Source organism: Vitis vinifera, chromosome 7 (assembly GCF_030704535.1).
Source record: "Vitis vinifera cultivar Pinot Noir 40024 chromosome 7, ASM3070453v1".
Classification (NCBI taxonomy): domain Eukaryota; kingdom Viridiplantae; phylum Streptophyta; class Magnoliopsida; order Vitales; family Vitaceae; genus Vitis; species Vitis vinifera.
Genome location: NC_081811.1, coordinates 27,811,825 through 27,872,772, shown reverse-complemented (window position 1 = coordinate 27,872,772; position 60,948 = coordinate 27,811,825). Strand labels below are relative to the sequence as shown.

Genomic DNA, 60,948 nt, shown 5'->3' with positions numbered 1-60,948 from the left:
TCACGTCAAATTGCCAGCACTACCATCTAGTGAAGATGATTCAGCTTATGACAAGGCGCAATTGCCACAGCTTCATGTGGAATAACACTGAAAGATTAATGTATTTTTCTACACAATTTTGATCTTGCAATTGCTTAGAACCATTAAGAAAAAGGCCCTATAGATGTCCTAAGCTTTTACAAAGAAAAGATGTATAATATTTTTTATATTTGTACAATGGTGTGTTTCTTTCTGTATGATATATATATATATATATCAAAGAAGTTGTAACCATAATAAAGAAATATTTTTTTAATAATTATTTTGTAATTTAATTGATTTTAGTAAAGGTGCAATTAGGGTGGATTAGCTCAACCTATCACAACCTTTGATTAGATTTGAGTAAGTATTTACAAACCTCGACATAATTTGAATTAGATTTGATCGAGTCATAATTCAAGAAATCTGAACATAACAATTTGATGTAATATTATGATAATAGTTATAACTTGTATTATCTTATATAATAATATTAATTTTATTTTTCAAAAAATTTTAATGAAAATTGTCAAAAATAGTTATATCATATACTTTCTAAATTTTTTTAATTTTACTTTTTCGCTATTATCTTATTTTTTTCATATTTACTATTTAATTTTTGATATAAATATATATAAAAAAATAAATACAACTTGATTAATTTGAGTCAAATCTAGTTATCCTTATTTTTTTAAAAAAAAGATTGAATTTGAATTGAGTACCTCGTTTTAAAAGTCGAATTATGCTTGAATTATTTCTTAACATGAGTCGGATCATAATTAACTATAGACCTAATTAAGGGAGATCAATATTTATTGGATCTATTGGAACAAGGAGAACAATATTTACAAGGAAAGGAATATGACATAAGAACACAACTTTTTTTTAAAAGTAGGAAAAAATTTAACCTATTCGCGAGTAGCTAAAACCCCTCTTTTTCTAAATATTAGGTTGATAACGCATCTCTCCACATCACCTCATCAAATTGACAATGATAATTTGATATTGAGGGGACGTTGAGTTTTGAACTAGTCATCGTTGAAGCGGTAGGATTTGGCAACGATGAAATTCAGAGTACCGGTGGCCCCAGCAGCCCCAAACTCTTGACCTTTTGGTAAGAAGAATCTTCAATATTACAAGTGTTTCAGGACTACAAGATCCATGTGAACACTTTCTAACTATTTTTATCATTCAAGAATACAAAGAATTCGTATTATCGTCGACATAATATAGAAAAGGTGATACAATTAAACTTTACCTCAATTAGTCGATAATAGGGAAGAAAAATTATGGCCTACCGCCGAGACCCTTGGCTTTACCGCAACCCATGATAGATGAAGGCAGCTTTCCCACCCTCTCCACCCCTTCTTCAAAAACAACTCCCATACCCATATAGAAATGAGACTGATATGGCAATGGAATGCCCAGGCACCTGGGTTATCAGATCGAAACCTTAAGGCAGTCCATCCATAAGGATGAATAGGTGTTGTGTTCTTCATAATTGGGTTAATCAGATTGTAGGTTCTTGGATCACTGGACATATTAAACGTGCCTTCCCCATAGCCCAGTATTAAAGTTCTCTTAACTGTGAGAAATAAGATTCTGTTAGTTTGTTAAACAATTGTAAGAGGATGAGCTGGAATTAGTTACAGGTTAGCTACAGATTAGTTTCAGATTAGTTATAGCATTCTTTGTTTCCAGCCTCCTATATCTAGAGTTTTCCTACACATATTTCAGATGATGAATGAGAACGATACAGAGCATTCTGTTGCTTCTTCTCTTTCCTTCTCTACTCTGTTTCTCTTTTTTCTTATACTTTGTTTCTTTTTCATAATATGGTATCAGAGCAATTGCTCTTGCTCGCCATACTCTGTTTTGTCTTCTTTCATCTCTAATGACTCGAGGAAGCACAATCAATCGGGTTACCACCGGTGTTCCTAACTCATTATCATCTATGGAAGATTCAACCAATCCTTATTTCCTCCACAATTCAGATCATCCTGGTATTGTTCTCGTTTCCCATCATCTCACTGGTGCTAACTATAATACTTGGAGCAGAGCCATGGTTATGGCACTCACTGCCAAGAATAAAATCAGTTTTATTAATGGGAGTATTCCTTGCCCTGAATCTGATGATCTTCTTTTTGGTACGTGGATTCGCTGCAACAGCATGGTAATTTCTTGGATTCTCAATTCTGTTCATAAGGACATAGTCGATAGCCTTTTGTATTTTGATACCGCTATGGGAATTTGGAATGATCTTCGGGATAGATTTCGTCAAAGTAATGGTCCAAGAATTTTTCAAATCAAAAAACATCTTATAGCTTTAAGTCAAGGATCCTTGGATGTAAGTACTTACTATACCCGACTGAAAATTCTTTGGGATGAGCTTAAGGGTTTCCAGCCCCTTCCAGAATGTGCTTGTGGTACTATGAAGACTTGGATGGAATTTCAGCAGCAGGAATATGTGATGCAATTTCTTATGGGCCTCAATGAATCTTTTGTGCAAACACGTTCTCAGATCTTAATGATGGAACCTCTTCCTCCAATTGCTAAAGTTTTCTCACTAGTTGCACAAGATGAACAACAACGCTCCATTAATTATGGGCTCTATACTCCGCCTGATTCAGTAGCTGCAAATGATTCCAATTCCACTGTTGCAATTTCAGCTGCCAGATTGAATTCCAAGCCTAAGAAGGATCGACCCACTTGCTCTCATTGTGGAATTTTAGGTCACACAGTTGATAAGTGTTATAAACTCTATGGATATCCACCTGGATATAAATTCAAATCCAAGAATCCTCATGCTAAAGCTCAAGCAAATCAAACTAGTTCTAGAACCACTGAAGCCTCTGCTACAGCTGATTCACCACTTGCTTCACTATCTCCAGCTCAATGTCAACAACTCATTGCTCTTTTGAGCTCTCAGCTCCATGACAATACTCCTGCTACTCCTGAATTGCAGCAGCCTGGACCATCAGTCTCCAGTTTCAGTGGTATATTCTCCCTTTCTTCAGTTTCTTTTCCCAATTCCCTTGATTCCTCGGCTTGGGTGTTGGACACAGGTGATACTCATCATGTCTGTTGCTCTTTACCTTCCTTTGTTTCATCAGTCCCAGCATCAAATTCCTCCGTTACTCTTCCTAATGGTCACTTGGTGTCAATTAGTAGAATAGGATCTGTGCAATTGTCACCTCATATCACCTTGACTGATGTTCTTTTTGTGCCTCAATTTCAATTTAATCTTTTGTCCGTCAGTGCTCTTACACAAAGCCATAAATATTCTGTTAATTTTCTCTCTCATTCTTGTCTTATTCAGGACCATTCACAGGCCAAAATGATTGGGATGGGTAAAAGACACGGGAACCTCTATGTCTTGGATTTTTCCAGTTTAGTGTCTCAATCATTTGACATTTCAGCAACTTGTAATAATTTTTCTTCTTCCTCAACTGAACTTTGGCATTATCGTTTGGGACACCCATCATATGCAAAAATTCATACTCTAAAGGATGATTTGAATATTTCTCATATTTCTGAGACTCCATCTCATTGTTCAATATGTCATTTGGCAAAGCAACGTCGTTTGCCATTTATGTCTTCAAACAATTTATCAAATTCTCCTTTTCAATTGATTCACATTGATGTTTGGGGTCCTTTTCATACAATCACCACTGAGGGATATCGTTATTTTTTAACCATTGTTGATGATTGTACACGATTTACTTGGGAATATTTTCTACGTGCAAAATCTGAAGTTTTTGTTGTTTTTCCAAATTTTTTTACTCTTATTTAGACTTAATTTAATGTGAAAATAAAGTCTGTCCGCTCAGATAATGCACCTGAATTGGTCTTTTCTGATTTCTTTCGTGCCCAAGGAATTTTGTCATTTCATTCTTGTAATGAAACTCCACAACAAAACTCTGTTGTGGAACGGAAACATCAACACATTTTGAATGTTGCTCTGGTTTTGCACTTTCAATCAAACTTACCTTTGCCTTATTGGAGCAATTGCATTCTCACAGCTGTTTATCTTATTAATCTCACTCCTTCACCATTATTGATCAACAAAACCCCATTTGAGTTGTTGTTTAAAAAGAAACCTTCATATTCTCATCTTAAGGCCTTTGATTGTTTGTGCTATGCTTCCACTTTGAACCATTCTCGTACAAAATTTTCACCTCGTGCTATTAAAGTTGTATTCCTTGGTTATCCCCCTGGTTATAAGGCCTATAAACTACTTAACTTGTCCACCAATGCCACTTTCATCTCCCGTGATGTCATTTTTCATGAGTCGATATTTCCTTTCCAAAATGATGACTCACAACCCTGTCATTTTGATTTTTTCTCTGATCTTGTTCTTCCACTTCCTATTTCCATTTCTTCCAATGATTCAACAAATCCTTTTTTTAGTCCAACTTCATTATCTCTTGATCGTCCCACCCGGTTTAGGAGAGCACCTTCTTACCTTCAAGATTATCATTGTTCCTCAACTTCTTTTGCTTCGCAATCACTTGCCACCCTTTATCTCAAGTACTTGATTACCATAAATTATCCACCCCTCACACAACTCTTGTTAATGCCATTTCTTCAAATTTTGAGCCTACTACTTATGCTGAGGCTGCAGTTATTCCAGAGTGGCAAGCAGCAATGTCTGAAGAATTGAGAGCTCTTAAAGAAAATAGCACTTGGTCATTGACCACACTACCTCCTGGTAAACACACTGTTGGATGCAAGTGGGTTTACCGAATCAAGTATCGAGCTGATGGAACCATTGAACGATATAAAGCCCGTTTGGTAGCCAAAGGCTACACTCAACAAGAAGGTGTTGATTACCTTGACACTTTTTCTCCCGTTGCAAAATTGGTAACTGTTAAGGTTCTTCTTGCTCTAGCTGCTGTTCATGGCTGGAGTCTCACTCAGCTTGACGTCAATAATGCATTCTTGCATGGTGATCTTCATGAGGAAGTCTACATGTCTTTACCACCTGGTCTTTACCATGAGAGGGAGTCCTTACCTATCAACACTGTTTGCAAACTTCACAAGTCCCTTTATGGGCTAAAACAAGAATCTCGCCAATGGTTCTCTAAGTTCTCTAGTGTTCTTGTCAGCACAGGTTTTAAACAATCAGCTTCTGACAATTCCCTATTTGTTAAGATCAATGGCAATTCTTTCATTGCATTACTAGTTTATGTTGATGACATCGTCATAGCAAGTAATGATCAAGAAAATGTGGATGAGTTGAAGAAGTTTCTTAATGGCTATTTTAAACTTAAAGATCTAGGAAATCTGAAATATTTCCTTGGTCTTGAAGTTGGTAGATCCTCTAAAGGAATTTCTGTTAGTCAAAGACACTATGCTTTGCAACTCTTGTCTGACACAGGATATCTTGGCTGCAAAACTAGAAAGACTCCTATGGATCCAAATGTTAAATTCTCACAAGATGAAGGAGATTTACTTGATGATCCTTCTATATATAGAAGAATGATTGGTAAATTACTTTACCTTACAATAACAAGACCAGATTTATCATTTTCTGTTAATCGGTTGAGTCAGTTTCTTGCCAAGCCTCGGATTCCTCATCTACAAGCAGCATATCATGTTTTACAGTATGTTAAAGCTACAGTTGGTCAAGGTCTCTTTTATTCCTCTTCATCTACCATAGAATTGAAAACCTTTGCAGATTCTGATTGGGCTGCTTGTCCAGATACCAGGAGATCAATTAGTGGATTTTGTGTTTTCATTGGTGATTCCTTAATCTCTTAGAAGTCAAAGAAACAACACACTGTGTCTAGATCATCTGCTGAAGCCGAATACCGTTCCATGGCAAATGCTACATGTGAATTAATGTGGATGTTTTCCTTATTCAAATATTTGCACATAAATCATCCACAACCAGCATTGTTGTTTTGTGATAATCAAGCTGCCTTGCACATAGCAGCAAATCCTATTTTCCATGAAAGAACAAAACATATTGAAATTGATTGTCACTTAGTAAGGGAGAAGGTCCAAGATGGCAGATTGAAAACACTTCATGTTTCTTCTCAACATCAAGTAGCAGACCTATTAACAAAGGCCCTCCATCCAACACAGTTCACACTTTTACTTGACAAGATGGGAACTCATAATATTCATTCTCCATCTTGAGGGGGAGTATTAAAGTTCTCTTAACTATGAGAAATAAGATTCTGTTAGTTTGTTAAACAATTATAAGAGGATGAGCTGGAATTAGTTACAGGTTAGCTACAGATTAGTTTCAGATTAGTTATAACATTCTTTGTTTCCAGCCTCCTATATCTAGAGCTTTCCTACACATATTTCAGATGATGAATGCGAACGATACAGAGCATTCTGTTGCTTCTTCTCTTTCATTCTCTACTCTGTTTCTCTTTTTTCTTATACTCTATTTCTTTTTCATAATACCCAGTACCCAAAAGTCATGCTCATGGAGATGCCATGGATGCGTCCCACTGTTATTCTTGTTCATGGTGTTTGAATTTTGCAATATGATGTCCACCGTTGTGTTGAACTTCAACCTATAAATTGAGTTGCTGGACGTGGCATTGGAATTGTTTGGCGTGGTATAAATACCATAATTTTCCAAATCAAAGTAATCTAGAGCAGGGGTTGGATCAAAGACACCACTAATATTCTCCTTGAGAGCAATTAGGTAGGGTGTGTGAGGGAGGTTGAAGGACACATTATTCACAGACCACCTCATGTAACCATTGATCTCATTCTGTGTGTTGAGCATCAGATTTACTCTGTCTGAGGTGAGAGGAGGGGGGGCAACATAGTCATGGTGAGCCTTAATGGCACGACTCTGGTTGAGGCGCAGCACGACGTCGTTCCAAAGAGGACCAGCGGGTGGGACTGTTGGGGGAGACTTGTTGGGATGGTTGGGGTAGTAATTGAAGATGGCCAAGCCCGGAGGAGTGACAATGTTGTTCCTACTGACCACACTGGTTGTGACCCAGTAATTTCTTGAAGGGTCTTGATCAGCCTTCACCAGAATTGAATAGGTCTCCCCTGAGTAAATGAAGAGGTTTTTTATCACAAAGGGTTCCACAAAGTGCCCATCTACTTCAACTACAGTCATGTTGTGACCCTGCAACGTTAGAAATTAAAACCGTATCAGAACATGGATAGTTTTTGTCATAATCCACTTTTAATTGTGCAGATATTCTTCATTTTGGACTCAAAATCTCTTCACGTCTTAAAACACATTTACATAATTAATAGGGGTTCATAGGTATATAACAGCAGGGATTTTTTTCTTCATATCCCATGTAAATATAACATTCTCACTATGTCTTGTGGGATCGCATAATAAAACAAATAAACATTCTTTATGAAACCAAACAAATTCCTACATTGGAGTTGAGAATTAACTCTAATACCATCTAAATTTTGTTTTGGATCTTCTCAAATCAGCAGAATGAAGTAGCTGTGCATTTCACATACCTATAGTAGCGCAAAGACGCAACCATTTGCAAATCAGGGCATCTAGTTGCGGCCACAGATACATTCCACCTATAGCAACATAAAAGAGAATTAGCTTGATTTTAATATAGTTAATTGATTTTCAGATGAAATCATTGAAGTTTTATGTATAATAACTAAATCATTGTTCAAGTCTCCAAGATAGAGAAGGTATTTGTTACATGGACAATAATTTCACTTTCTAATAGAATGATAGTTTATGAAGTGAGACTCGATGTCTTTTTTAAGAAATATGCTCAAGTTTATGATAGCTCTATGTTTGGCGTTGACTTAAGAAGCAAGCTTGAGGTTATGTGTACTTGTTTTCTACTCGTCAAGGTAGCCTAGTTGGTCAGAACATAAACTAGGAAGTGTGGTTCCACTAAATTGCATATGGTATTGGGTTCGAATTATGTCATTAATGGTACCTTAAATTTATCCGGTGCTAGTTCACTACAAGAAAAATGGTCATTGTTGACATATATTATCTTGACTTAAGGTGATATGTGTCAATATTGCCTATTTAAATGAACAACTATGACATATATAACTTGTTTAAACCAATAATGACATAAATAAAATTTGTTGAATTCTTTTATGACTTATATAATAGAATCTTGACAGATAATTTATAAGTCAATGTATTCAAGGTACTTAAATAAAAGCAATAATGATAATAATTTGTTTGATATGTGTATATCTAATTTACTTACTAAGTATTATAAATTGAAGTGACAACAATAAATTTTGATTAAGGAAGTCAATGTTTATTTAATAAATTTTTTTAGTAATGTTAATATCAATTTTCATTTTTTTTTAATCAAATTGATTAAATAATTTTTTAGTTTATATCAATAGCACTGAAATAAATTTTTATAAATAATTTTTTATTCACTAATTTTAGTGAAATAAAATTTGCTACATTATGGTTTTTTTTATAACTGGATATAAATAAAATCAATACTAATAAACTATTTTTTTATTCATTGATGTTAATGATTTTTTTTTAGTCTGTATTAATATAATCTTGTTTTCACAAACTATTTTTAATTATTTTTAAATTAGTAATTAACTTGTATTTGATTTAAAAATAATTACTAAATTTGTGTAAGCTTGAAAATTAAGATATTTGAAATTTTGATTTATCAATTGTTCGGCATAATATCAAGTTTCAAAATTTTATTTTTTAAGTTAACTCATACAAATTTAGACATTAGGAAAGAAGAAAATTAATTATGGTAAATTGACATTATAAAAGTTATAAATATATTCCATATATTGATTCTCATAAAGTTGACTCATAGAAAAAGAATTTAAATTTTGGTGTGATAAGACTAATGTTGGTGAAATCTGGACCATTTATTTTCTAATCACATATCTACCATTCATTTCAAAGAAACCCTAAGAGATCATATTTTTCTCTCCCACTTCTCTGCCACCGCCACTCTCCATTTTTTTTTCTTCTTTCTTTCCTCCTTTTTCTTTCCCAGTTCTCTCTCCATACCCATGCGCCTCACCCATCTCAACAATATCGCGACTATCAGTTGTCACCGGCGGTGACGCTACCGATCGATCGTTGTTTCTCTCTTTCTCTCACCTTCCCATCTTCACCATGGTGTGTTCCGGTCTGCCATGGTGTGTTCTTCAAACCAGAACCGAAGCATGAAGGCTTACTCCCTCCTCAAGAAGTAAGGATTTGACATGTCATCCTACGGGACGGGGGCGTACGTTAAGCTCTGTGGACTTTCTTTTTCCATCTTTGAGAATTATAGGTAAGGAAAGGCTCATGTTCTTGTTGTTATTTCTTTCTTTCTTTCTCTCTCTCGTCTTTTTTTGAGGACACATGCTTCAATTTTAACCCCTTTTTTTCAGGTAGATTTTCTGGGTTTTTGATGTCTGTGATCATTTGGGTGTCTGATCAGTTCAATCCCAATTGGGGTTTTGGTTTCTTGTGCTTTGACTTTGTTGCAGTGACGAATTGGGTTGGGTTTTTGGTTTAATCTCTCTATGGTGTCTCTACGTTTTTTTTCATTTTTTGGATCGAATTATCAGTTTGTGTTTTGCTTTAATCTAAATGGGTTTTAAGTTTCACGGTTTGTCTCTTCTAATCTATCTTCTTTTTGCAAATATGTTGTTCATTCCTTCTGGTGTTATACTTTATTTGCTACTGAAGCTATTGGGCTTTTCGATTTTGTTTTTGTTTAACATTTTTTAATATAATCACATGAAAGTTTAGATTTTTGATTGTTATTTCTCTGTTTTAGAATTTGTTAAAGGTATTACAACAAGGAATACAGAATTTTCTGTTGTTACTTTTTCATGGATAGTGGAGAAAACAGAGGAAAAGAAAATTTTGAATCACAAGTTTTACACTGTCTCAATTTTGAAAAAAATGGAAAAAAAAAAACCCACCTCAGCAGAATCAAATAGTCAATCAGGCGTAGTTGAGTGGAAATAATTGCTTTCTCAAGTCCCAAATGATGAGAAATCTTGGATTCAAAACTTATTCTTATCTTTTCCCGCATTTTCAAGGAACCAAACATGAGCACCAATAGTTGATCTAAATCTGCTGATATGACTATTAAATTACATCTTGGAGAGCATTGGAATCAATATTAAGAGTGTCGTAACATGAATTTTGTGGGGGCTGCATTGATGTTAGATGTAACATTTTACTACTTGATCATGCTTACGTTGACTACTAAACTCATTCGATTTCATTTGTTGTAGGTATTGAGGCATTTGGTTCCAATTTGATGCTATAGTTTGTTGGTTTCATCTCAATTGTTGGTACATGTTCGATGATCTCTGCCGCAAAGACCCCGACCTGTATCATCTTTCTTCCATTTCTAGGTTTTCCTGTTTGTTTCCCAAGAAAAAAACATTAGCGAGGAAAAGAAAAAGAATTTTTTTTTTTTTTTTTTTTAACCAAATGGGTTGTGTGGTGGTTCTTTAAAGGCGGTTGAAAGATATTTGGATCATGACTATGATATTTTTTAAAAAAAATATTTGCTTACATTTTCTCACTATCCAAATGAGGAATTTTATAGATGTTTGATGCATTGCTCTGTTTGTATTTTTGTTTGGTTAATTTTTTCATTTTTGTGAAAGACTACCTAATGTGGACCATGCTAAAGGTTGTGGACGATGTAAATTTAGCTTGTCCTCTGTTTGATAGTCGAGAAGATGGGGGAAAATTTGTTTTGAATGGTTTCTTTTTGTTTTCTTTTTTGGTCTCCACCAAAGGGGGAAATTGAAAACTTGCAATTAGACTAGATAATTGTGTTAAGCTTAATTGAAAGTGATGTGAAATTTAAAACAAATCATTTTGTTAGGCTATGAATCTAAAACTCAAAATTTAGCATGTTTTCTTGTTGATCGAACAAAGCATTTGAGTATTTGTTTTATATTGAAATTTGTGTAAAGTTCCTGAATAGAACCTTAAACCCCTTTGGTTGACAAAATATGGTTGTATTGGGGTTTATTGTTAATGTTCATATTGGAGACTAGGACAAACCAGAAACTAAAGGAAGCTCTTAATTCTTGTATAGAAATCAATACTATTTTTTATTTTTTTTTATTATTATTTTTAAATTCTTGCTAATGATTATTTGATTTGCTTGGAACCTTAAAGCAAAATGAAACCTTAATGACAACACATCTACAAGCATAATGGCATCCTGCCAATGCTTAAAAGGAATTCATCAATCAAAACCACACCTCAGCGCTAGCAAGATAATGTTGCTGATGGGCCATTCGATGTGGTATTCACATTTGAAGAAAAGGTTTTCGATATGATTGTTGAAGGTTAATGTTTGCATTTTTGTTTTGTTTCTAACGCAACATATATTATAGATAGGTTATTGAGCAATCTTAAAAATATTTTATTGTAGTTAGATATCTAATTTCTTAATTTGAGCTTTTCATTTTCTTAACATCGTTTATTTTTTCTATCATAAGTTTGAGATAGAGGTATTGGCAATTTTAGGGTCTTTCTAGAGGGCGGTGCTTGAAGATTAATGCTAGAGATATGGTATCTACAAATTGTATATATGTTTGATGTATTCTTGCAATTGAAAGTACCTTATAATTTGAAAATTGGTATTTTGATACTTGTTTCTTATTTTTCTATTAATGTGTGTCTATCCTACTAGGTATTCAAGAAATATAGCAAAAAAGAAGAAGATGATGAAGAATTAGTGACCACCTCTTACGAAGATAGGATTGTACTTTTCAATTTAAGTTTGTATATTATCTTAATTGAATATTTGTAATTTTTTTTTTTTTTGTATATAGAAAATAGAGAGTAAGTAGAAAAAGATTTATTCTATTGTGTTGTTAGTATTCAAATGTATCTATAATAATTTTTTCCCTTGAGTAATAATTTATTTACATTGTTTTAGGACTTAGTTATTATTATCATAATTAAATATGTATCAAATTTAATTTGGAAATAAGTTTCATATGGTAACAAGTTTATTTTCTATTAAAACTAAAAATTATAGTAAAATAATATTAAATTTGTCATAGGCAACCTTGACAGTTGGCCAATGCCCAACATTGACATTGCAATAGCTAGAAACCTTGACATATTATTCTTAACATTTGTTGTAGCAACCTTAATAGAAAAGCAAGTTAACATTGACATAAGATCAAAAAATCTTGACATATGTTGAATCCAACCTTGACAAAAATGAAAGAAACATTGACATATGTCATACTAACAAAGATTCGATCATTGGTAGAAATAGAAACAACCTTGACATATGTAAATGTCAAGGTGACATATGTAAATGTCAAGATAGCTTTAAACTTTTCTTGACACTGGCATAGATGACATATATAAATAGTAACATACCTTGACATATATACCCTACCTTGATGGTGAAAAACTGTCAACGAAAGGCTTTTTTCTTGTAGTGGTTGTTATAGGGGTGGTCAGTATCCCGAGATTTAGGTCCCTATGAAGAGTCCTAAAGGTTTATGTTGGTCTTAGGAAATATGCATGACAAGAAGCTTGAGATTACATGTGATTAAAATTTGGTATTGTACAAAGAAAAAAGAAGTATGACTAAAATTATTAGCTTAGTATTAAAATGAGCCAATATCTCACCGATAGACCATAATTGTAGGAACACTTATTCTAAATATTCTAGATATGTTATAATTAGTTTTTTTTGTTTTTTGTTTTTTTTTTGTAGAACTTTCACTCTATCATTTCTGTCACAATTATAGGTATTGATTTGCTAATTAACTACACTATAGTCAATATATATTGAACTATTGAACATTAACAAAAACACACAATGTTTATATCATTCAGTATTGAATTCTTTTACATGGTTTCAGATCACCCTTGTTGAAGCCAAAATAGGCCAAACTGGCGAATACATCTTGGAAAACAAATTACATAAACAGTCTCAAGCAAATTACACAAGTGGCAACACTAACTCCAACAATAGCAATTGGAGAGTTGACTAGGGCGCATCTCACCACATCACCTCATCAAATTTATTGATAATTTGATATTGAGGGGACGCTGACCTCTGAACCAGTCATTATTAAAGGAGTAGGATTTGGTAACGATGAAATTCAGAGTACCAATGGCCCCAACAGCCCCAAACTCTGAGCTTTTGATCAAAAGAATCTTTAATATTACACTACAAGATCCATGTGAACAGTCTCTAACTATTTTTATTATTCAAGAATGAAAAGAATTTGTATCATCTAAAACATAATATAGAAAATGTGATACAATTAAACTTTACCTCAATTACTTGATAATTGGGAAGAAAAATTTGTTCAAATTGATGAATGGTAGTTTTTCATTCATACTTTCTTTCGTTCATGTACAGAGTATATATAGAGGGTAATCATCATTCTAAGAATGGGAAAGGATGATACAAGGAAAGAATAATATAAGGAAATAACAACTAATATCCTAATATCTCAACTTTCCTAATATCTCAATATTCATAATATCTTAACTTTCCTAATATCTAAACACTAAATGATATAAGGAAATAATGATATAAGGAAAACATTCCTAATATCTCAACACTCCCCCTCAAGTTGGTGCATAGATGTCACACATGCCCAACTTGTCTAAAAATTTTTGAGAATACTTGACTTGAGACAGCTTTGGTGAGGATATCGGCTAACCAATCTTGCTTTCCACCTTGGATCAACTAAGGCTTCCTGCACACTATTAGGAATAACTACAGTAGATAATTGATTTACAAATGACTTATTTGATTCAGACAAACGATGGTTAGACACATAGTTGCTCATGGGATATTTGACTTTGGTAGACAAATCAGGTTCATATGTGGGTTTAGGAATACCTCTATTATGATGATGTGGTAACCGTTTCATGAATGGATCGGGTTCCAAATTAAGAACACCCTCAACAGACGATGATTGGTTTGGTATTTCAGTGAAGACATCTTCGGATCCAAATTGTTGACCACTCATATCCAACTCACCCACTTCCTGGTTCACTAGTTCAGATTGTTCAGATTCATCTTCCTTAGAGATATGATAATCATAATCAAGAGTTTGAATTTCCTTATGGTACTCCCCCTGAAGTTCAGACTCAGATGAAAAATACATCGAATCTTCATGAAACACCACATCCATTGTAATATACATTTGTCAAGTTGGAAGATGGTAACATCGATATCCCTTTTTGTGCAATGCATATCCAACAAACACACATTGCAATGCATGGGAAGTTAACTTAGTGCGTTGGTGCTTGTGTAGATGCACAAATGCCACACAACCAAAAACACGAGGAGGTAGATTTGGGACGGTTGGGGCAACTACGACATTAATAAGAGCTTGGAGAGGTGTTTGAAAGTTAATTGAGCTAGAAGGTACCCGATTGATCAAGTATACGGCAGATGTGATTGCTTCTCCCCAATAAGATATCGGTGTTTTTGCTGCTATCAAGGAAGCACGAACAACCTCTAACAAGTGCCGATTTTTTCGTTCATCGACTCCATTTTGCTGGGGTGTATTGGAACAAGTAGTTTGATGAATGATGCCATGTCCTTCCAAATACTTTTGAAAATCAGAACTTTGATATTCTCCACCATTATCACTACGCAGAACCCGAACCTTTGCATTGTACTAAGTTTCAATCATTTTATGAAATTTTTGAAACAACAAGTTCACTTCATCTTTGGTCTTCATCAAGCATAACCATGTCATTCTGGTACAATCATCAATAAAAGTAACAAACCAACGCGAACCACTCAAAGTTGGGACTTTGGATGGGCCCCAAACATCAGAATGTATAACCATAAAAGGAGACGGACTTTTATTCAAAATTAATGGAAAGGAAGCACGATGGCTTTTAGCCAATTCACAAATATCACAACGGAAACCAGAAATATCACTCTTTGCAAACAAATTAGGAAATAATTTTTTTAAATAACCAAAGGAAGCATGTCCCAGACGTCGATGCCACAACCAAATTTCAGACTTTTTCTTCTCCCCCTCAGATCCATCTGCCATCAAGGCTTGTCGCAACTTATTTGAATCCTTTGACTGCAAGTCCAAATAATAGAGTTTTCCCCGCTTAATACCAAAACCAATCGTCTGTCTTGTTTGGATGTCCTTAAAAACACAAAATTCAGGCCAAAAAATGACAATACAAGATAAGGCTGCAGTGATTTGAGAAACTGACAAAAGATTGTAATTTAAGGATGGAGCAACTAAAATAGAATCCAAATTCAAAGTATCAATAAGAGTTAAGGATCCTTCCCCAATGACTAGGGTTGTGTTACCATTGGCTGTGGAAACAAATTTTTGTGAGGAAGGTCTAACGAGTGAAACCTGTCTAGAATCAAAAGTCATATGATCTGTAGCACCAGAATCAATTATCCATGCATTATTAATAACAGGTGTAGAAGTATTTAAAAACTTACCACCATAATCTGTAGCGGCTATCAATGCAGAGACTTTCTCATCAACATTAGCCTCTGTTTTTATTTCGGCAATAGCTGCAGTCGAGGTTTTCTTGGAATCCTTCTTCCGTTGATCATGATTGTGATCCCACCAGTCTAGATATCCCACAATTTCAAAGCAACGACTCTTGGTATGACCAGTCTTATTGCAGTGAGTGCATTTGAAGGTTGACTTATCAATATTAGGGTCTGTCTTAGGATGGTTGGTCTTGGATTGGTCCTGCCAATTTCGGGTTAATTATTGTCGAACTACCATAGCTGAGGTGTCAGGGTTGTCAGATTTTGTTTTCATACTAGCATGACGTACTGCCTCTCGTCGAATCAGTGCATAGCATTCTTCCAAATCGGGAAGAGGATCTTTGCGTTGAATCTCTCCTCGAACTTGCTCAAAGTCACCATCCAATCCAGCAAGAAAGATGTGCACCCGTTGTCGTTCAATGGATTTTCGGTATGCTGCAATATCTTCAGGGTCTTTCATGACTACCTTATCCCGATGATCCAATTCGCAAAAAAGTTCAGTTAACTCTCCATAATATTCAGAAAGAGACTTGCCGTTTTGTTTGGCAGTGAAGGCTTTTTGATTCAAAGTGAAAACTTGTAATTCATCACTTCCATCATAGAAGGCCTTTGATAATGTACTCCAAATTTCTTGAGCGGTGGGTAAGCGTAAGTAACGCTTCATAATTTCTGGACTCATGGACATTAACAACCATCTCTTCACCTTTTGATTCTCAACATACCATTTTTCATATCCATCTTCTTACTCTTTTGGTGGATTTGTCTTACCTCGGATGTAGGAAAGTTTTTCCCGTTCGACAATATGCATCTCCACGAGTTATGACCAAACGTCATAGTTTGATTCAGTCAAAATAATTCATGGATTGAAAGTACCTTCAGATTGAAAAGCAATAGTACTTTTTTCACTTTTTTTTTTTTTTCTCTCGCAAAGGAGGGGCAATTGTTGGCCTTACGACAAAATATCCAGGATTTCAGTTCCCTGGCTCTGATACCATGTTCAAATTGATGAATGGTAGTTTTTCATTCATACTTTCTTTCATTCGTACAGAGTATATATAGAGGGTAATCACCATTCTAAGAATGAGAAAGAATGATACAAGGAAAGAATAATATAAGGAAATAACAACTAATATCCTAATATCTCAATATTCATAATATCTTAACTTTCCTAATATCTAAACACTAAATGATATAAGGAAATAATGATATAAGGAAAACATTCCTAATATCTCAACAAAATTATGGCCTACCGCGGAGACCCTTGGATTTACCGCAACCCATGATAGATGAAGGCAGCTTTCCAACCCTCTCCACCCCTTCTTCAAAAACAACTCCCATACCCATATAGAAATGAGATTCGATATGGCAATGGAATGCCCAGGCACCTGGGTTATTAGATCGAAACCTTAAGGCAGTCCATCCATAAGGATGAACAGGTGCTGTGTTCTTCATAATTGGGTTAATCAGATTGTAGGTTCTTGGATCACTGGACATGTTAAACGTGCCTTCCCCATAGCCCAGTACCCAAAAGTCATGCCCATGGAGATGCCATGGATGTGTCTCACTGTTTTTCACGACCATGGTGTTTGCATTTTGCAGTATGATGTCCACTATTGTGTTGAACTTGAGCCTATAAATTGAGTTGCTAGACGTGGCGTTGGAATTGTTTGGCTTGGTATAAATATCATAATTTTCCAAGTCAAAGTAATCTGGAGCAGGGGTTGGATCAAAGACACCACTGATATTTTCCTTGAGAGCAATTAGGTAGGGTGTGTGTGGGAGGTTGAAGGACACATTGTTCACAGACCACTTCCTGTAACCATTGATCTCATTCTGTGTGTTAAGCATCAGAATTACTCTGTCTGAGGTGAGAGGAGGGGGGAAAACATAGTCATGGTGAGCCTTAATGGCACGACTTTGGTTGATGCGCGGCTCTACGTCGTCCCAAAGAGGGCCAGCGGGTGGGACTGTTGGGGGAGACTTCTTGGGATGGTTGGGGTAGTAATTGAAGATGGCCAAGCCCGGAGGAGTGACAGTGTTGTTCCTACTGACCACACTGGTTGTGACCCAGTAATTTCTTGAAGGGTCTTGATCAGCCTTCACCAGAACTGAATAGGTCTCCCCTGAGTAAATGAAGAGGTTTTTTATCACAAAGGGTTCCACAAAGTGCCCGTCTGCTTCAACAACAGTCATGTTGTGACCCTGTAGCGTTAGAAATTAAAACCGTATCAGAACATGGATAGTTTTTGTAATAATCCACTTTTAACTGTACAGATATTCTTCATTTTGGATCAAAACCTTTCTCATTATGTCTCATGGATGACAGGATCAAACAAATAGACACTCCATATGAGATCAAACAAACCCCTCCACCAAAGTTGAGAATTAGTCTCCAAGCATGTGGATATTGTTTTGTTTTGAACCCAAATCTTTAAAAAGTATTTATATATTTAAGATGGGCTCTTAAAAATGTATTGTTACAATATTTTTGTGAGGAATATCACTTGAACAAGTAGAAGCAAGGAATAAGAAACCGCGGTGAATTTATTAATTATACCAACCTCTATTTGGAAACTGAGAGCTGACAGGGAAGTCAAGCTGGAGACCCGAAGGCGATATGTTTTCCCCGGAACTACAGTGAGTACATAGGGAGAACACTGAGGACTTGTTGCATTACAGACATAAGGACTTGAAACTAGAGAGCAGTTGTATCTTCCTTTTCCTTGAATCAGAAGTGACTGAAAAATTAGCAGACAGAGAGGAAAAGACATCAGAAGATGAAGAGCATAACAAACCAGAATGCCATGGCGGAAGCAGTATTAGGAGTTGGTATTCACCTGAGGCTCCCCGATCCAGTCAAAAGGTATGGAGGACAAGCCCAGGACTTGTTCATAAGTGGTATTATGGTACCAGTCAGAGAGGATGATGCTCCGGTCGTAGTCATAGGAAAAGGGTTCAGTCTTCCCTCGAGCAACCGACACACGAATCGATCCATACAGCCCAGCTTCTCTTTGCATTCCGTAATGGGCATGGTATAGATAAGTCCCAGGCTGTATACACCAGAGAATAATATAATCAGATAATTGACAGTGCTGGTTCCAACTTTCTGGAGATGAAGCTTGTTGGGAAGAGGCTTAGTTAAGGCCACTGATTAATCTTACCCTATCTACTTTATACTCATATGTGAAGGTCTCTCCAGGCAGGATTGGACACTGGGTAACCCCTTCTGTTCCATCAAACCATGGCGTCCCAATCTGTAATCAAGAAGATAAACAATCAGAACTGCAAAATTAAGCACAGAAAGGGAAGACAAAAGAAGACATTATATATTAATATTTTTTTCTACCTGTCTGATACCGTGCCAGTGGATTGCGACATTTTCTGTCAACAAACCATTTGTGAGTTCAACAATAACGGTGTCTCCTTCTTCGGCCAGGATTGTTGGGCCGGGGCTTTGTCCATTGATGGTAATAACCATCTTCTGGAAGCAATCAGGAGACTTGTACTCATACTTCACCTCCCATTTATACCTTCTGATTCTAGCCTCTGCTACTTGAAAAATCAGTACTGAAAAGAGAAGAATAAACAGAGCCAAAAATCTCATCACACCCATCTTCAACGTTCTTTAGAGAACTTGAGAATTTGAGACAGATTATGAAACGTGGAGCTACTGCGAATTGTGGGAATGGATTGTATGCTTGTATTAATCCCCCAAATGTTTGTCTCTTATTTATGCAATCATACGCTTTGCCCAGTCAATTTGAGGACACTGCAGGATCTTCTAAAACGAAACAACATAGTAATTCCCAAAATCGTTGACTTCAAAGCACATTTTTTACATTCAATATTGGCAACTAAATACAAAAAAACAAAATGCTTTACGTGAAAATTGTTTGTTTGAAAATTGAAAAACATTAAAAAAAAAATCCTAAATAACTCCTATAAAAAAAAATCCAAAAATGAATATGCTAATTGAGATGGATAATAGATTCACCAATTAATTAAATTAGTTACTCAAAAATATTAGACATTACATTGAACTTGAAAAAATACACCAGTCTTTACTTAATAAATAGAGAAAATTTTGACATTTGTTAAACATATGTTGATGGATATGATAACATATTATATTAAAAAAAATTACGATGATTACAAGAAACTGAAAATAAATAAAGAAACTTATGAATGATGTTCATAAGTTTAGCGGAAGCTAACTCTTGAAATAGCGGAAGCTAACTTGAGGAAAGCTGAAGGCAAGAGACAAATAATTGAGGCAAATCTAGCTCTTAGACGAGCTAGGACACGAGTAGAGGCTATCAATGTGACTTCGTAACTAGTCATGTGCCCGAAAAATCAAAAGAAGTTCTGTTTATACACCCTATTTTGATTCTGCCGATTGAATACAATCAAATACAATCAAATGGAATGGGATTCTGATGCAACGAAAAATAAAATTGCATTTTAAAGCCAAAAAGCAAATAGAATAGGATGGAAAAGATACAAAATCAATAAAAGAAGGTGGGTAGAAAACTTATTAGATACCATTGACTCTGGTATCTAATAAGTTCTACCTACTATTGGATTTGAACCAATGACTCCCGCCGTATGAAAGCAATACTCTAACCACTGAGTTAAGTAGGTCATTTATCATCCTAAGGAGAAACAAATGGAACCCATCACATCGATGGATTATAAATAGAATATTATTTATAAGCAATACCAATCAAACAGATCAAAGAGTTATCATGTTGGATCATGGAATATTCATCTTGACAATAAATTATCTACATGATAAAATATGTATCACAAGTACAAGGGTTATAGCTCAGTTAGGTAGAGCACCTCGTTTACACGCGCGCCAATGTTTTTCAAGAGAGTCCATCATGCATTGATCTTATTGAGAAATCGATGTCTTACTCCATGACTTTGAGGGAACAAGAGAACAATAGCCTGACAAACGATTCGGTCCGATTTGGGTGCCCATTTAATTTAAGCGCCAAATAGAACCCATCATTTTGAGATATTGATAAGGTGAATACCCAGTCTATTCAATGCTAGGCCTAATGAGTATAAGGACCTCAAAAAAAATCTCTTTTCGTCCTATGAACTTTAAGGTGTATGAAGTTTCATATTTGATTCTTTAATCAGAACGATAGAGACTCCATTTAACTTAAGTTGATCTAGGCCAAAGGCAGACCTACGTCAAGATAACCCTCTTTGAAAAACTTTGGTAGTGCTCCTGGATCAGAATCAAAATAATGAATCAGAGCACATGGAGCCATCTCTTTATCTTTCTGTTAAGAAAAAATATGGTGGACTAACTGATATTTATATCAGTTAATGAAAGAGCCCAATGCAAAAAAAATGCATGTTGGGTCTTTGAAACAGTTCAAATCATTTTGATAATAATCAGTTTGATCTGTTTTACCGAGAAGGTCTACGGTTCGAGTCCGTATAGCCCTAATATAATAAATAAGCCCTATAAAATAAAAAAATGAAAAACAAAAAACGCATTTCAATGGATCCACTCGGTATTTTTCCAGTCTCGGATAAACAAACAAATTTTTCTTCATTTTGTTTTTTCTTCATTAATCTTTGTAAGTAAATTACATATGAATTTTCCTGTCCACAATCAAAGAGTTAGTGATATTTCTTTTCTTTGGCTTTGGTATACCTACCTAATCCTGGTGAATTTTTGGAGTCAAAATCATGACATGAGCCCAGTTAAAAATAAAAAACTCCAACCCAAATCAAATCTAATAGAAATCTAATCTAATAGTAAGTCACATGGATATAGAACGACCTGGGTACAAACCAGGGTTTGAAAAACGAAAATCTTTGCTAAGTTTCATTATAAACTGTAAACATTCTCAACATTGTTAAATAGGTTTTTTTTCTTGGTATACCTTACCTAGCAAAGCACAAAAAAAATAAGTAGTCTTCTCTTTCCGTATCCAATCAATACAAGTTCCTATATCTGGATTCTAATAACTAATAAAATCTCATCACACCCATCTTCAACGTTCTCTAGAGAACTTGAGAATTTGAGACAGATTATGAAACGTGGAGCTACTGCGAATTGTGGGAATGGGTTGTATGCTTGTACTAATCCCCCAAATGTTTGTCTCTTATTTATGCAACCATACGCTTTGCCCAGTCAATTTCAGAACAATGGAGGGTATTTTAAAACGAAATAACATAGTAATTCCCAAAAATGGTTTTAAAGAATGGGGGAATATAAAATATGTTTGACTTAAAAGAAAATATTGAAGTATAGAATTTATTTATTTAGTTTAGACAATGGAGGTAATTTAACGAATTGGAAAAGATCAAAATGAAATATTTTATTACTTTCTGTTTTCTCCATCTTTTGATTTCCTCCCTGTTGGTTCTCACTTTGTTTAGATCTGGTTTAATAGGCTCTATTCTTGATCTTTCTATTGATCTTTGGGATGGATGTGAGCTTGTTGTTACTGCTTTCTCTGTTATTCCCTTTAGTTTCAATAGATGATGAATCTTGCTCTGTTTTGCCTCTAGTGTGAGATGCTTGGGAATATCGTACATGCTTACATTTGATTTGGTCTTGCCCTTCTAGTTAGCAGGCTCACTGATAACCCATGAAGTGAAGCCTCATTTGTTGATCTTGTTATTTGTTTTCTGTTATGCTCTGTTTCCGGAGGAGTTTCTTCTTGTGGTTTTCCTTTGCCCCTCTCTCACATCCAAATGTATGGGCCGTGAGGAAATGGACCCAGGTTATGAACTTCTGCAAAGTGGAAGAATGTACAATTGGTCCATATCTCATGTGCTGGTTAGGGTAGGTATTTTCAGTTCTTTGGGTGTGGGATTGGTGTTTTTTCTGGAAATGTTATGTGCAGCTTTAAAAGGTAATTTTCAACTTTGGCTTTTCAGGTGGACTTTTCCAGGAGAACTTCATTGCCAAACATATTCTACCATTGCTGAAAAACGTTATCCGTTATGTTTCATCTATGAATAAGCCTGAGCCTATGCAGAGCTGGAGTGGTTCAGTAATCAGACTTTACCACCAAATGACTGGCTACATTTTTAACTTGGTTGTTCATATTGATTTGAGTTTGGCTTTCTCTCTTGTTCTTACGATATCAAAAGCTTCTATGAAATTCCCAAATGCTAGTGTTTTAAATGTGATACTGTGTTTAAATGCCCACGTACCCACCTCTTTGACCAACTTGGACCATATGCATCTTGAGAAACCAACAAATCAATTTATAAATTAATGGATAGATTCGCTTGTTCAATGCCCATAGATTCGCCTGGCCTCAGCATTGTGTCTTACTTTTAGCCGGGGCTGCTGGCCGTGGCCATAAACCTACCTCCATGTAGTGATACTACCGGCGGAGACCCTTGGCTTTACCGCAACCCATTATAGATGAAGGCAGCTTTCCCACCCTCTCCACCCCTTCTTCAAAACAACTCCCATACCCAAATAGAAATGAGACTCTATATGGCAATGGAATGCCCAGGTACCTGGGTTATCAGATCGAAACCTTAAGGCAGTCCATCCATAAGGATGAACAGGTGCTGTGTTCTTCATAATTGGGTCGATCAGATTGTACTTTATTGGATCACTTACCTTCTCCATAGCCCAGTACCCAAAAATTATGCCCGTGGAGATGCCATGGGTGCGTCTCGCTATTATTCGTATTCACGGTGTTTGCGTTTTGCAGTATAATATCCACTGTTGTATTGAACTGCAGCCTATAAATTGAGTTGCTGGATGTAGCGTTGGTGTTATTCGCCACATTGTAGATATCATAGTTTACAAAATCATAACCATTTGGATGTGGGGTTGGGTCGAAGGCTCCAGTTATATTCTCTTTGAGAGCGATTAGGTAGGGGGTGTGCGGGAAGTTAAAGGAGCCGTTGTTGACAGACCACCTAACATAACCATTTATCTTATTTTGAGTGTTTAGAAACACGATTACTCTGCCTGAGGTGTGGGGAGGGGGCACAATATAATCATGGTGAGCCTTAATGGCACGGCTTTGGTTGAGGCGCGGCTCGACGTCATTCCAAAGAGAGCCAGCGGGTGGGATCGTTGGAGGAGACTTCTTGGGATGGTTGGGGTAGTAATTGAAGATGGCCAAGCCCGGAGGAGTGACAGTGTTGTTCCTACTGACCACACTGATTGTGACCCAGTAATTTCTTGAAGGGTCTTGATCAGCCTTCACCAGAACTGAATAGGTCTCCCCTGAGTAACTGAAGAGGTTTTTTTATCACAAAGGGTTCCACAAAGTGCCCATCTGCTTCAACTACAGTCATGTCGTGAACCTGCAGCGTTATAAATTAAAACCGTATCAGAACATGCATAGTTTTTGTAATAAACCATTTTGAAATGGGTAGATATTCTTCAATTTGGACTCAAAATCCCCTCATATGTTTAAAACTCTTCCATATGGCTAAGAAAAGTTCGTATGGAATATGACTTGACCAAGTAGAAGCAAGGAATAAGAAACCACGGTGAAGTTTTTAATTATACCAACCTCTATTTGGAAACTGAGAGCTCACAGGGAAGTCAAGCTGGAGACCCGAAGGCGATATGTTTTCCCCGGACTACAGTGAGTACATAGGGAGAACACTGAGGACTTGTTGCATTACAGACGTAAGGACTTGAAACTAGGGAGCAGTTGTATCTTCCTTTTCCTTGAATGAGAAGGGACTGAAAAATTAACAGACAGAAAAAGACATCAGAAGATGAAGAGCAGAACAAACCAGAATGCTATGGCGGAAGCAGTAGTGGTTGGCATTCACCTGAGGCTCCCCGACCCAGTCAAAAGGAATGGGGGACAAGCCCAGGGCTTGTTCATAAGTGGTATTATGGTACCAGTCAGTGAGGATGATGCTCCGGTCGTGGTCATAGGAAAAGGGCTCAGTCTTCCCACAAGTAACCGACACACGAATCTATCCATACAGCCCAGCTTCTCTTTGCATTCCGTAATGAGCATGGTATAGATAAGTCCCAGGCTGCATACACCAAAGAATAATATCATCAGATAATTGAAAGTAGTACTGGTTCCAACTTTCTTGATTAAGACCACGGATCAATCTTACCCTATCCATTTTATACTCATATGTGAAGGTATCTCCTGGCAGGATTGGACACTGGGTCACCCCTTCCGTTTCATCAAACCATGGCGTCCCAATCTGTAATTATCAAGAAGATGAACCATCAGAGCTGCAAAATTAAGCCCAGAAAGGGGAAGAAAAAAGAAAACATTATATATTAATCTTTGCTCTACATGTCTCATACCATGCCAGTGGATTGCGACATTTCCTGTCAACAAACCATTTGTGAGCTCAACAATGACGGTGTCTCCTTCTTCGGCCAGGATTGTTGGACCGGGGCTTTGTCCATTGATGGCAATAACCATCTTCTGGAAGCAATCAGGAGACTTGTACTCAACTTCACCTCCCAATTATACCTTCTGATTCTAGCCTCTGCTGCTTGAAAAATCAGTACTCAAAAGAGAAGAATAAACAGAGCCAAAAATCTCATCTCACCCATCTTCAACGTTCTTTAAAGAACTTGAGAATTTGAGACAGATTATGAAACGTGGAGTTACTGCGAATTTCTACAAGTCTCCTGATTGCTTCCAGAAGATGGTTATCACCTCTTTATCATCTTCAACGTTCTTTAGAGAACTTGAGAATTTGAGACAGATTATGAAACGTGGAGTTACTGTGAATTTCTACAAGTCTCCTGATTGATTCCGGAAGATGGTTATCACCTCTTTATCAATGACGACTTCTTTCTTTATTTCTTCGCCTATAATTAATAGATTTTTTTATAAAATTTATGTTTGAATATAAATTTTATAATACATAAGTACTATTGCTTATGATTGATGATATCATTCACCAGTCGTATTCCTTTCACTTTTAATAAATCATTTTTTATTTTCTTTCCATGAACTAAACACAAAGGATGGTCATTAAAATCATAAACGTCAAATTGATTTTTTTGTTTTTCTTTATGGAATAGTAAAAAGCGCCGAATTGCCAAGAATTTCCCCTGACACGTTTTTCAAAGAAAATTAGTTGTCAAAACTTGAGAACAAATCAAGTTCATGTTACTTTACGAAAAGTATTAGGAAACAATAAAAATAAAATAAGTCTTATAACAAATAACTCCTAGGGTCGTATTATTTCCCGGAAAGTACTTAAAAAAAAAAAAGGAAAATAATTTTTTTATATTTAATTTTATTATGAAAAATATGGAGGAGAGTAAAATGTATAAGAAAATTACATATTTTTTTAAAAATTATTTAATTTTTATATAAAAATTTTAATATATAAAAAATAATTTATTAACTTTAAATATATTTCTTATTTTTCTTTACCTTTTCTTTTCATCTATATTTTTTTTTCTTACATTTTCCCAATGGAGTGATAAAAGCGATTTTAAAGAATGGTGGTATATAAAATATGATTGATATTATAATTTTAAAAAATAGTTTTTAAATTCTTTTTTAAAGATGATTTTATTTTAGAAAATATTAAAGTATAGAAATTTTTAATTAGTTTAGAAAATGGAGCTACTTTAATGAGAAAATTCGGAAAAAAAAAAATATAATTTTTTTGCTCCTAATTTTTTTAATCTATTGGGTTAATATTTAAGTTTATAATTATTTTTAAAAATTATTTTTTATGAATCCAATACACTAACCTTACTTGATTTAGAGTTTACTTATTTAATAGAAATATTAAAAAAATTAAAATTATATTAAAAATGGAAAATAAGGAAAGTCTTTCCGGTTTCCAATCAATTTTGATTTATGACTTTTTAGTATTAATTATATTGATTTTTGGATATTGTGACTTTCCAATATTGATTTCATAGATTTTTTTATTTATTTGTTTTTTTAAATTAACAAATATGCATTCAATTATATTTTATTTGAAATATGTTTGTCTAATGAGAACGTTTAGAGAAGCTATTTTTGAATGTTTGTATGTTCCTTGAAGATACGAAGAATTTAGGGAGAGTTAGAAACAAATTTATTTTATTTTATTTTTAAAAAAAATTGAGATTGAATATCACCCCATCGATTATAAATATAATTTAAAATAATTTAATTTAATTATTTTTAGTTTTGTTCATTTTTAATGCATAAATTTATAAATTATATTGATTTCTAATATAATTTAAATGTTTAAAAATAAAAAATTAAATAAGATGGGAATAAATTATATTGAGTTCTAATATAATTTAAATTTTTAAAAATAAAAATTAAATAAGATGGTTGGGGATGAGAAATTCTCTCACCTATCCCAATTTTGTCCACTAGTGTCTTTTTTTTTTTGTGAGAATGAGAATAAATTTAAATAATTGAGTACACTTATATGGACCAACTAATTTTGTTTTTTGTCTTTTATATTGACCATTGACTCCTTCAAAGTACATGGATAGTTGACCTGGTCAACTCAAGTTAAATTGAATATAATTGGCACAAATAATATGTCGAAATGAGTCTATAGGCCATTAAATTTGTTAATAACTTGTTTTAATTTTTTTAATTTATAAATATTTTATTTTAAAATAATTTTTAATTACTTTTTTTTAATACATATTTAAATACATCTCCTTTATTTTTAAAAATAGAAAATCTTGTATAAAAGATGGAAATTAATATAAACAAAAAATTTAAAGCTTAAGGAAGTAGAAAAAAATTGGTTTTAAGAATACAAGGTGAATTTTTGTTTTTTTGGTAAGAGTTATTATATTTTATATAAAAATTTTATTTTGAAAATAAAAGTAATAAAAAATAAATTAAATTTTAATTTTTTAACAAATTATATAAAATTTTACTTTATTGGTTATTTAATTTTTTTAACTATATAATATTTATATTTACAAACGTATTTTATGATTTTATATTTTTAAATATATAAAATTTATAAATACATATGGGAGCTTATAAAAAAATCATTTTGACAGGATTAAGCAAGTGAGCTAAATATAAATGAATTTTCTTTTTTCATTAATTAGAAATGATTTTAAAATTATTTTGGTGTAAGAATTAAAATTGTCTTTTCTTTTTAATTTTAAAATTCAATACTTCAATTAAATTTGATCCATTAACACATGAAGTTAACTTTGAGTTCAATGAAATTAAAAATATGTTTGATAGAAATTTTAAAAAAATATTTATAGTCTTTTTAATACTTAAAAAATAAAAAATTTCAAGTATTAAAAAACGTTAAAAACATTTTTTTTAAATCATCATCAAATAAATTTTAAATATTATGAAAATTAATCATTTATAAAACAATCTTCCAAGTCTTATCAAACATATAGATTGTAATGATATATGTCCTTGAATTGCTCTAATCCAATGAAAATTGGAATTATTTTTCTTTTAAGGCAAATTAATCTTTTAAACCCACCTTTCAAAGTATTCTTTTAAAAAGACATACTTACCCATTTCTTTTCTATTTCTTTTTTATTATATTTTCCGAAACCAACCATAACCTAAGTTTTTTTTTAATTATGTTTTACAATGTTTTAAATGATAATTAACACTATGAAAAATCCTTTAAAATATTTGACATTATATATAATTAGATAGTATATTTTTGAAGTATAAATAAAAAAAAAAAACTATCTTTTATATTTAAATTTTAAAAAATAATTAAGAATTGTTTTGTTTTTCAAAAATTGTTTAAAAAATAAAATTTTGAAACATTTCAAAACATGATGTATTCACGGGACGGAGTCGTAATTTGTAAGAGACTTTGAACTTTCAAAGTAATCCCACTATAATTGAAACTTGGAAGTAACCAAGAATGTTACTGATTGATTTTTGACTTTTTGTTATTATTAGAGCTTGACTAAGAAACCAAGGCACGTGGTCCGTGGGCGTCATTTCTTCTACAAACTTTGACCAATTCACGGATGACCATTCAAAACCAACTTCATGTTTGAATTTCTAAAAGAAATAAATACTCAATAACGTTTCATCGGTTTCCTATAAGTTATTTTTTATTCTTGAAAAATATTAAGAAAATAAAAATTATTTAAAAATAATTTTATTGTGTTTAAAATTAAATATAATTAAAATTAATAAAAAATTTATGTATTTTAAATTTATTTAATCTTTATATGAAAAATATAAAAATAAATAAACATAAAAATAATTTATTAATTTTAAACTTATTTTCTATTTTCTATTTTCTTATATATTTTTTATCTTCTATTTTTTCTCTCAATTTTTTTCTTTAATATATATATATATATAAAATAGTTTTAAATTTTAATTTTGGTCCAACTGTCATCCGATCTGGATTTTCTCGTTTGGAAACCAGTCAAGAACTGGTCGAACCGGTAAACCGAGTAAACCAAACTGACCCATTTTTTTTATATTCAAAATGGCCCAATTCCAATGGCCAGCTTATATTGCCACCCTTTCTTCTTTTATTCAACCAGGCCCATTTTAAAATGCCAGCCCATAATTTTTTCTTCCGCACAATGCAGAACCGAACAGTCTGGGTCCAATGACCGTTTTTTTTGTTTTTTTTTCTAATTCAAAATGGGCCCAATTCCAAGGCCCTCCCTATATTGCCACCCTTTCTTTTTTTATTCAATCAGGTCCATTTCAAAATGCCAGCCATATTTTTTTTCTTATGGACAATATGATATTAAAGTTGAAGGGAAAAATCAGTGAGTGAAAAGCGCTTAGGAAGTGGCATGGGGGGCACCACTCGATGCTATGCAAGCAAACAAAAAATAATATATTTCTTTTCTAAACAAAAAAAATTAAAATATTGAATAACAATAATATAATTTTTTTTAAATGATAAAATTATCTAAAATTAAATAATTGGATTTTCTTTGATTTTTAATATATTCTCTTTAAATATTATACATATCTCATTTAATAAAATTTAGTATATTAATATATTTATACTTATGCATTATTTAATTTGATAATATAAAAGATAAAAAAAATATTATTGATTTTTAATTTATTTATATGTATATTTTAAAATTGTATAATTATTTTTAATTTAATAATATATAAATTATATATTTATGATGTTATCGGTTCCACTACAGTTCAACCAGTAGTCCAACCATTTAATAGTAAATCATAACTTTTTCGTATTAATAATTGATCTGATTTTTAAAACATTGCTTAAAAGAGCGAAGGAAATAAATTTAAATTTATTTATTTATTTAATATTTTATCTTATTTGGTTGATGAGTTTGTTTGAAAACTAAAACAACTTTTTATTTTTTAAAACAGAAAAAACTTTTGTAACTCATAAAACAAAGTTGACAAATCTTTTATTAAAAACATTTTTTTATTTTTTTATTTTTTTATTTTTTTATTTTTGGAGAATTTGTTTTAAAAATGGGTTGTTTTCAAAACAAATTTAAGGTATTTTGATTTCATTTTTGTTTTTTTTTTTCAAAGATGTAGTGAACATAAATTAGAAACAAGAAGAATATTTAAACAACTGATTATGATTTATTTATAGGAAAGAAGTCTGGTTATGTTAGGAGATGATCGCAAAGTATTTTTCCGATTTCAGATTTAGAATTGAGATGAGGATAATTAGGGTTTGTTAGAACTCTCCTTCACTTTTTTTTTTCTTCATAATAAATTTGAAATATTTTAAATCATATTTGAATGTGTTGTGAGAAATAAATAAAACGTATTTAATACTTATATTTATTATTAATTTTTTCTTTTTATCATAACCTATCTTTCATTTATTCAATAAATAAATTGATTTTTTTTTAAAATTACATAAAACTTTTTTACTTTATATAACTGTAATAATGATTTCATTCATTTTGAGATATTTAAATCTTTTAAAATTTTATATTTAATTAAATAATGGTGAATTAATAATAACACTTATTTTATAATAGATAATTATTGAATAAAAAGTTTTATCACTCAATTGTATTATTTATTTAAACAAATTTAAATTTTATTAAGAAAATTATAACATTGTTTTAAAAATATTAAGATTTTGATATAAAATTTACCTTAATAATGAAAAATTTTCTATTGAGATTTTAATTCTTTTGATTTTTTTAAATATTTTTAGAACAAAACTTATTTTTCCTTTGTAAAATTGTTTTCATATGATTGAATAATTTGATATATATATATTTTTTTTTTGATATGAAATTATTTAATTTAATTTGGATGCTATTTTCTATGTTTAGAAACAAAAATAATAATAAGTTTTACAAAATATATAATGGTTTTTTAAAAAACGAATTAAAAATATAATTTTTAACAACATAATATAAGTTATTATTTTTTTCATAAGAATTTTTAGATTTAATATTTTTTTTTAAAAAAAAAGAAAGTGTATGAAACCAATCATTAATTTTTTTATTTACTTTTAACTTTACTTAGTTACCCTCTCATAATCATAATTTGTGGAACACCTTTTATTTCTTAGGTTTCCTATTAATTGTATTCCAATTTTTTTTTTTAACTTCATTTTATTTTCATTACTTTCTCCTTTCTTTTTTCATTCTTTTACAACCAAGAATTTTTTTATTTTTTTTAATAATTAACTTAGTGAAATCCTATATTTCATGTACCAAAAAAATGAATGATTTGTCAAGTTTATGATCGATCATTGACAATGGATTAAATCAAACCAATATTAATCTATTTTATTCCATTTATCTGAAGTCTATGTAAATATAGATTTTAAGGTTTTTTTTTTTTAATATAAAAACCCTTTGTTTGGTGGAATTGATTTTTGTTTTGTTTTTGGTAATTTTATGAGAAAATTGAATGAAAGAAAAAAAAGAGAGGATTTTGTTCCTTTCATTCTCAATTTAAGATCATGAGTCTCAAATAAGAGTTATAGATTTTTAAATCTTAAAAAAAGGTTGTTGAATGAAGTTTCTAAAGCTCCAACACCCAATTTATTCATTGAAATTGAAAAACTAGCATCTAAAAAAGCATTCAAAGTCTTTAGGAATAGATGGTAAGAAGGAAGATCTTGAATAAATGAAGTTATTATCCATTGAATAGAATAGAACAAAATTGTTGTATGCTTCTTATTCAAATTTCAGCAAAATGTAAATATACATTAAACCTTTTGTCTTGACCAACTTTAAGTTTGGAGATATCCCACTTTATTGGGGATGTTGTTGTTTTAAATCATACCATATAAACTTATGTTAATTTATTATTGTTGTATTTTCTCTAATGTTTTGAAGTTTTTTTTATGTACCCAATCTGGGTGATAGGTTTGATCATTGGAGCGTTTTTGGTTTGAATCTTCATCCAATATGAAACTAAAGAGAAATTTAATTACTTGACTTGAAGGTTTAAAATCTTTTTTCTTATAATTTAACTTAAATAAATGGATAGTAGTCATTTCAATGGCTTTTGTTACTCTAACCTTTCCAACCATGATTTTTTTTTTTTTCCTGTGCATAATACTGTTGAAGCCTCGCGTCCCTGTGATCCACGTAGTTGCCAAATGGATGGACACGCGATCTCAACCAATATAGATTCCTGGTTCAGTCGCTCCTACAAAAGGCGTCCGGACACACCCTCCGATGGTTTTGTCAGCCATGGTTAGAGAGAATAATCAATTGGTCTTTTATTAGGTATAACAAGTTATCTTACCTTCCTCTTTGTGTGAAGGTCCATATATATAGCGTCTAGAAGCTTTGTTTCTCTTTTTAATGGTAGGGAGATATTTTGGCTTGTCATGATGCCTCTAGGTGGTGGCAGGGCCATCATCACCCTACGGGCGGCTGACAGAGATCGTGGGAGGCGCCACGGCTGTCAGAGATCGCGGGAAGTGATTGTCATCACTTCATTCCTGTCCTTTCACTCTGCAGGTGGCGGAACGTGGGTCGTGGCAGGCTGTTGACATGACGTGCAAGACCTGCTTACTTCAGTCAACGATCCGGATAAAAACATATCCGGATAGGATATGTCGGTCGTTTGGATGTGATATGGCGATCGTCCAGATGTGATGTTTGTGAGTGTCGTGTGCCTCTCCCTGAGGAAGTCCGGATAAGAGAAGCGCGCCACGTGTCTTCTTGGGGAAATCCAGATGGGGATAATCCGGATAGAAATGTGTGCCACGTGTCATTAGTAAATGTGTGTCACGCGCCATCGGGGGGAGTGGTCCCTACAAATACTATTTCTTTTTTCTATGCATTTCACCTCGAAATAAAAAATAGTATTGATACTAAGTATAAAAAACAGGTAATAGTAATTATTATTGTTATTACAAGATGTTTGGGGCTTTGAAATAGAGAGGTTTGTAAAGATTTGATAATCTTATTTTCCTTTTTCATGCTCAACTTACCTGCATATTATGGCCTGCCGCCGAGACCCTTGGCTTTACCGCAACCCATGATAGATGAAGGCAGCTTTCCCACTCTCTCCACCCCTTCTTCAAAAACAACTCCCATACCCATATAGAAATGAGACTCTATATGGCAATGGAATGCCCAGGTACCTGGGTTATCAGATCGAAACCTTAAGGCAGTCCATCCATAAGGATGAACAGGTGCTGTGTTCTTCATAATTGGGTCGATCAGATTGTACTTTATTGGATCACTGAAATTGTCGAACTTACCTTTTCCATATCCCAGTACCCAAAAATTATGCCCGTGGAGATGCCATGGGTGCGTCTCGCTGTCATTCTTCTTCATGGTGTTTGCGTTTTGCAGTATAATATCCACTGTTGTATTGAACTGCAGCCTATAAATTGAGTTGCTGGATGTAGCGTTGGTGTTATTCGCCACATTGTAGATATCATAGTTTACAAAATCATAACCATTTGGAGGTGGGGTTGGGTCGAAGGCTCCAGTTATATTCTCTTTGAGAGCGATTAGGTAGGGGGTGTGTGGCAAGTTGAAGGAGTTGTTGTTGACAGACCACCTAACATAACCATTTATCTTATTTTGAGTGTTTAGAAACACGATTACTCTGTCTGAGGTGTGGGGAGGGGGCACAATATAATCATGGTGAGCCTTAATGGCACGGCTTTGGTTGAGGCGCGGCTCGACGTCGTTCCAAAGAGGGCCAACGGGTGGGACTGTTGGAGGAGACTTGTTGGGATGGTTGGGGTAGTAATTGAAAATGGCCAAGCCCGGAGGAGTGACAGTGTTGTTCCTACTGACCACGCTGGTTGTGACCCAGTAATTTCTTGAAGGGTCTTGATCAGCCTTCACCAGAACTGAATAGGTCTCCCCTGAGTAAATGAAGAGGTTTTTTATCACAAAGGGTTCCACAAAGTGCCCATCTGCTTCAACTACAGTCATGTTGTGACCCTGCAGCGTTAGAAATTAAAACCGTATCAGAACATGCACGGTTTTTGTAGTAAACCATTTTGAAATGTATAAATATTCTTTGTTTTGGACCCAAATCCCCGTCACATGTGTAGAAGTTCAGACATATATAATATTAGGAACTTTTTACACATTTGATATAGAATATTACAATTATTATCATACAAATACAACATCCTCGTTGTATATCATGAGATCAAACATATAAACATTACTTATGGACCAATCAAACTCATACAATGAAGTTAAGAATTAACTCTAATATTATTCATAACAAAAGCTTTACATATTTAAAACACAATTATATAGCTAAAGATGAGTTCTTAAATAGGTAGTGTTTGACTTTTTTGTGTGGAATATGACTTGACCAAGTAGAAGCAAGGAATAAGAAACCACGGTGAAGTTTTTAATTATACCAACCTCTATTTGGAAACTGAGAGCTGACAGGGAAGTCAAGCTGGAGACCCGAAGGCGATATGTTTTCCCCGGAACTACAGTGAGTACATAGGGAGAACACTGAGGACTTGTTGCATTACAGACGTAAGGACTTGAAACTAGGGAGCAGTTGTATCTTCCTTTTCCTTGAATCAGAAGGGACTGAAAAATTAACAGACAGAAAAAGACATCAGAAGATGAATAGCAGAACAAACCAGAATGCTATGGCGGAAGCAGTAGTAGTTGGCATTCACCTGAGGCTCGCCGACCCAGTCAAGAGGATTGGAGGACAAGCCCAGGGCTTGTTCATAAGTGGTATTATGGTACCAGTCAGTGAGGATGATGCTCCGGTCGTGGTCATAGGAAAAGGGCTCAGTCTTCCCACGAGCAACCGACACACGAATCGATCCATACAGCCCAGCTTCTCTTTGCATTCCGTAATGGGCATGGTATAGATAAGTCCCAGGCTGCATAAACCAAAGAATAATATCATCAGATAATTGAAAGTAGTACTGGTTCCAACTTTCTTGATTAAGACCACTGATCAATCTTACCCTATCCACTTTATACTCATATGTGAAGGTATCTCCTGGCAGGATTGGACACTGGGTCACCCCTTCCGTTCCATCAAACCATGGCGTCCCAATCTGTAATCATCAAGAAGATGAACCATCAGAACTGCAAAATTAAGCCCAGAAAGGGGAAGAAAAAAGAAAACATTATATATTAATCTTTGCTCTACCTGTCTGATACCATGCCAGTGGATTGCGACATTTTCTGTCAACAAACTATTTGTGAGCTCAACAATGACGGTGTCTCCTTCTTCTGCCAGGATTGTTGGACCGGGGCTTTGTCCATTGATGGTGATAACCATCTTCTGAAAGCAATCAGGAGACTTGTACTCATACTTCACCTCCCATCTATACCTTCTGATTCTAGCCTCTGCTGCTGGAAACATCAGTACTGAAAAGAGAAGACTAAACAAAACCAAAAATCTCATCACACCCTTCCACGCTCTTTAAAGAAGTTCGAGAATTTGAGACAGATGATGAAACGTGGAGCTACTGCGAATTGTTGGGATGGGTTGGATACTTGTGTTAATCCCCCAAATGTTTGTCTTTGATTTATACGATGATATATTTAACTTGTTCCTCCGGTTCATCTGACCAATGAAAGATACTCTAAAACGAAATTGCATTGGAGTTTCCACGATCGTTGTTTTAATATTTGGAACTAAATACAACATATAGTTAGTCAAAGGTGTTAGAAACTAAGCGAAAAAAAAAAAAATTTAACCCACTTCTAACCCTTCCACAAAATTATTAATTTTTTTTTAACAATTTCTACTTCACTATTTGTATAGCATATCAATTTTAATCAATTAATTATTAAAAATCACGTGAGTGGTGAAATTGAAATTTATATGTGAATATATACTTTACAAGTAGTATTGGTTACATATACTTTATCAATGACTTCTTTCCTTATTTCTTCACTTACAATTAATCGATTTTTGATAAAATTTAATATTTAGATATGAATTTTATAATACATAATTATTAGAAGTTAAATATGCCACGGAATTGATCACCTCATTCATGGATGGCTTCTTCTTTCTTTATTTCTTAGCTTACAATTAATAGATTTTTTTATGAAATTTATGTTTGAATATAAATTTTATAATACATAAATATTATTGCTTATGATTGATGATATCATTCACCTGACGTATTCCTTCACTTTCAATAAATCGATTTTTTATTTTCTTTCCATGGAAGTAAACATAAAGGATGGTCATTAAAATCATAAAGGTGAAGTTGATTTTTTTGTTTTTCTTTCTGGAATAGTAAAAAACCCCACACGCTTTCTAAAGAAAATTAGTTGTCAAGACTTAAGAACAAATCAAGAACAAATCAACTGTTAGGGTCATGTTACTTCGTGGAAAGTATTAGGACAAAAGAAAAAAAAAAGTCTTGAGAACTCTTAGGGCCATGTTACTTCGTGGAAAGTATTAGGAAAAAAAAGAAAAATAATTTTTTTATATTTGATTTTATTATGAAAAATGTGAAGGAAAGTAAAATGTATAAGAAAATTACATATTTCTTAAAATTATTTAATTTTTATATAAAAAATTAATATGAAATAATATATAAAAATAATTTATTACCTTTAAATCTTTTTTTTTTTTTTTACTTTTTCTTTCCATCTATATTCCTTTCTATTTTTTTTTTCGTGTGTTGTCCTCCAAACTTTCTCAGGTTTTCCCTCAAACTTTTGAGAAACTAAACATAACCTAGGTGTTTACATTATTAATAAAAATAGTTTGGGATTTGGTTTTTGAATATTAAAGAATGGTCGTATATAAAATATGATTGACATTATAATTTTAAAAAATGGTTTTTAAATTCTTTTTTAAAGATGATTTTATTTTAGAAAATATTAAAGTATAGAGTTTTTTAATTAGTTTAGAAAATGGAGCTACTTTAATGAGAAAATTCAGAAAAAAATATATAATCTTTTTGTTCTTGATTTTTTTTTTATCTATTGGGTTAATATTTAAGTTTATAATTATTTTTTAAAATTATTTTTTTATAAATCCAATACACTAACCTCACTTGATTTAGAGTTTACTTACTTAATAGAAAAATAAAAAAAATTAAAATTATATTAAAAATGGGAAATTAGGAAAGTATTTCCGGTTTTCAATCAATTTTAATTTATGACTTTTTAGTATTAATTATACTAATTTTTGGATTTTGTGACTTTCAAGTATTGATTCCATAGATTTATTTATTTATTTTTTTTTAAATTAACAATTATGCGTTAGATTTGATTTGAAATATGTTTGTCTAAGGAGAACATTTAGAGAAGCTATTGTTTTAAAAAAAATTATTGTGAAATGACAATAGCTAAATGATACTACAAAATTTTAAAAAATAATTATTTATTTTTAAAAATAAATAATCATTTATAAATCAAATAGTTAAATTTAGATACTATCAATGTGAGTGTTTTTTTATAAAAATCACATTTTTTAACGTATTAATTATTATAATATTATTCATTTATCCATTTATTTATGTCTTATTATTATGATATTACTATCAATCCATAATTTATTCTTTTTTTGTGGGGCTCACTATGTATATTTTTATGATTTAGCCCTTGTATTTATGTTATTTGTTTGTTAACTTCAATTTAGTCATGCCCAATATTTAAACCATTCAACATCTACCTTGATAAAAATATCCTTTATCGGGTTTTTTAATACATCCCTTTTTAAGATTAGAGAGACATAAATAATATATAAATAGGATTGGAAAACTTAAAACCTCCTACAAATTCGAGCAAATCAACGCTTATCATTATATACATGGTTAAATAATAATAATAATTAATTTGATTTAATTTTTATTTCCCCTCCTTATAATACATAAAAAAAAATTTACATTTTATAAAAATAATAATAATAATAACAAAATTTTATAATATAATTAAAAATTATAAAAATAAAAAATAAATATTAAACGAGATAAGGCAAGATGGAAGAGGGATAGGGATTTCTCATATGAACGCACCTAACCCCCTTCAAAACATTTTTTTGGAAAGGGATGAAGCGTCAATATCGGTATCCCGAAATTGTTAACATCCATGTGGAAATTAATAACAACTAAGTTGGAGTTTGGGACCCACGGGCCACGACGAAAATTGGTTTGCGGGCCCCAGCTCAGAAGCTTCTATATTAGTTTGACTTTTTTATCCCCACTCTTCACGCTGTATCTTTTGTGGGCCATCATAATTTAGATCGTGGCGGAAGGGTTTGAAAGTTGAAACCCAGACTTCACATTTGAAAGGGAAAGCCTTGCCGCCCAATCAACTTATGTTATTTTATTCACGTATGTTTGTTATATAACGTTAAAATTATTATATATAATATTCAAAAAATAAATTTTTTAATACGTGTATATATATATATATCATAAATTAATTTTAATTATCATGTCTTTTGTATAATAAGTTAATAACTACATACAAAATAAATATAAATTAATAAAAAAAATTATTAACATTTTAATAAAAAAATACTTATACATGTATCATCATTTTTTTATGTCATTGAATATATCCAAATTAAATTGATGTATATAAAATATGTTTTTAAGTTATAAGTATTATTATTGAATATTATAAATTATATTATTTATATATTAATTTCTTCAATAAAACAACTTTAAAATATTTATTATACTTTTAATTTAATTTTTAAGAGTTTTTGACTTTTTTCTTATATTTTCATGATTTTTGGTTAATTTTTTATTCACCGATATCTTATATTAAAATACTCATCTATATTTTTTTTTTATATATCTGTAAAATCAAATTATCAAAATTCATTATTATTTGAGACAATCATAACCTTCATACGAAGGCAAATAACCATAACGACTGACTTCGACTATAATGGACAACATCTTACATGTTACTATTATTATTATTATTTTTATCACGGAAATTTTTTATTTTATTTTATCACTCTTTTAATATATAATAGTTTTGTTAAGATGAAAAAGAACACTATATTTGAATGTTTGCATGTTCCTTGGCAATAAGAAGAATTTAGGAAGAGTTAGAAACAAATTTATTTAAAAATAAAATAAAATTTGAGAGTGGATATCACCTCATCAATTATAAATATAATTTAAAAATAATTTAATTTAATTATTTTTAGTTTCGCTCATTTTTAATGCATAAATTTATAAATTATATTGATTTCTAATATAATGTAAATTTTTAAAAATAAAAAATTAATTAAGATGGGAATAAATTATACTGAGTTCTAATATAATTTATATTTTAAAAAATAAAAATTAAATAAGATGGGTGGGGATGAGAAATTCTCTCACCTATCCCAATTTTGTCCACTAGTGTCTTTTTTTTCTTCTTTTTTTTTTTTTGTTTTTTGTGAGAATAAGAATAAATTTAAATAATTAAGTACACTTACATGGACCAACTAATTTTGTTTTTTTGTCTTTTATATTGACCATTGACTCCTTCAAAGTACATGGATAGTTGACCTGGTCAACTCCAGTTAAATCGAATATAATTGGCACAAATAATATGTCGACATGAGTCTATAGCCCATTAAATTTGTTAGTAACTTGTTTTAATTTTTTTTAATTTATAAATATTTTATTTTAAAATAATTTTTAATTACTTTTAAAACTTTTATTATTTTAATACATATTTAAATACATCTCCTTTATTTTAAAAAATAGAAAATCTTGTATAAAAGATGGAAATTATTATACAAAAAAAATTTAAAGCTTAAGGAAGTAAAAAAAAAAAAAAATTGGTTTTAAGAATACAAGGTGAATTTTTGTTCTTTTGGTAAGAGTTATTATCTTTTATATAAAAAATTTTATTTTAAAAATAAAAAATAAAAAATAAATTAACTTTTAATTTTTTAACAAAATATATACAATTTTACTTTATTGGTTATTTAATTTTTTTAACTATATAATATTTATATTTACAAACTTATTTTATGATTTTATATTTTTAAATATATAAAATTTATAAATACATATGGGAGCTTATAAAAAAAAATAATTTTGGCATGATTAAGCAAGTGAGTTAAATATAGATGATTTTTCTTTTTGATTAATTAGAAATGATTTTAAAATCATTTTGGTGTAAGCATTAAACTTGTCTTTTCTTTTTAATTTTAAAATACTATACTTCAATTAAATTTGATTCATTAACACTTCAATCAAATTAAAAATGTATTTGATAGTAATTTTAGAAAATATTTATAATTTTTTAAAATATTTTAAAATAAAAAATTTTAAATATTAAAAAACTAAAAAAAAAAAAACTTTTTTAAAATCGCCACCAAACAATTAGTCATTTTATAGAACAGTCTTCCAAGTCTTATCAGATGTGGATTGAAATGATATATTTCCTTCAATCACTCTAATCCAATGGATTTTTTCAAAGTTGGAATTAATTTTCTTTCAAAGCAAATTGACCTTTTAAACCACACCTTGGAAGTATTCTTTTGAAAAGACATACTTACCCATTTCTTTTCTAGTGTTTTTTTTTTTTTCATTATATCTTTCGAAACCAATCATAACGTAAGTTTTTTCAGTTATTTTTTACAATGTTTTAAATGATAATAAAAAATATGAAAAACCCTTTAAAATATTTGACATTATATATAATTAGATAGTAAATTCCGAATAATAAATAAAAAAACTATCTTTTAAATTTAAATTTTAAAATAAAATTTTATTTTAAAAAATAATTGAGAATTGTTTTGTTTTTCAAAAATTGTTTAAATTTTTTTAAACATTCCAAAACATGATGTATATTTTGAAGAATTATTTTAAAGAATGTTAGTCAATAGAAAACGTGTGGGTCCCCCTACCATATCAGTGGACGGACTTGTAATTTGTTAGATTGACTTTGAACTTTCAAAGTAATCCCACTATGTGAAACTCGGAAGTAACCAAGAATGTTACAGTTGGAACTGATTAATTATTTTTGACTTTTTGTTATTGTTAGAGCTTGACTAAGAAACCAAGGCACGTGGTTCGTGGGCGTCATTTCTTCTACAAACTTTGACCAATTGAAGGTAGGCCATTCAAAACCAACCTCCTGTTTGAATTTCTAAAAGAAATAAATACTAAATAACGTTTCATCGGTTTCCTATAAGTTATTTTTTATCCTTGAAAAATACTAAGAAAATAAAAAATATTAAAAAATAATTTTATTATGTTTAAAATTATATATAATTAAAATTAATAAAAAATTATATATTTTAAATTTATTTAATCTTTATATAAAAAGTATTAAAATAAATAAACATAAAAATAATTTATTAATTTTAAACCTATTTTCTATTTTCTTATATTCTATTTTTTCGCTCAAGTTTTTTCTTTTATATATATATATATATACAATAGTTTTAAATTTTAATTTTAGTCCAACTGTCATCTGATAATCTTTCCGGTCTGGATTCTCTCCTTTGGAAACAGGTCAAGAACTGGTCGAACCGGTAAATCGAACGATCCAATGACCCATTTTTTTTATATTCAAAATGGCCCAATTCCAAGGGCAAGCTTCTATTGCCACCCTTTCTTCTTTTATTCAACCAAGCCCATTTTAAAATGCCAGCCCATATTCTTTTATTCCGCACAATGCAGAACCGAACAGTCTCGATCCAATGACCGTTTATTATTTTTTTTTTAATTCAAAATGGGCCCAATTCCAAGGCCCTCCCTATATTTCCACCCTTTCTTTTTTTATTCAATCAGGCCCATTTTAAAATGCCAGCCCATATTTTTTTTTCTTATGGACAATATGATCTTAAAGTTAAGGGAAAATCAGTGAATGAAAAGCGCTTAGGAAGTGGCATGGGGGCACCATCCGGCTACACATGTTTTGATGCTCTGTAAGGCAAACAAAAAACAATATATTTCTTTTCTAAAATAAAAATTTAAAATATTGAATAACAATAATATAATATTTTTAAAAATTATAAAATTAGCTAAAATTAAATAATTGGATTTTCTTTGATTTTTAATATATCCACTTAAAATATTATACATATCTCATTTAATAAAATTTAGTATATTAATACATTTATAGTCATGCATTATTTAATTTAATAATATAAAAGATAAAAAATAAATATTATTGATTTTTAATTTATTTATATGTTTATTTTAAAATTTTAAAATTATTTTTAATTTAATAATATATAAATAATATATTTATGATGTTATCGGTTTTATTACCGTTCAACCACTAGTTCAACCATTGAACAGTAAATCATAATTTTTTCGTTTCAATAATCAGTTTGATTTTTAAAACATTGCTTAAAAAAACAAAGAAAATAAATTTAAATTTATTTATTTATTTAATATTTCATCTTATTTGGTTGATGAGTTTGTTTGAAAACTAAAACAACTTTTTATTTTTTAAAATAGAAAAAACTTTTGTAACTTATAAAACAAGTTCAACAAATCTTTTACTTAAAACAATTTTTTATTTTTGGAGAATTTGTTTTTAAAATGGGTTGTTTTCAAAACAAATTTATGGCATTTTGATTTTTTTTTTTCAAAAGATGTAATGAACATAAATTAGAAACACGGAGAATATTTGAACCATTTTTACATTATAAATAAAAAAATAGCAAGCCTAACCCGACCTTGCCAAGGCCCAAACCAAGATAGGATTGGGTCGTAAGTCGACCTGGATATCGACTTTGGGCCTAGTCGAACTTGGCCCAAAGTGGGTATGGAGAATGACCCAGACTAAGAAACTCAGCCCATTTTGGGTGGCTAATGTACCCTTAACCTTATGGGTCAAGTAGCTTCTGTGCACTGGCATCCTACTCACTTTTTTCTTTGACTTTGTCATATTTAATCATATATTGTATTATCCACATGTAATGATTCTTGAAATTAGAAATGATGCATTACCATTTAAAATGGTAAATTTCACCCTCCTTGAACTAAATAAATTTAGCCACCATGAACTTTAAATTTTATTAAATGAATGATGATTAGATGTATTTAATTCAAAGAAAAAAAAAATAGGTTTTGACTTTTAAAAATAATATATAACAAAAACAACCCTATATTTTCATACATTTAAAAATATTTTAAAATATATAAATTTTTTTATAATTCAAATAATTATTTTTTGAAATGACCTCTTGCCAAGTTAATAATATTAATTGAAAATTTATTTTAATATGATAATTGATTTAAGATTAATAAAATAAAAAATTTTAAAAATTAAAAATATAATTAAAGACTTAAAAAACTGTAAAACTAAAAAAATAAAAATAAAATATTAACTATCACTTCAAGTTTAGTTATTACTCAATTTATGTTGAATTGGGCTTGAAACCAGCCATTTATAAGCCTAAAATATTATTGGGTAAATTTTAAAATTTTATATCATATTAAACAAATTTAGGAGTGATTAATGTATAAAACATATTTTGAAAAATAAATTCATAAGTAAAAAAGAATAATAATAATTAAAAGCAGCCGGATCTGATCGTCGCAAGCTATTCCCACAGCAGTGAAGCTGAGTCGAGCCATTCTTCAATTCACGAAACATGGCCACCGATTCCCCGTCGGAGGATTCAACTCCGGCCGCTGATGGCTTTGTCGCCAGCGACCCACTGTCGAGCCCGTTCGGCTCCCTCAACGACCTCTGCTACGAGCTCTCGTCTCTCCAAGAGCTCGCCACTCGAGGCTCATGGCGTTCCATTCTCGACAAGGTCTCTCGCGCCCGCAAGCTCTCTCTCCTCCAAAAGCCCCACGAACACCTATGCTATTTCTCCTACAACGTCCTGGCTCTCATCAAGCTCCGTCGATACGGCGACGTTTCGGAGGAGCTGGCATCGCTGGAGGATCTCGATCACTCCATCTACCAGTACGAATCGCACCCTGATGTGTACCCCGGCCGGTCTGGTTCCATGATTCCGTTCGCTCTCCGGTGGATCCATGCCGAGATTCCGTTGAAATTGGGGAAGCGCCAGGAAACCCTAGATCGGTTGTATACGCTGCTCGATTTTGCGCGGACGAGGGTGGATGAGAAAGGGTCGAGGGGGCTGGGGGTTTCTGCGGATGTGTGGAAGAGGAGGGAGGTTTTTGTGGTGAATTCGATAATCGGGCACCATTTGAGTCACAAGGAATTTGGTGTGTGTGTGAGTTTGATCAGGCAGTTACTGAGCGGCAGATGCCGCGATGATCCGGCGCTGGTGTCGAAGCTCGGCTGCATTCAGCTGCAGATTGGGGATTTGGAGGGGGCGAAGGCGTCGTTCGAACTGGTAGAGAAGATGGGTAAGGAAGAGAGATTAGGTTCATTGAGCGAAATTGAGTTCAAGAACCTTGTGAATCGGAATAAGGCGCTGGTTTACTTAGTGGGAAAAGATTATGTGTCTGCAGTGAGGGAGTACGAGGAGTGCATTGAGAGGGATGGTTCGGATGTTGTGGCTATCAATAACAAAGCTCTGTGCTTGATGTATTTGAGGGACTTATCGGATTCGATCAAGGTGTTGGAGAATGCCCTCGAAAGGGTTCCTACAATAGCTCTGAATGAGACTCTTGTGGTTAATTTGTGTAGCATGTATGAGTTGGCCTATGTTAATCATTCTGATATTAAGAGGACGCTGAGCAATTGGATTGCTCGAGTTGCTCCTGATGATTTTGATTCATCTTGTACTCGAATATGAGGTATTCTTTCTTCAGAATTGGCACCCTTCCTTTTTGGGCTTGATTTATCTACATGTTTTATACATTGTCAAATCTGTTTCTCTGGTAATAACTAATAATTGATGGTTTTGAGATGAGAGATTTGGATATATATGATTTGATGGAGATGATGTTCATATTTCAGTTTAATCTTTAGTCTGAATGACTCATTTTTGTTGTATGGGATGAGTTTGGTATCTAACTAGGATTCAATTTTGTCATTATGGACTGGCAATTTGCCACCTTAGATTATACTACTAGTTTCCTAATTGCATCATGGAATCATGAAATTCTAACATGTTATACATAGTGAGCCTAAACTTCTTGGTATACATCTTAAATTCTTGCCTCTGCACATTTTTATTTCAATTATTGAATGTCTGTCCTTATCCGTCAGCCTAAAGTTTTGAAAAGGTTGTTGGAGATATCCCACTTTATTGGGGATGTTGTTTTTTTAATATCATACCACATAAACTTATGTTAATTTATTATTGTTGTATTTTCTCTAATGTTTTGAAGTTTTTTTTATGTACCTAATCTGAGTGATAGGTTTGATCATCGGAGCGTTTTTGGTTTGAACCTTCATCCAATATGAAGCTGAAGAGAAATTTTATTACTTGACTTGAAGGTTTAAAATCTTTTTTCTTATAATTTAACTTAAATAAATAGATAGTAGTCATTTCAATGGCTTTTGTTACTTAACCTTTCCAACTAAGGGTCTCCAAAAAGCCTGCGGCCCGCGGCCTGCTTTAGGCCCGGCCCGACCCCGTTTATGGGCGGGCCGGGCCGCGGGCCTAAATTTAGGCCCGGAGGGCCGGCCCGGCCCGTAGGCCCGTCCTTAGGCCCGCCCCTTTAAAAAAAAACTACAAAAATAATATACTTTATTTATATATATATATAACTAACTCAATTAATAAACATAAAAAGAATGTAGTTCAGCATGTTAGAACCTTGAAGTTTAAATATGAGGGGAGGGGTTCCAATCCCCTCCTCTCCCTTCTCTTGGCTTTTGTGAAAGCCATTTTGGCTTATTTCAAAAAGCCCGCTAGCCCGCGGGCTCATAAGCCGGGCCGTGGGCCTAGCATTTTAGCATGGCCCGGCCCGGCCCGGCCCGTTGACCAGTCAACGGGCCCATAGGCCCGGCCCGCCCGTTGGAGACCCCTATTTCCAACCATGATTTTTTTTTTCTTTTTTCTATGCATAATACTATTTCTTTTTTCTATGCATTTCACCTCAAAATAAAAAATAGCATTGATACTATGTATAAAAAACAGGTAATAGTAATTATTATTGTTATTACAAGATGTTTGGGGCTTTGAACTAGAGAGGTTTGTAAAGATTTGATAATCTTATTTTCTTTTTTCATGCTCAACTTACCTGCATATTATGGCCTGCCGCCGAGACCCTTGGCTTTACCGCAACCCATGATAGATGAAGGCAGCTTTCCCACCCTCTCCACCCCTTCTTCAAAAACAACTCCCATACCCAAATAGAAATGAGACTCTATATGGCAATGGAATGCCCAGGTACCTGGGTTATCAGATCGAAACCTTAAGGCAGTCCATCCATAAGGATGAACAGGTGCTGTGTTCTTCATAATTGGGTCGATCAGATTGTACTTTATTGGATCACTGAAATTGTCGAACTTACCTTTTCCATAGCCCAGTACCCAAAAATTATGCCCGTGGAGATGCCATGGGTGCGTCTCGCTGTCATTCTTCTTCATGGTGTTTGCGTTTTGCAGTATAATATCCACTGTTGTATTGAACTGCAGCCTATAAATTGAGTTGCTGGATGTAGCGTTGGTGTTATTCGACACATTGTGGATATCATAGTTTACAAAATCATAACCATTTGGAGGTGGGGTTGGGTCGAAGGCACCAGTTATATTCTCCTTTAGAGCAATTAGGTAGGGTGTGTGTGGGAGGTTGAAGGACACATTGTTCACAGACCACCTCCTGTAACCATTGATCTCATTCTGTGTATTGAGCATCAGAATTACTCTGTCTGAGGTGAGAGGAGGGGGGACAACATAGTCATGGTGGGCTTTAATGGCACGACTTTGGTTGATGCGTGGCTCTACGTCGTTCCAAAGAGGGCCAGCGGGTGGGACTGTTGGAGGAGACTTCTTGGGATGGTTGGGGTAGTAATTTAAAATGGCCAAGCCCAGAGGAGTGACAGTGTTGTTTCTACTGACCACACTGGTTGTGACCCAGTAATTTCTTGAAGGGTCTTGATCAGCCTTCACCAGAACTGAATAGGTCTCCCCTGAGTAAATGAAGAGGTTTTTTATCACAAAGGGTTCCACAAAGTGCCCATCTGCTTCAACTACAGTCATGTTGTGACCCTACAGTGTTATAAATTAAAACTGTATTAGAACATGCACAGTTTTTGTGATAAACCATTTTGAAATGTGTAGATATTCTTCATTTTGGACCCAAAACCCCCTCACATGTTTAAAGTCCACGGGGTTAAGAGAAGTTCATATATATATATATATATATATATATATATAATATTAAAAACTTTTTCAATATCTGATATAGAATATTACAATTATTATTGTACAAATACATCATCCTCATTATATTTCATGAGATCATAGGATCAAACATATAAACATCACTTATGGGACCAATCAAACTCATACAATGAAGTTAAGAATTAACTCTAATACTATTCATAACAGAAACTTTACTTATTTAAAACACAATTATATAGCTAAAGATGAGTTCTTAAATATGTAGTGTTCTGACTTTTTTGTGTGGAATGTGACTTGACCAAGTAGAAGCAACGAATAAGAAACCACGGTGAAGTTTTTAATTATACCAACCTCTATTTGGAAACTGAGAGCTGACAGGGAAGTCAAGCTGGAGACCCGAAGGCGATATGTTTTCCCCGGAACTACAGTGAGTACATAGGGAGAACACTGAGGACTTGTTGAATTACAGACGTAAGGACTTGAAACTAGGGAGCAGTTGTATCTTCCTTTTCCTTGAATGAGAAGGGACTGAAAAATTAACAGACAGAAAAAGGCGTCAGAAGATGAAGAGCAGAACAAACCAGTATGCTATGGCGGAAGCAGTAGTAGTTGGCATTCACCTGAGGCTCCCCGACCCAGTCAAAAGGAATGGAGGACAAGCCTAGGGCTTGTTCATAAGTGGTATTATGGTACCAGTCAGTGAGGATGATGCTCCGGTCGTGGTCATAGGAAAAGGGCTCAGTCTTCCCACGAGCAACCGACACACAAATCGATCCATACAGCCCAGCTTCTCTTTGCATTCCGTAATGGGCATGGTATAGATAAGTCCCAGGCTGCATAAACCAAAGAATAATATCATCAGATAATTGAAAGTAGTACTGGTTCCAACTTTCTTGATTAAGACCACTGATCAATCTTACCCTATCCACTTTATACTCATATGTGAAGGTATCTCCTGGCAGGATTGGACACTGGGTCACCCCTTCCGTTCCATCAAACCACGGCGTCCCAATCTGTAATTATCAAGAAGATGAACCATCAGAACTGCAAAATTAAGCCCAGAAAGGGGAAGAAAAAAGAAAACATTATATATTAATCTTTGCTCTACCTGTCTGATACCATGCCAGTGGATTGCAACATTTTCTGTCAACAAACTATTTGTGAGCTCAACACTGACGGTGTCTCCTTCTTCGGCCAGGATTGTTGGACCGGGGCTTTCTCCATTGATGGTGATAACCATCTTCTGAAAGCAATCAGGAGACTTGTACTCATACTTCACCTCCCATCTATACCTTCTGATTCTAGCCTCTGCTGCTGGAAACATCAGTACTGAAAAGAGAAGACTAAACAAAGCCAAAAATCTCATCACACCCTTCAACGCTCTTTAAAGAAGTTCAAGAATTTGAGACAGATTATGAAACGTGGAGCTACTGTGAATTGGTGGGAATGGGTTGGATACTTGTGTTAATCCCCCAAATGTTTGTCTTTTATTTATACGATGATATATTCAACTTGTTCCTCCGGTCCATTGGACCAATGAAAGATACTCTCAAACGAAATGGCATTGGAGTTTCCACGATCGTTGTTAGAAATTACATCGAACTATTAAAAAATGAAAAAAAAAAAAAAAAAATTAACCCACTTTTAACCCTTCCACAAAATTATTAATTTTTTTTTTTAACAATTTCTACTTCACTATTTGTATAGCATATCAATTTTAATCAATTAATTATTAAAAATCACGTGAGTGGTGAAAATGAAATTTATATGTGAATATAAACTTTACAAGTAGTATTGGTTACATATACTTTATCAATGATTTCTTTCCTTATTTCTTCACTTACAATTAATCGATTTTTGATAAAATTTAATATTTAGATATGAATTTTATAATACATAACTATTAAAAGTTAAATATGCTTTACACGGAATTGGTCACCTCATTCATCGATGGTTTCTTCTTTCTTTATTTCTTAACTTACAATTAATAGATTTTTTTATGAAATTTATGTTTGAATATAAATTTTATAATACATAAGTATTATTGCTTATGATTGATGATATCATTCACCTCACGTATTCCTTCACTTTCTATAAATCCATTTTTTATTTTCTTTCCATGGAAGTAAACACAAAGGATGGTCATTAAAATCATAAATGTAGTTGATTTTTTTGTTTTTCTTTGTGGAATAGTAAAAAACCCCTCTCGCTTTCTAAAGAAAATTAGTTGTCAAGACTTAAGAACAAATCAACTGTTAGGGTCATGTTACTTTGCGGAAAGTATTAGGATAAAAGAAAAAAAAAAGTCTTGAGAACAAATCAACTCTTAGGGTCATGTTACTTCATGGAAAGTATTAGGAAAAAACGAAAAAAAGAAAAATAATTTTTTTATATTTGATTTTATTATGAAAAATGTGAAGAAAAGTAAAATGTATAAGAAAATTACATATTTCTTAAAATTATTTAATTTTTATATAAAAAATTAATATAAAATAATATATAAAAATAATTTATTGACTTTAAATCTATTCTTTTTTTTTTTTCTTTCCATCTATATTCCTTTCTATTTTTTTCCATGTGTTGTCCTCCAAACTTTCTTGAGTTTCCTTAAACTTTTGAGGAACTAAACATAACCCAGGTGTTTACATTATTAATAAAAATAGTTTGGGATTTGGTTTTTGAATGTTAAAGAATGGTCATATATAAAATATGATTGACATTATAATTTTAAAAAATGGTTTTTAAACTCTTTTTTAAAGATGATTTTATTTTAGAAAATATTAAAGTATAGAGTTTTTTTAATTAGTTTAGAAAATGGACGTACTTTAATGAGAAAATTGAGAAAAATATATACAATCTTTTTGTTCTTGATTTTTTTTATCTATTGGGTTAATATTTAAGTTTATAATTATTTTTAAAAATTATTTTTTTATGAATCCAATACACTAACCTCACTTGATTTAGAGTTTACTTACTTAATAGAAAAATAAAAAAATTAAAATTATATTAAAAATGGGAAATTAGGAAAGTATTTCCAGTTTCCAATAAATTTTGATTTATGATTTTTTAGTATTAAGTATATTAATTTGGATATTGTGACTTTCAAGTATTGATTCCATAGATTTTTTATTTTTTTAAATTAACAAATATGCGTTAAGTTTGATTTGATTTGAAATATGTTTGTTTAATGAGGACATTCAGAGAAGCTATTATTTTAAAAAAAAAACTATTGTGAAATGACAATAGCTAAATGATACTACAAAATTTTAAAAAATAATTATTTATTTTTAAAAATAAATAATCATTTATAAATCAAATAGTTAAATTTAGATACTATCAATGCAAGTGTTTCTTATAAAAATCACATTTTTTAATGTATTAATTATTATAATATTATTCATTTATCCATTTATTTATGTCTTATTATTATGATATTACTATCAATCCATAATTTTTTTCTTTTTTTGTGGGCTCACTATGTATATTTTTATGATTTAGCCCTTGTATTTATGTTATTTGTTTGTTAACTTCAATTTAGTCATACCCAATATTTAAACCATTCAACATCTACCTTGATAAAAATATCCTTTATCGGGTTTTTTACTACACCCCTTTTTAAGATTAGCTAGAGAGACATAAATAATATATAAATAGGATTAAAAAATTTAAAACCTCCTACAAATTCAAGCAAATCAACGCTTATTTCCCCTCCTTATAAATACATAAAAGAAAATTACATTTTATAAAAATAATAATAATAACAAAAATTTATAATATAATTAAAATTATAAATAAAAAAAAATATTAAACGAGATAAGGCAAGATGGAAGAGGGATAGGGATTTCTCATATGAACGGACCTAACCCCCCTTCAAAGATTTTTTTGGAAAGGGATGAAGTGTCAATATCGGTATCCCGAAAATTTTAACATCCATGTGGAAATTATTGAAGACTAAGTTGGAGTTTGGGACCCACGATGAAAACTGGTTTGCGGGCCCCAGCTCAGAAGCTTCCATATTAGTTTTGACTTTTTTGTCCCCACTCTTCACGCTGTACCTTTCGTGGGCCATCATGATTTAGATCGTGGTGGAACGCTTTGAAAGTTGAAACCCAGACTTCACATTTGAAAGGGGAAGCCTTGCCACCCAATCAACTTATGTTATTTTATTCACATATGTTTGTTATATAACGTTAAAATTATTATTTATAATATTCAAAAAATAATTTTTTAATACTTATATATGTATATATATATATATATATATATATATATATATATATATATATATATATATATATAATAACTACATACAAAATAAATATAAATTAATAAATAAAATTATTAACATTTTAATAAAAAAATACTTATACATATATTATCATTTTTTTTATGTCATTGAATATATCTAAATTAAATTGATGTATATAAAATATGTTTTTAAGTTATAAGTATTATTATTGAATATTATAAATTATATTATTTATGTATTAATTTTTTTAATAAAATAACTTAAAAATATTTATTATATTTTTAATTTCATTTTTAAGAGTTTTTTACTTTTTTTATTTATTTATAATTTTATGAGTTTTGATTAATTTTTTATCCATCAATATCTTATATTAAAATACTCATCGATTTTTTTTGATATATTTGTAAAATCAAATTACTAAAATTCATCATTATTTGGAACAATCATAACCTTTGAATGAAGACTAATAACGACTTTGACTATAATGTAGAACATCTTACATGTTATTATTATTATTATTATTATTATTATTATTATTATTATTATTATTATTATTATTATTATTATCATCATGGAAAATTTTTATTTTATTTTATCACTCTTTTATTATATAATAGTTTTGTTAAGATGTAAAAGAACACTATATTTGAATGTTTGCATGTTCCATGGCAATAAGAAGAATTTAGGAAGAGTTAGAAACAAATTTATTTTAAAAAAAAAAAAAAATTTGAGAGTGGACATCACCTCATCGATTATAAATATAATTTAAAAATAATTTAATTTAATTATTTTTAGTTTCGTTCATTTTTAATGCATAAATTTATAAATTATATTGATTTCTAATATAATTTAAAATTTTAAAAATAAAAAATTAATTAAGATGGGAATAAATTATATTGAGTTCTAATATAATTTAAATTTTAAAAAATAAAAATTAAATAAGATGGGTGGGAATGAGAAATTCTCTCACCTATCCCAATTTTGTCTACTAGTGTCTTCTTTTTTTTCCATTTTTTTTTTGTGAGAATGAGAATAAATTTAAATAATTAAGTACACTTGTATGGACCAACTAATTTTGTTTTTATTTTTTTATTTTTGTCTTTTATATTGACTATTTTTGTCTTTTATAATTAAGTACCTAGTCAACTCGAGTTGAATCGAATATAATTGGCATAAATAATATGCCGACTTGAGTTTAAGGGTCTCCAACGGGCCGGGCCGGGCCGTAAATAGGAGGCCCGCGGCCCAGCTCGGGCCGGGCCATGGAAAAATGTTAGGCCCACGACCCGGCCTATAAGCCCGCGGGTTGGCGGGCCGACGGGCCGTGGGCTTTTTTAAATAAGCCAAAATGGCTTTTAAAGAAAGAAAGGGAGAGGGGAGGATTTGAACCTCTCCCCTCATGCTTTCATATCAAGACTCTAACCAATTGAGCTACATTCCTTTTGTGCTTAACAATTGAGTTAATTATATATATATATAAATAAAGTATATTATTTTTTAATAAGAGCAGAACAACCTTTCAACATGATGGAAACTCATGATTTTGTAGGAACAATTCAACGAGGTATTAATCCTCAATTTAAAGGTTGGTCTGGAAATACAGTTAAAAGAGATATTATGAAAAAAATTTATACACAAAAAGAAATTTTAAAATTTTTTTTTGCAAATTTTGAAGGAAATATTTGTTTAACATCTGATATTTGGACATCTTTAACTCACACTGGTTTTTTATGTATAACTGCTCACTACATTGATAATGAATGGAAATTAAATAAAAGAATAATTTCATTTAAATTAATAAATGCTCCACATAGTGGTAAAAATATAGCATCTTTAATAAATGATGAAATTATAGATTTAGGCATTCGTGATAAAATATTGACAATAACATTAGATAATGCTGCTAATAATGATACAGCAATACATAGACTAAAACGATATTAGCAAGTAAAAGAAGATCATGCTAAAATATTTCATGTGCGTTGTTGTGCACATATTTTAAATTTAATTGTAAAGGATGGATTAAAAAATGTTGATAATACATTGGAAAAAATTAGAGGCATTGCATATAGTATTAATAGTTCTCAAGCAAAACATGAATTATTTTTTTATTGTTGCAAAATGTTAAATATGAAAAGAAAAAATATAAATTTGGATATGGCCATTAGATGGAATTCCACATATAAACTTTTACAAAATATTACAAAATATAGAAAAGTAGTCGAATTATATGAAATACAATTACTTAACAATGATTGTGAAGCAGATATTTATGCATTAAGTGATTATGATTGGCATATTGCAGATCTTTAAGAGATCTTTTTGAAATTTTTGATACTTCAACAAACATTTTTTGTGGTGTATATTATCCAACTTCAAATCGAGTTATTATGCAAATAACTAATATTTTTATTGTACTTCAAAAATATTTAAGTTTTGAAATATTTAATGATACAATATTTGCAATGATAGAAAAATTTAGAAAATATTGGGGGGAAATACCTTTAATTTTTTATATTGCTTTAATTGTGGAGCCTAGATTGAAATTTGAAGCTTTGGATGAATGGTTAACAATTATTTATTTTAATGACCAAATAAAAATTGAAGAAATTAAAAATGAAATAAATTCATTATTACATAATTTATATAACTATTATAAAGAAAAATATGGTAAGAATATTAATAGTATTAAATTACCACCTACATCTACAAACTCCTCATCTTTTTATAAAGGAGCTATAGAAATGTTGAAAAGTCGAAAAAAGACAACAAATAGTTCTCCAAATAATACATCTGATTTAGATAAATATCTTAATACTCATATAATTTCATTTGAAGATCAAGAAGATTTTGATATTTTAATATGGTGGAAATCACATCAACACAAATATCATGTGCTTTCTATAATTGCTCGTGATGTACTAACAGTTCCTGTGAGTACAGTTGCATCAGAAGCTGCTTTTAGTGCAGGTGGAAGAGTAGTTAGTAAAAAACAATGCAACTTAGCGCCAGATGTTATTGAAGTAGGGATATGTGTGAAAGATTGAGAAATAGCAGATAAAAGGATGTACGATTCCATTCGAGAAACAAAGATGCTTGCCGATATGGAATCTTTAAAATTATCAAGATCTTCATGGATGCATGATAGTTCGCCATCACCGCCAGAAAATAATGACTAAATGTATATTATATTTTTATTTTTATTTTTTGTGGTTGAAAAATACAGATGATTGACAAATAAATAGGTGCCAACCTAGTTGGGATGTATTTATTTTGTAGTGATGTAAATTTTTCCCACATTTTTAAATGTAATTATACATTCAATGAATAAAATTTTGAAATGAATATTTTTTTTAATACTTTTTATTTTTGTAGTTTTTTTTTAAAGGGGCGGGCCTAAGGGGCCTACGGGCCGGGCCGGGCCTAAAGCGGGCCGCGGGCTTTTTGGAGACCATCACTTGAGTTATAGCCCATTAAATTTGTTAATAACTTGTTTAATTTTTTTAAAATTTATAAATATTTTATTTTAAAATAATTTTTAATTACTTTTAAATTTTTTATTATTTTAATACATATTTAAATACATCTCCTTTATTTTTAAAAATAGAAAATCTTGTATAAAAGATGGAAATTATTATACAAAAAAAAAATTAAAGCTTAAGGAAGTAAAAAAAAAATAAAAAAATGGTTTTAAGAACACAAGGTGAAGTTTTTTTGGTAAGAGTTATTATATTTTATATAAAAAAATTTATTTTAAAAATAAAAAATAAAAAATATATTAACTTTTAATTTTTTAACAAAATATATACAATTTTACTTTATTGGTTATTTAATTTTTTTAACTATATAATATTATATTTACAAACTTATTTTATGATTTTATATTTTTAAATATATAAAATTTATAAATACATATGGGAGCTTATAAAAAAAATTATTTTGACATGATTAAGCAAGTGAGTTAAATATAAATGATTTTTCTTTTTGATTAATTAGAAATGATTTTAAAATCATTTTGGTGTAAGCATTAAAATTGTCTTTTCTTTTTAATTTTAAAATCAAATACTTCAATTAAATTTGATCCACTAACACGTTAAGTCAATTTTGAGTTTAATGAAATAAAAAATGTGTTTGATAGTAATTTTAGAAAATATTTATAATTTTTTTTAATATTTTAAAAATAAAAAATTCTTAGTATTAAAAAAAAAAAAAAACACTTTTTAAAAATCACCACCAAACAAACTTGTGATATCAGAGATGTGAATTGAAGTGATATATTTCCTTCCATCACTCTAATCCAATGGCCTTATTCAAAGTTAGGATCAATTTTCTTTTAAAGCAAATTGACCTTTTAAACCATACTTTGGAAGTATTCTTTTGAAAAGACATACTTACCCATTTCTTTTCTAGTGTTTTTTTTTTTCATTATATTTTCCAAAACCAACCATAACCTAAGTTTTTTTTTTATATATTTACAAAATATATAAAATTTTTGCTTTATTGGTTATTTAATTTTTTAACTATATAATATTTATATTTACAAACGTATTTTATGATTTTATATTTTTAAATATATAAAATTTATAAATACATATGGGAGCTTATAAAAAAATCATTTTGACAGGATTAAGCAAGTGAGATAAATATAAATGATTTTTCTTTTTGATTAATTAGAAATGATTTTAAAATCATTTTGGTGTAAGAATTAAAATTGTCTTTTCTTTTTAATTTTAAAATTCAATAATTTTTAATTAAATTTGATCCATTAAAACGTCAAGTCAACTTTGAATTCAATGAAATTAAAAATATGTTTGATAATAATTTTAAAGTATTTTTAATATTTAAAAAATAAAAAATTTCAAATATGAAATTACGTTAAAAACACTTTTTTTTTAAATCACCATCAAACAAATTTTAAATATTATGAAAATTAGTTATTTATAAAACACTCTTCCAAATCTTATCAAATGTAGATTGTAATGATATATGTCCTTCAATAGCTCTAATTCAATGATCTTAATCAAAATTGGAATTATTTTTCTTTTAAAGTAAATTGATCTTTTAAACACACCTTTAAAAATATTATTTTAAAAGGACATACTTACCCATTTCTTTTCTATTTTTTTTTCATTATATTTTCCGAAACCAACCATAACCTAAGTTTTTTTTTAATTATATTTTATAATGTTTTAAATGATAATCAACAATATGAAAAATCTTTTAAAATATTTGACATTATATATAATTAGATAGTATATTTTCGAAGAATAAATAAAAAACTATCTTTTATATTTAAATTTTAAAATAAAGTTTTATTTTAAAAACTAATTGAGAATTGTTTTGTTTTACAAAAATTGTTAAATTTTTTTTTTTAAAACATTCCAAAACATGATGTATTCACGGGACGGAGTCGTAATTTGTAAGAGAATTTCAACTTTCAAAGTAATCCCACTAGAATTGAAACTTGGAAGTAACCAAGAATGTTACAATTGGAACTGATTGATTTTTGACTTTTTGTTATTGTTAGAGCTTGAAAAAGAAAGCAAGGCACGTGGTCCGTGGCTTTGACCAATTCAAGGATGACCATTCAAAACCAACTTCATGTTTGAATTTCTAAAAGAAATAAATACTAAATAACGTTTCACCGGTTTCTTATAAGTTATTTTTTATTCTTGAAAAATATTAAGAAAATAAAAAAATATTAAAAAATAATTTTATTGTGTTTAAAATTAATAAAAAATTTACATATTTTAAAATTATTTAATCTTTATATAAAAATAAATAAACTTAAAAATAATTTATTAATTTTAAACCTATTTTCTATTTTCTTATATATTTTTTTTATCTTCTATTTTTTCTCTCAATTTTTTTCTCATATATATATATATATATATATAATAGTTTTAAATTTTAATTTTGGTCCAACTGTCATCCGATAATCTTTCCGGTCTGGATTTTCTCCTTTGGAAACCAGTCAAGAACCGGTCGAACCGGTAAACCGAGTAAACCAAACTGACCCTTTTTTTTTTATATTCAAAATGGCCCAATTCCAATGGCCAGCTTATATTGCCACCCTTTCTTCTTTTATTCAACCAGGCCCATTTTAAAATGCCAGCCCATAATTTTTTCTTCCGCACAATGCAGAACCGAACAGTCTCGGTCCAATGACCGTTTTTTTTTTTAAATTCAAGATGGGCCCAATTCCAAGGCCCTCCCTATATTGCCACCCTTTCTTTTTTTATTCAATCAGGTCCATTTTAAAATGCCAGCCCATATTTTTTTCTTATGCACAATATGATATTAAAGTTGAGGAGGAGGAAAATATGGACTCAAAACTTGAAAGGAATTTGATGTTTGCAAAGGAAAAGTAGGACGAATTTTTGAAAAGTTTGAAATCATGGCATATGAAGCTTTGGTTTTCTTGGATGATGAAGGAAGTTGAGGCCTAACGGGAGTGCCCATTAGGATGGAGAAGGATCCTTACCCTGCAAAAACTCCCGAGTAAGGAAGTCAGGAAGGGAATTCAACTCTCCTTTGACAAATTCGATTTCAAAATCAAAATTTGAAAGTAAAGCTTGCCATCTTGCAAAAATTTGTTTTGAAACTAAATTTTTAACATCTTTTTGTAAAATATCTTTTGCAGCTTTGCAATCAATTTTCAAAAGGAATTTTTTATTTATCAAATCACTTTGAAATTTTGAAATACATAAAACTATGGATAAAACTTCTTTTTTTACAGTTGAATAATTTATTTGAGCGCCCAACCAGATCCCTGAACGATATCTAACTATATGCACTTGATTGTTATATTCTTGCTTTAATATGCCTCCATAACCTAAATTGGATGCATCTGATTCTACAATGAGCAATGCATTTGGATGAGGGATGCTGATACATGGTAAACGTTTGACTCTTTGTTTAATTTCTTTGACCAAACTAGTATGATGCTCAGTTCATGCAGGTGCATTTTTTCTAAGTCTTTTATATAAGGGTTCACAAATGATTCTCAAATCTTTGAAGTAATCAGAAACATAATTTAAACAACCTAAAAATCTTTGCAATTGTTTTTTATCTTTTATTTCATTAGGAAATTTGTCAGCAAATTCTTTAAATGAATAAAATGTTTTTCTAATGAATCAGAAAATACTAAAACATCATCAATGTATACAATTATAAATTGAAAATGAGGATTGAAAATATCATTTATAATATTTTGAAATTCAGAAGGGGCATTTTTGAGACCAAAAGACATGACATTCCATTCATAATAACCAAAAGGGACAGTGAAAGCAGTTTTGTACCTATCTTCTTCTTTAATTTGAACTTGCCAAAATTCAGATTTCATATCAAATTTTGAATAAATTACAGAACTATGTAGTCTTTTGAGTAAATCTTGCTTATGAGGAATAGGGTATCTTATCCATTGTAATACTTTATTTAAAAGTTTATAATTAATGACTAATCTTGGTGCTCATCTTTCTATCTCAACAGCATTTTGTACATAAAAAGCCGAGCAACTCCAAGGAGATTTTGAGATCTGATTAATTTCTTCTTTAATAATGAATTAATTTCTTGTTTACAATATTCTAAAAGTTTTCATTCATTTGAATAGGTCTACCCTTAGTTGGAATTTTAGATTCATCAAAGCTTTGAATGTAAGACAGACTTATCTCATGTTTCTTTCTGGACCAAAAAGCATTTGGAAGATCAGAACAAATTTCCTTTTGAAAAAGATCTTGAGTTTATTTTATTTTATTTTGAACCTTTTCTAGTACAAGTTGTTCTTCTATCTTTTTATATTGAATTTCTTTTGATAAATAATTTATATGAGCTTGTTTTTTTTGAATTAAATTTATTATTTTATTTATTGAATCACTTTGGACTTGATGTATTTCTTTTTTAGTTAATGGATATATAAAAGGGAAAAATATAGTGTTTCCTAATATTGTAGTTTTGACACCTTCATCATTTACTTGAAAAAGGTAAAGTAATGTAATAAAAGGAGTTCCTAAGATTATAGTTTCAGTCATATTTTGTACTAATATAAATTGAGTTCTAAAACAATAATTATTTTGACATATATGAACATTTTGAAGTTTAAATTCTATTTCTAATTTTCCTTTATTTGCAGCAAAAAGTTCTTGTCCGGTTTGTTCATAATATTTAACAGGAATTAATCCTTCTTGAATACAATTCATATAAGCTCTTGAGTCTATTAATGCTACTATTTCCATTTCAAAATCTTCTACTATGAGTTTTATATTTGTATACCATCTTTAAAAATCTATTTTTGTTATTGTATTTATAAATGATTCTATAGGAGTTTGTTTATTAGGTATTATTATTCCTGGGTCTTGATTATCAGAGGTTTCAGCAAAATCTTGTTTATATTGTATTACATTTCTAATTTGTTCATTTTCTTGTTTTATTTGCTCATTTTTTTGTTTTATTATTTTGTTTTCTAATTTTATTTGTTCATTATTTAATTTTAATTGATTTATTTGACTTTTTATTTCTTTTATTTCTTCTTCCAAGTCTTTAATGGTTATTGGCCTTTGATTTTTTATGAATCTATTATAAATTTCATCCATTGAGTATTGTGTAAGTTTGATTTGAATTTTATTTGAATCTTCATTGAGAATTAAATTTTTAAAATTTTTTAAATAGTTTCTTTGTGTTTCTTCATCTTGAATTTTATCTACAACATCAAAAAATATTTGCTTATCTACTTTTGAAGATATTACATTTATTGTTTTTGTTTTTTCTTTATTTTCTATTTTTTGTATTTCATTAATTTCTTTTATTGTTTTTTCTTCTATCTTTGATTCCTCCACCTCTCCTGGGGCAGAAGAAAACAAAATTTGATTAAATTTTGTTTTCCTTGACTCTTCTTTTGATTTTTTACTTGACTCTTCTGGATTTGAGTTTTGTTGTTATAACAATTTTTTATTATGTGGAGAATTTTCTATTGATTTTCTTGAAGTTAATGTTGCAATTCTTTTAAGGGGTTTCCTATATTTGAAAAACCAAAGGAAAAAAGGAATAGTCATCCTAACTTGTTGCATATATTTTTCATATTCTTTTCTTAAAGCATTTCTAACTTGAGGAAGAAGTTGTTGAAAATAATTTCTTTTTGCAGTATTTTCAGGAGAAAAGTAATTTGTTTTGATCAATTCTACTTCAGGAACAAAAGGATTTCTTTTAATATTTTTTTTTCTAATGATATTTATGTTTAAAGGAGATTTATATTGAGAAAAATTAATTGACTCGGACTCTTCTTTAAAAAGAGGAATTTCCGGAACAAAGTTTGACATATTTTTTAGTTGATTTTCTATTTGACTCATTTCTTCATCTAATTTTGAAATATTAAATTTTATGTGATGACTATAAAATGATGCAGATAATGATGCAACATATGATGCAGATAAGCTGATTATCTTATATGAAGATCTTTCTAAATCAGATGCAGAATTATTTAATGTAGATGCAGAACTATCATGAGACCTAAGAGATCTGGAAGAACTGGTTCTACTTAATTCCCTAATAATATTACTCATTGTCACAGAAAATAATCACAAATTTCTTCTTAATCAATTCAGATAATTTCTTGAACAGGGACCACCACAAGCGGATCGACAGGGGACTTATGCTCCTTCTGCCCTTAAGCACCGCTATCACAGGCTGACCAATCC

At 31.1% G+C, this 60,948-nt stretch overlaps 4 protein-coding genes, 1 long non-coding RNA gene and 2 pseudogenes across 6 annotated transcripts; 2 read left to right on the top strand and 5 right to left on the bottom strand.

The window, feature by feature from the left end:
- Positions 1-1,199: 1,199 nt before the first annotated feature.
- On the bottom strand, positions 1,200-7,135 carry LOC100261206 (L-ascorbate oxidase-like; annotated as a pseudogene).
- A 1,771-nt stretch (positions 7,136-8,906) lies between these two features.
- On the top strand, positions 8,907-11,906 carry LOC109122912 (uncharacterized). 2 transcript variants are annotated; one of them, XR_002030434.2, is made up of 4 exons: positions 8,907-9,269; positions 10,228-10,350; positions 11,132-11,530; positions 11,652-11,906. It is a non-coding gene; the product is annotated as an uncharacterized LOC109122912 (long non-coding RNA). The 2 variants fall into 2 exon arrangements; XR_009466260.1 differs by having other exon boundaries at positions 9,269-9,369.
- A 4,581-nt stretch (positions 11,907-16,487) lies between these two features.
- On the bottom strand, positions 16,488-19,233 carry LOC100263656 (L-ascorbate oxidase). Its single transcript, XM_019221068.2, has 5 exons — positions 18,832-19,233; positions 18,647-18,739; positions 18,323-18,535; positions 18,047-18,223; positions 16,488-17,687 (listed from the first exon to the last, which is right to left on the bottom strand). Exons 1-5 carry the CDS (start codon positions 19,096-19,098, stop codon positions 16,725-16,727), a joined length of 1,713 nt encoding a protein of 570 aa, XP_019076613.1. The 5' UTR covers positions 19,099-19,233; the 3' UTR covers positions 16,488-16,724.
- A 2,862-nt stretch (positions 19,234-22,095) lies between these two features.
- On the bottom strand, positions 22,096-27,946 carry LOC100256122 (L-ascorbate oxidase-like; annotated as a pseudogene).
- A 4,769-nt stretch (positions 27,947-32,715) lies between these two features.
- LOC100252644 (L-ascorbate oxidase) lies at positions 32,716-35,442 on the bottom strand. The gene is made up of 5 exons (XM_002281399.5): positions 34,994-35,442; positions 34,806-34,898; positions 34,506-34,718; positions 34,237-34,413; positions 32,716-33,798 (listed from the first exon to the last, which is right to left on the bottom strand). The coding sequence occupies exons 1-5, from the start codon at positions 35,249-35,251 to the stop codon at positions 32,836-32,838; spliced, it is 1,704 nt and encodes a 567-aa protein (XP_002281435.1). The 5' UTR covers positions 35,252-35,442; the 3' UTR covers positions 32,716-32,835.
- Positions 35,443-43,255: 7,813 nt separating this feature from the next.
- Positions 43,256-44,669, top strand: LOC100247539 (uncharacterized). Its single transcript, XM_002281442.4, has one exon. It carries the CDS (start codon positions 43,385-43,387, stop codon positions 44,504-44,506), a length of 1,122 nt encoding a protein of 373 aa, XP_002281478.1. The 5' UTR covers positions 43,256-43,384; the 3' UTR covers positions 44,507-44,669.
- A 1,087-nt stretch (positions 44,670-45,756) lies between these two features.
- LOC100242403 (L-ascorbate oxidase) lies at positions 45,757-48,481 on the bottom strand. The gene is made up of 5 exons (XM_002281461.5): positions 48,116-48,481; positions 47,928-48,020; positions 47,628-47,840; positions 47,359-47,535; positions 45,757-46,872 (listed from the first exon to the last, which is right to left on the bottom strand). The coding sequence occupies exons 1-5, from the start codon at positions 48,371-48,373 to the stop codon at positions 45,910-45,912; spliced, it is 1,704 nt and encodes a 567-aa protein (XP_002281497.3). The 5' UTR covers positions 48,374-48,481; the 3' UTR covers positions 45,757-45,909.
- Between the last annotated feature and the right edge of the window lie 12,467 nt (positions 48,482-60,948).

Excerpts from the sequence above, each read along its gene's own strand:
- LOC100263656 (XM_019221068.2), bottom strand. The coding sequence starts at position 19,098 with ATGGGTGTGATGAGATTTTTGGCTCTGTTTATTCTTCTCTTTTCAGTA. Across the intron at positions 18,740-18,831 it reads ACTGGCACGGTATCAGACAG|ATTGGGACGCCATGGTTTGA; the intron begins GTAGAAAAAAAT and ends TCTTGATTACAG. Across the intron at positions 18,224-18,322 it reads ACTGGATCGGGGAGCCTCAG|TCACTTCTGATTCAAGGAAA; the intron begins GTGAATACCAAC and ends CTAATTTTTCAG.
- LOC100252644 (XM_002281399.5), bottom strand. The coding sequence starts at position 35,251 with ATGAGATTTTTGGTTTTGTTTAGTCTTCTCTTTTCAGTACTGATGTTT. Across the intron at positions 34,899-34,993 it reads ACTGGCATGGTATCAGACAG|ATTGGGACGCCATGGTTTGA; the intron begins GTAGAGCAAAGA and ends TGATGATTACAG. Across the intron at positions 33,799-34,236 it reads CTCTCAGTTTCCAAATAGAG|GGTCACAACATGACTGTAGT; the intron begins GTTGGTATAATT and ends CTAACGCTGCAG.
- LOC100247539 (XM_002281442.4), top strand. The coding sequence starts at position 43,385 with ATGGCCACCGATTCCCCGTCGGAGGATTCAACTCCGGCCGCTGATGGC.
- LOC100242403 (XM_002281461.5), bottom strand. The coding sequence starts at position 48,373 with ATGAGATTTTTGGCTTTGTTTAGTCTTCTCTTTTCAGTACTGATGTTT. Across the intron at positions 47,536-47,627 it reads ACTGGGTCGGGGAGCCTCAG|TCCCTTCTCATTCAAGGAAA; the intron begins GTGAATGCCAAC and ends TTAATTTTTCAG. Across the intron at positions 46,873-47,358 it reads CTCTCAGTTTCCAAATAGAG|GGTCACAACATGACTGTAGT; the intron begins GTTGGTATAATT and ends ATAACACTGTAG.